A 72,089-nucleotide genomic window follows, 5' to 3' on the forward strand; every position below is an offset into this window, starting at 1 on the left:
ATGAGCTGGAATTTGAATATTATTTCTCCTCGGCAAGCTGTAATTGCTGGACCTGGAGTATGAAATATATAAATGAGGATTTCTTTTGACAAACGAAACACAACTGAGTATATACAGACAAGGAGACATTAAGCTTTTAAAAAACTCTTCTCATAGCTTATTTGAATCTTAACTACACAGTGTGGCTGATAACATTCACTTCTCCATCTTTCAAACAGTATCCGGTAAGTACAGAAAGAATATCATAATAAGCTGCCAGCAGAACCAGTAGAATGAGTAAATGTATACAAGTTCCTTCCAAAATAAATCCTAGAGTTTAAAATTGCAGAAGAATTCAATATATTGGTAAAACTTCAACTTTTTATCTATTAGTAGGTTAAGAACCATTGTCTCAGAAGCACTAAATAAATTCATAACTAATCATCTAGGAATTTTGAAAATCAGTTTTCGAACGGTTTATGCTTAAAATTATTTTATATTTGACATGTAAAACAGTTTAAATTAAACCACTAGATAACTTTGCTTACTCTCAGTGTCTTTACATCAACACCGACAGTATTGTCAGCCTATAGGCAAACGTCAGTTGAGCATCTGATACTTTTGGCAAATCACTTATGAAGATGAGAAAAAAGATCGATTCAGTACAGACCCCTAAGGGAAACTTTTGGACAAGGAAAAATCAACCAAGCGATTACAACCTGAGGGATCGATATAAGATATTTAAATGAGTCACGTTCTTTTACTCAGATGTTATATGATTCATGATAGAAGCAATACCGTAATATCACATGTATATATTTGTTATCGTGAGATACATGATTGGTGGTTTCGAAGATATGTTATAAATATATCCGTAGCCTTATTCCCCTAATCAAGTGCCTGGACTAAATAAGAAATAACATAAAACATTGCGTATACAGATGTCTGACTTCACAACAATCTAAACTGACTAATGAAAAGGACGTCATTTTTAACACAGAATGAAATCAGCATGTCAAGAAATAACCTTTTGAAAATTTGAAAAATCGGTCCTATATTGTCACACTCTATTCTGGTTCCTGTTCTGTGCATAAATAAACATGTCTTCGTATAACGAAACGTTTAGTAAATAAGTTAATGGATAAGTAGTAACATGAAATTTTTAGGGATATTATCGTACTCATGCTTTCACATTATATGTAAAAACATAGTGATATTTAGTTTGTATTGCAGGATTCAGTATTGTTTCTCAATACGCTGACCACGTTACTACGGCCGAAAAAGTATGGTAATCACAAATAATATACTATATATATATATATATATATATATATATAGAAAAGTTACAATGTATTATGCTTGGCATATTTGTGAATCGGTATGTTGTCTGAATTTATTTTGGTGACATTAATAATGGGGGGTAAGTAAATTTATTGCGTGCATTGGAGGAGTTAAGTTAATAAACTTCTCTTATTTATCATTTGTATGTTTAAAAAACCACTTAATTGAGGTGAATTACACTCTAATTACTTTAATTTAGTAACAGGTTTCAGTTAAGGTTTTATGAATTTCTTTTATTCAAAATAAGGTTGAGATAGACTGTAGAATTCAATGCATTTTTTGTTAGTAAACTGATTTATCAGAGTATATGAAGAAAATATCGGGATAGTGCAATATAAAACAACTGCAGCAATAAATTATAAAATAAATGTATTTCCAATTTCCTTTGGAAATGCCATATTGTAGGAATAATCCAGTTATAGGAAACTTTTCAGACTAAAAGTCTAATTTTCAATAGCGTTTATAAACCATGGTTTCTATTTCAAAATTAAGTTTAATTTGTTACTATCGAATTTATATTTATCAGGATATTGGTTATATATATATATATATATATATATATATATATATATATATATATAAGAATTACGGATATTTTAATAATATTATTTGTATTAATTTAAAACCACCACAAATATTTAGATTCAAGAATACTTTATCATTAATAAAGATTTTACAGCTCGTAACAAGCTCCAAATCGTTATTATTCTTGTGACAAGAAAATACCATTTTCACTCACATTTACTTACCTCCTTATGTTTCAATCGGACATAACAAATTTTCAGATCTTTTTTTCATTCCTATTAACCATTTTATTTTTTTCAAAGTGGAGATCTAATTTAAAAGTCTTACAATTTCTACAAAAGCAAGCACTATTGAAGATACTAAGTAAAACCTTTCAGAAATGAGATCCTAACTAGCTAGAGAAAGCACTCATAATTACCTGTCTCCTTTCATAAAATAAAATATAAAGGTAATTAACTTAATTGGTTTTATAAACATCATATTAGATGGTAAGAGAAGGTGTTGTTACTCTTTATAATGGATTTTCTCTCAAGATAGGGTTACTTTTAAAGAAGTCAATGGAAGTAAACGAAGATGTCCAATTTACTTAGGGGATGAATGTTGCAATTTGAAAGCAAGAATTTCAAATTAATAGGCCATGGTAGATGGCCTAATAATTTAAAATAAGACTAAAGATTATACAAATAAAGTTATTTAACAACAGCTGAGATTGTGTAGTTATCCAAGAGTCCCAGGTGCGTATAACATTCTTTCCATTTTTAAACTTAAAAAAAATCCATACATTTTATCAACACTTTTAATAAATGAATAACTATAATAGCCACGAGATATAATTGAAAAACCTTGAAGGTTATTATTGGTATAATTGAATGTATTATTGTAATTCTTTCCAGGATCATCACAGAGACATTCCGGTAAAATACGTCGGTTAAGGATGTTGAGTTTTGAACATGTAATATCAGTAGTTGATTACGGTGCATACAGCTAACAAGCAGTCCAGACCCGTAAATAATAACTAGAACGATTTAAAGCTAAAAGGTTCTGTGTGCCGCAGTTATAGTTAAAAGATACAATTTTTCTTTTTTTACAGTAACCCTGGTTTTGGTATTATTTCATAGCTTAATGTCAGTTTTACTAACCTGGTATACTAATACTCAATCGGAAATCAGCATTATCATCTGTACCATAAATGGTCTTCAGTGATTGTGAGTGTGCTTGCTGCTTCAAGAACTAAGGCTAGAAACAACTGTAATTACCGAGTGCAATAAGTTCTTCCTAACAGACGAACTGTTTATTTGTGGGTAACAGGATGTCATATATTTTCAATCTTTATATGTACATGTTATGGATTAAATACATCATATAATTATAAATTATGAAATAAATTTATTTATGTCAGGGAAATACATACTCCTTCATTAAACATCTAAATGGCTAAATTAAACATCACGTCGTTTAGAGTTTGAACTTGAGGCAGGAATCCTGGAGTAACAACGCAAATGAACCTGGAACTTGGACTTACAAGTCTCCCCCGAAAAAACTTTTCGAGATGAGTGGAAAAATTCGTTTTATTGGCTAAAAAATAAGCGTCAAAGTTTAATGCAAAGTCTCAATATCTTATACTATGTCTATTTATGGCCCAGTACTTCGTCGCACAAAAGAACGCACAGAACGTAAATTTTAAAATCCAGTTGAAGCCTGGCTTGAGCCCAAGTCTCAAATTCAATTTGACTCCCCAGATTCTGCTGCAGTGACATTCTGTAAGGGTTTATTTTTTTATGTTCTTTTAATTATCCTCTATGTAGTCGTCACTGAGTTTATCGATATGCTTCTGATTAAATCTATAGGTTTTTTACGGTTTTTTTTCAACTTGATTTTTACGTGGCTGAGTCTGACCAGTCTCTCTTACACGATTCACAAGTTTTTGAGAGGTTTGATGTTGTCGATCAGGTTATCTCCCTCGATACGATCGCTCAGTTATTTTTCCATTTGCCCAATATTAAAAGCATTCATTAGCATACGGCATTCTGAAGTACAGTCAATATAAATCACATTGAATATTACACTTGCAAATGGTTGGCGTACTTCTCGTCTAACAATAACACAGCGCCTGTATAACTAAAAAACTATACTGCGTAAAATAAACCTGGATCAGAGTAACGTTGAGACTTGGTAGACAATAATATCTAATTATATAAACTGATACTTTGTTTTTTAATTTTTAGTTGTCATTTGATGTGTGCTAAGAATGTAGCAAGGCTGAAGTTATATTTATTAACGTAGTGAATACAATATTTTATATTTATTTAACTCTTAATTTTCTACCTATTTGGAAAAAGACAATGTACATTTCTAGTTTGTATCCATTAATACAGTTTATTCGCCACAGGTTATTTCCCTATTGTGTTTATACATGGTAAAACAAGAAATAAAAAAATATATTTTATATATGTTTATTTAAATAATCTCATCAAATAATTATCTCATGATGACATTTGTTTCTTTTCAATTATACAAATTGTTAAGTACTACAGAAGTAAATTTATTAAGATTGTAGGAAGTCTTGAAATTGGCTTTTACAGCAAAATTGCACTTTACTCTTTTGCCAAAACACAGATAATTCATGCGTTTTGAAAAGTCACAAAACGTTACTACTTCTAAAATGGGTTACTAGTTGTAGATTAAACTAAATGAAAAGATTTTCTTAAACATTATTTTGACAGTTAACATTTATTTGAATGTTTTTAATTAGAAGAGTAATTTAATATTATTTGTAAACTTTTTCTTTTTAATTTTTATTGAATGCATTTATAAGGAGATTTCACTGAGTCTTAATTGTTTTATATCTATTGGTATCTAAAATCTGCTTGTTGAGGTTTTTAATTTTAATAGTTTATAAAAAAATTTACGTTTAATTTTTTTTGCGAAAGCTAAGTATTTAGGATCAATATTTTATTTCCCTGGAGTATTTACATTACATTGTAATATTTTCTAACAGAACAGGGCCACCTGAAAGAGACAGTGTAAGGTCGACAATTCTCAGCTTCCTGAAGGTCTTGATAAACTGTAATACTAAAATTATGACATTTTACTTAAATTTTGAAATTATTGGGCCAGTTCTTTGTTGGAGCCTAAATACCTTTTCTATATCTCATTTAGCACAGCTGCTCCAATGCAGCTTATGCTCATACGCCAAATGAGCATAATATAACCAATGCATCCTGTGAAATATGGAATCAATAAAGGTTTCTGTGCGAAGAAGTATCTACTTGCTATCAAAGAAATAATGAATTTAAAATATTTATAATATTAAGTTTTTTCTAATTAAGCACAGTTTTTACCGATAAAGAAAAATTTCAATTATTTTTATGCGACAAGTTTAATAAAAAAACACAAATGGGAGATATAAAGACTCTGTTATAAAAATTATATTTGTGAGGAAGTGTTGGCAAAACGTGCTTCAAAATAAATCTGTACCATTCAACCATTTATTTAGTACTATAAATAAGAGGAAAATTTACTCACTCTATATAGGTACATGATTAATGTGTAGCCACGTATTGTCCTCTAAACTTAGTTTCAATAGGTTTTTACCGCGGTAAAAACGTAGTAGAGGGACCGACCCAGCTTAACTGTAATCTCTGAGGGCTACAATGATAAACCGCTTTTACGGGATGACAGAGGCTGGGGTGACCAGCTGTATATTGGATACCTAATACGTAGATCTAGTACGTAACTAACATGGATGTTTGCTTTCATTACAAAATATCTGAAGATGTTCCTGTACGCAACTCAATATTTCCAATAAAAGTTTTATTTCAACGTAAACCTTTCTAGACTTATCTTCCCGATAAAACAATGCTTAATGAATACAAGCAAAGTGTATAATTCTTACAATTACAAGAAGTTTATGCACTCAAAACCTGTTAAATTCAACTTTCTCTTTACGGGATTCTAGACTGTATTATAACTAGCTAAGTGGAAAATTATGGATATAAAAAAATCATATTTCTGTGATGATTTGTTCACTGGGAATGGGACTGATTTTTAAATGTAGAAATTTAAAATACAAAACTTTACGACAGCGTTTGGGTTGCGATTTTTCTGATTAGTAGAAACGGAGGTGAAATGATAATGTAATATTAATTTTTCTCTTTATTTCAGATTGTAATAAAAATAATTCTGTTAAATTTTGGTTAGTATCATATTGGTTTCTGAAATAAAAATTATAAACTAACAAACACATACATCCAGAAAAACTGCAAAATAAGCATTTTGTGTTTGTATCGACTTGTAGAACAATCCCCAAAATCTTTCTCGAGAGTTTATAAATAAACTTTATATGAAAATATTGGGGTAGAATTATATATAGTGATTTTTAAAACATTCTATTATGTGTGGTATGTTTGCCGGAAATTAGAATTATGGTAGTTCAATTTTAACTAATTTTGAAAACATTCGCTTGATATTAAAAGCATTCATTAGCACACGGCATTCTAGAGTAGTAGATTCAATGTAAATCACATTGAAGATTACTTTCACAATTGGTTAGCGCTGAAAAAATGCATACTTTTACACAACGGTTTGTTTATTTTGTACCAAGTATTTTTATATTAATTTTGGTTCCCAATAGCATTGATCATGAGGCAGGTTTTTATTGTTAATGAGAGTCGTGCCACAGCATTTATTTTTGATTTACCTTTATCTTAAACCAGAAAATTTGTTGCATGAATTCAATAAGTTTCTTGTAGACATTTATGTCCACTCATTTTGAACGAAAGTATTTTTTAAATACATTGTAATAAATGAGCATAGAGTTCTAATCCTATTACTTTCAAATTAAACACTTTTTGTAAGCAAAATTAATTAAATCATTGTCATTAGAGCACTCAATACATGCAATCAAAAGGCAATGACGTTGTTATTTACTAGCGACAATGTTTACACAGAGATATAACAAGAGTCCCGACGCCTAACCTCCTTGTCAACATTAGTCTCTGGCTTTGTTTTAATGAAAAGCGTATTTAATTAAGTAGTTTATTGGTTACGTTTAAACACATATCACTGTTTTATCTAAAGTAATTAAAGTCTATATAAAATAAATTGTTTCGTCAAATTTTGCACACTACATATAGAGATCAGTATATCAATAGTTCAGTGACTATTTATGAATTCTTGGTATGATAAGAAACATTTACGGTACATTTTATTTTTTTGTCCATTATTACACACTGCATTACACATATTAGCTAAGAATAACAAAAAAATGTTAGTTATATCATTAAGATGAATTTTAAACCATTACCTTGTTAATCTTAGATTTCTGAATAGTATTTAGTATGTATTGTAAACATGCGTAAACCACATATACCTGGTTCATATATAACATTCATTGAACTTGTATTGAAAGTCTACCAAATAATAATAATATAATAATAATTTCTTTATTTCTCTTTCTTTCTTTTACATTTTACATATATATGTATACACAATTCATTCATAATACCAGTCTGTCCTTGATTACAAACTTAAGACTATAGTTTAAAATTAGACAAATAACAAATAAAATAGATACACTATGTACATTAACCAATAGTTTTGTATGAAAGAGAAAGAGAAATCTCCAAGGCTTAGCCTGATTGGAGAATTACACATTCAATTTACATTGTAAAAGCGGTAGCAGAAAGTTATTACAAAATAATCAAAGAAACAAAATTTATTAAATAATCTAAACTCAGATACAGTTGGTACACCACAAGCTTAAAATTACATCTTGTTATAGGCTAAATTGGTTACAGAATTAAAGATCTATTTGTAGAGAATAATAAACAGGAATAGAAAAGGAACAAATGTTTAATTTCGAAAGTAGCAAAATAAAAGCTTTGTGTGAACAAAAATTATAGTTCTTCTACGTAACTTCAATAAGATTTGTTCCCTCCCCATCTTTCCCTGACCATACTGAGAAATCAGCAGCTGATAGATAAGATAATTATTTTGGAACCGTCAACCTCAAACTGTTCACAACCTGTCCTGAGTAGATATAATGCATAATAACCTAAAATTAGGTGATACATTATATGATTATGTGATGTGTTTTGAGTGTTATAGTGTGTTGTGATTAGTTAAAATTTGGATGTGTTTGATAAGTGCAGTGGTTGTGCTGTGAGAATTTAGTCTACGGTAAGACGAAGTTTTCTTATTTCATAGTACATACAATTAGTCAATCAATATACAATACAATATACTTATAAACAATCATGATAGGGCTTTAAATAAAATCTCACATACATCATGACTAAGTGACAATATTGAACAAGAGAGACTCAATACTCTCTATTTCCAAAAACCCAGTTTTTGACTAGTTTATGAAATAAATTCAAACTATTTACTTCTTTAATATTGTTAGGTAACTTATTATAAAACTTTTGGAGCAAGAAAGCAAAATGTTTTAGTGAAAAAGGTCGTTTTCGGCTTCGGAACATAGAGATCATTTGAGCTTCGTAATTTCTGTTTATATACAGCCATTGAATTACAGTTTCGGCTTTTAACAAAAAACAATTTCAATACTTTGAAAACATATAACTGCCTCAAATTGAAAATTCTTTTGATGACAGAATAAAGGAGATGATGGGTGGTCAGGTGGTTTTTTTACATACTATCCTTAAAAACTTTTTTTGCAATACTATCAATGGTTTTAAGTTTGTGACATAAGTCCCACCCCAGCTTATTAATCCATATTGTAGTCTGCTATGCACTAAAGAAAAATACAACATTCTCAAAGTAGCCCCATTGCACAGATTTTTAACAAAATAAAATATTCTCAATATGTTATTTATTTTATTTTTTGAGGGTCATAATGTGGGTTTTTCCAACTGAGATCAGAGTCAAGAATAATTCCAAGATATTATTTTATTGACTGACTTCCACATATTTCTTTACAGTACAATGCACACTCATTAGCCTCAGTTAAGCAATCAGGGCACTTATAAGTAATTCCATTGATAAATTCTTCGTTTCCTCTTAGGCCCAAAGTTGACGTATTTAGTTTTTTTTCAGCACTCAGTATCATATGATTTTCAATGAACCACCATCCAAGACAGTCTAAATCAGATTTAATTTGATACTCTATTATATTAATGTCATTTAGAAATGTAGGTTGGGGCTGTATCATCGGCAAAAGATATAATTTGCCCTTTGAATTTACCATTGCAGAGATCATTTATATATATTAGAAACAATATTGCACCGAGCACACCGAACCCTGAGGAACACCACAATGTATAATTCCAAAACCACTTAGATGGCCATTTACCCTAACACTCTGCCTTCTATTTTTCAGATAGCTTTCAAATAATTTATAGACGATTCCTCCTTTATACCACAATCATGTAACTTTTCATTAAAATATCGTGATTAACTGTATCGAATGCCTTTGCAATATCTAAAAACAACCCTGTAACCTTTTCATTATTATTTATACCATTGTGAAACTTTTTCCATAAAGTCAACGATTGCTACTTCAGTACTGATTCCTTTCCTAAAACCATATTGATTTTTGCTAAAGAACTGGATTAGGTCTAAATAGGTCTAAAATATAGACAACAAGTCGAACTTCCAATCCTGTTTTAGTAATACGGCCGTAAATTAATCTACTCAACTCCTCTTTCAATCCTATGTGGACTAACTTAAAAACATTGCTAGTAACCATAACAAAATAATATAGTATTTATGTATAAAAACCATGTTATGTCTATTTACTGAAAATTAGTCGCTTTCCACATAACCAGGAAACATTATTACGTAGTGGAGTGCTTGGAGCGTTCAAAACGTTAAACCTCGGATTATATGGGCGACATGGGATTTAGTTTTATAAACTATAAATCGCAATATTTACCGAAAAATATTAGGTTATTAAATTTTTTCATTGTTAAAACAAATTAATATAGTTCCTTAAAATAGTAATTTTTATTATTCTTAAAATAGCAGGTAATTGATTCGTTGTTATTGGAATCTACATGTTATTGGAATAATTCTATCCCCAATTTTCAATACCTACGCCATCCTAACCATATCTGGATTTGCAGGTACACTCATTTTAAGTGTTCAAATGCTCCATCACATGTAGGAGGTATTGATGACAAAAGAACTATTTTTGGCAGTTGCGTTTATGAAAGAATTGAACGTGAACGTATTCAAATATTTATTGTTTGTTGAATCTGCTAAAAAAACATAGTACACCCCCTAAAAATATTTTATTGGAGTCTTCATTGGTATTTTTAAATACTTCTGCTGAGTCATGTGAATAATTTCGTTTCTCAAAACTTTTGGCAAACTTTAATGTTTCCATTGTTGAAAAACGCTAAAGTAACATCACAACCCTTGAAAACAAGGAAAAAAAATGTTCTGTACATTTTGCTAGTGATTTTTTTAATCTTTTCGATGAACATATTTTATATTGAACTTTGCCTCGAGATGGTTTTAGAAAATATATTTCATAATCTACATCCACCAATGTCGTTAATATCACCAATACATCGTTGTATCAACAAAGCCATTGCTTTCCGTTAGGCATGTACAAATATAGTTGTTAGCTAATTTATTTCTCGACATTTCTATCAAACGCCTTTATTTTTATTATTTTACAAACATTTCTTTTATGCAATTTTCAAAGGTATATTTCCATCTAATTCAATATATGCAATTTATTTTTTATTGCTAGTCAGTTCTTTTGGCAGATATAATACTGCCTTTTTCATACTAAACAATTACAACATTCTATCATACATACGCATTATACAAGTGACACTATTATAATTATTCTTTAAATATCCTACGTAATATTCAAATATCATTGTAAACGTTTTATTCATTTGCCATGTACAAAGATATAGTAATATCATCGTAAAAAGTAATGTCTTTATATCCAGTAATTCTGGTAGCACTCGACATAATAGCATCTATTCGTATATCAGGGAAAGAGTGGTATTGAATGAAGAAGTTCACTAATATATTTACACCGGTATTATCCCTTTCGATTCTAGCATCTTTCGATTCACAGTTTTGATGACTTTTATTGAAAGATATATAACATAATTTTCTATGGCTTCAATAATATCTGGCTATAAATAACTCTCCTGATCCATTTACTTAATACACTTTCAGTGGCATCGCGTTTACAAGGATCTCCTTCCACACTCCTTTCATCAAAGTTTGCTCAAAAGTCTGATCAGTTGCATACCATAACAAAATTATCCGTAATTTATTTCATTAACCTTTTAAATTCGGTAGGGTACATTTTACACAGTAATTCTTTCACTTGCAAATAAATATGCAATTTAATCCTAAATAATCAGCTTTTTGCCCACAAATGAAACAGTTTTTCCCCAATCAAAGTTAGGTAAATGCATGCTACTTAGGAGCTTTTTGGGGTAAAAATAAATATATTTCCCGTACCTTTCTTATGAATTTCAATGTACGTATTTCTTATTAATACATTTTCCTGACAACTTTTAAGTTTTACAAGTAAGGTATATTTAATTTGTTTGGTAAGCAAATTCAGTGTGTAAGCGAGATATCACTCAATCCCGTCGTTCGCTTTAAGCAGCTTTTAAAGAGGTTACTCCTCTACTATTTTTGTATTATTTAACAAAAGCCCGAATTTGTTTCGCAAGATGAACCAAAGTGTTTACATATAACGCAGCTATGCTCATCTATCATGCTGCTGGTCGTTAGTTTATCCACTGTTCGAAAACTAATATAAAAAATAAATAAAATAAAATTAAATTCATTGTTTTTATTCGTTATCATTATAATTTTTACGTAAATTAGTTTTTAATCATCAAGATATCTATTATTTATCCTATAATGAACTGAATTTTTACCGAATGGACAATACACATGGGGTTGGATACCGCTGAGGTCGTAGTAATGAATACTCGAAATTCTAAGTTTACGTATATGTTTAATATTGGCAAATAAACATAAAAGCACCACTTATAGTTAGTAAAATTAAATAATATACTGTATTCTCACGTTGCTACCAAATAGAGTATGAGTGAACTAAAATACGATACCATGGGATGGGCCTAAATATTCCAATGCTCTATGGATTGTACCTTCGAAATTAATAATTATTAAAACTTTAAAAATAACTTCCCTTCACGATGAACTTGTCTCATAAACGCAAACGTCAGCATTCTTGGCTCGACAGTGCAGCTGTAGTCGGAAAAGGGGAAAATTAATAGACTGGAAGTCTAACACGTGAATTAATTGGGTTTGAACTCAAGAAGTGAGCTCGAAGAGTGAACTGCAACTCGAATAAAACAAAATCGCGACGGCATAAGCCATTTATAGAGATAACTTTAATCACGACAACGTGCTCTCGCCAGAAGGATATCGTCACAAATGTTATCCAAGTTGATCTGGCAAATAAAACATATTTAAGGTAAGTTACTTTACAAGTTATAATTTGACTTAACATTAATTACATTGAAATTAGATGTCTCGCAAGAAAGGGCTAACTTATGATATGAAAATATAAATTCTTACTTACGGACAAGGCGCGCGAGGTTGCTTCGGTAGCGAGGTTCGGCAGCTACGAAGTTCCCGAGAGAAATAATCAATTTTTGTTTGTTTGTTTGAGGGAGAGGCAGGAAAATGCTTTTACGCGCACATGTGGCCAGCCTGTAGTGTGGGACTCCTACTTACGTAGAATACCCACTATAAACCTCCTCTACTCTTAGCATTCTAGCCTGGAAACTGCTTCTTGCTTTAAACTTCGGGCTAGGCCTAATTAAAGGCCCAGAGGGCTCGCACCTATCTAGCCGTTCGTATCTTGGTTTTTTCTCGCATTCCGATCTTTTTCGCGCGGAGTATACACTGTGCAAAGCTGGACCAGCAGCACCAGTAGTCCTCGCCCTCCAACATCCGGTCACAGACCGTGTCCAGCAATATCATACCGAAAGTTTGAGTCACTTCAAGGCGGGGCCTTTCCTACCCACGGTTGCCCTTGTTTGATAAGTCTGGCAGTCCAACGTCCACGGGTGTCTTGTTGCCAGCTGTTTTGCCATTGCTGGTACATACGAGAGCGCTCCTCAGTCCTTGCAGTGTCCTTGCCGATTTCGCCTTCTCGCTGATAAATTGTCTTTCTCTCCCCTGCCAAAAGCTTGACGGGGATGACTCCAGCAATAACCAGGACGGCAGGCTCAGACACTGTATGGTAGGCGGAACACACCCGAAGCGCCGCTTGACGCTGTATCCGGGCGATCCGTATCCGATAAAATTCAATATTTAGTGCGCTGCCCACACCTCAGCCCCGTAAAGGAGCACGGACTGGACTGTAGACATTAACAGTCTTCTCCTGCTGGACATGGAACCGTCGACGTTGGCCATGAGCCAGTTAGGTTATAAATCCACCAAGAATTTAGTTCCAAGAACTTTGGATGTAACTTATACTAACCAGTAACAAGTAACTGGGTTGCGTAAATATGTACTATATGATGTAAAACTAAATAACGGTACACATTTTTCAATGAAACTAAAAAATTCAATACAAAAACGTAGCAATACAAAATGTTTTGTAAAAGTTTAATAGAAAAAAGACGTCTTGAGTACAATTTCTGTGAAAATTTACAACAGTTATTCGTTAAAACGCAGAATGTTCACTGTTATAACAGTATATACTCAACATATACTGATCACATATACCATTTTATAACAAAGCCATCCGAAAAATTACGCTGTACTTTGCACATGTTGCTCCGTTCTCCCCTCCACGTGTTACTTCCTTTTCAATGGCTTTATGATCATATTGATAGGTACTTTTAATATATTGTTTTTATATATCTAATTAGGTGTACATTTCACTTATAGTTAGTAAAAATACAATCTAAAACAAAACTATATGCTAAACAATTATTTGTTTATAGTGATCTGTTTAAACAATGAAAAAACTGAGAGCAACATAATATTTTTTTAAACATTTTAATTTATAGTTTACAAAACAAAACACCACATCGATCATATAAATTAATTCAATGTAATTGCAATCCGAGGTCAAAACTTCCTGGCGCTCATCTAACCATCCCAGTAACATCAGCGGGGCGAGATTTATTCTATAAAACAATACTCAACTTCGTATTTTACCACAATATGGTTTTAATTAAATATATCAAATGAATTCCAATTAAATTCAAACTAAACTTATAACGTTTAATATTGATATTAGAATACCGTGCTCTCAATATATTAATGAATAAAATAAAACTCCGTACACAATCAAATCTGATGAAATATAGAAATAATTATTTAACCCTTTTAGTGCATTTTCCCTTCTAGGGACGATGTATTCTATATGATATAAAATTTCAAATAAATTTGATACTGTATCTTGTGATTTCCATTTTAGTTTGTGGTATTACCTACATATAAAATTGCTTGATAATACAGAATAGTGGCACACTCTGTAGGAGCTATTTCCAACTATTTAGATTTTCATAAGTGTAGACAAACATGGAGCTACTACTAACTGAATGAATGAAAAATAGTACTGAAATTTTCTTTATTATGAGTATTTCTGAAATTTACTTTTACTTCTAGTGCTGGAAGATTCATAATAGTAATCAATTATAAATTTACCTTTTTATACATTTCACTGTTCCTCAATATTGCGAAATTACCACGCATTCCCCGACATCATTATGTATCCACGCCTTAGCGTTTTAGGTTGAAAAAAAAAAGAAATGCTGCTCGAATGGTTTGTGACTGATCAGGCATTAAATAAGGTTCATAAATACTATAAAATTCCAGTTTGATATTTTGTACAGTTATAGTTAGCTTTCAGGCATGTTTTAAAAATCTTCCCTCTGAAGAGACTATTTCACTCCAGGTGCCAGGTATAAGCTGTTCATAAAAAGCCGAAAGTGGACTCTATAAATATTCACATATGATACATTTTTCTATCTAATGCTTGGTTAGAATTTTTATAGGAAGCCTAAAACTTGAAAATTTCAAAAATCACAAAAGCTTGATATGATCACTTCTAATCTGTTTGTGAGAGAGACTCCAGTTGTTCTTATAAATATTACAGAAAGAAACCAAGGACGACTTTCAAATACATCGCTAAAGTATATTCCAAGTATGAGGAAACATATGGTTGAGCCATTGAAAGACATCCAGTTTGATGTGAAAAACATCTCCCAAAGTTCCAAAGACATGAAAACAATTAAAGGTGCAAAGATCCTGGATGCACCAACAAATCCTACATTTATTGCACAAAATTTAAAGTACCACTGCGCATTACAAACTTATATAAGTGGTGAGTTGGAATGCAATCATAAATAATTGTTTACTTTACCTTATGAATAAGCAATTTCTTTATAAGATGTTACAGTTTTATAGTGTATATTAAAAATAAAAAACCAAAATTTGTTAAAATAAACATGAAGTTAAGAACATGTTTACAGTAGTTTTATAACTAATTATAGAAAATATATATTACCATACAGTTAAACATACAATTTTCTATATTTTTATCCCTCAAATCGCTAGAAAATATTGTAAAAATTCAAGCCCCGTATTTTATACATTGGAATAGTCCCTTACAACAACTCAATATATATTAAAGATAGGTAATAAAAGTTGTAAAATTTAATAAAAATTTAAGATATAAATCACAGATTACCAACTTTCATTTAAGAATTTTAGACTAAAAATTTTAAACTGATCTATTCTTATAACTTAACAGAGTTGTACACGTATTGTTATTGGTTTAATTCCATAACAATGGCCCTACCTCCTTTCAGTTACGCTTCCCATGACCCGATCCGATTGGAATTATTTTTAAACAGTTTTTTTTCTTTATTATATTCTATGCTAATTATAATTTTATTCGAATCACTGAGATTTTTAAAAGTCTAGGGTATGTCACAGTTTTAACTGTATAGGAATCATGTCATTTTTTTGTAATTTATAAAAATTGGTATACATTACGGCATGTTTATAGCTGTCATATTATATATATACAAGGATTAACGTGGTAATGGTTTAAATATTTCAGTGTTACTGTACATTATCCTTTTTATATTGTATACTGTAGCAATGTATATTTAATACATACAGTGTAAAATATGCAACATGAAGTATGGTATTTCTATGACCTCTACAATTTTATTTAAAGTATTGTTTTGAAAAAAATCATTTTGAAATACATATAATACTTTTATGTATAACTATTTGTGACTAATAAATCCTTTAGAATGTTTATTTTGTCTGTTTTCAGTTGCTGTGTGTTTTTACATGATTATATAATGAATACATTTGATATTAGCGTGTGAATGTCAATACGACGTGAGTTTGTACGTATCAACTCCACCACGTTTATACTGGACTCAGCATTTCACGAAACGATTCGGTAATGTGACAGATCAATCTAAACTGTTTCTTTTCATATATTCTGTGTAAAGGTATTGCTGAGTCGAACGGAAAATGGAAGCAAGGAAAGGCTTTTCAATCTATTTTTAATACAGTTCAAAAATCTCCTTTGCTGGGTTTCAACGGTGCATTCTCTTACATACCATTATCTACCTATAATTGGTATTACTTATACAATTAATTCGAACGTCTGAAATAATCTTTAATGGCATAAAGGCAGATCATTTTAATAGTTTCAGAAACTAAGCTATCTGAAACTTAAAATAGAAACAGTCTAAATGCATCCTGAGGAAAATGGTCAATGTTCAGAAACAGAGCAGATTACGATTTCCGAAAGTACTTCACGAATAAATGTTTTCCGTTTTAAAAATTTAATGAAACTGCAGGTCCAAAACGAAACGGATGCATTAGTCAAATATTAAAAATCACACATCTGAAATGCTAAACTTTTTCAATTTAAAATGTTTGTTTAGTTACACCCCCATCACTTGGTTTAGGTTGACTTAATGCTTGGATTAAATTAAATCACAATACTAACAGTATATTTTATGAGCACTGCTAGGAATTTATTGAAATCAAGCTGGATTACAGATTTTCTTGATATAGAGACGGGCAAAAAGCTTCATGAAAGATTTAAGTTTGGCAGTTTTATATTTTCTGAAACACCAATAATTTACAGAACAGTGGTTGATAAAATAAGAAAACCTTTATTTGTAATGTTTTACCATCGTTTATTACTTTTCATCTATTATTGTTGACAAACCAGAATCTCAGAATAGATATTACAACCGATATCATTTCGGGTGTCCCAACCAATATTGCTAAATAAATTCAACTGTATTCTTCTGTGATCTTGTTCCAATCAGAAGCCGACAATAAAAGGTATATTATGCATGTATGTGAAATTGCAAGTTTTATTTAGTATTACTGATGCGGTAATAATACACAATGTTGTATTGTAACTTTCTGTAACTGAATAATAACCAACAGTTGCAGAATATATTCACTTTAATACTTGTTCGGCCAAATCAATAAAACTATGTTATTATTTTAGAGTATATTTACTTATTGTTTTCGGAACTATGATCTTTTAATGATTGTAATGCATTAAATATGCGTCAATCATACAAAAGTGTTCAAACATGCTTAAAACCAATGTGTTTCCTCATATTTTACAACAGGCTGTTGCTAGCATTAAAAATTATGAGTATAAATTGGTTTAAAATAAAATAATAAAATAATTACCCACAGCACTTTTTGTTAAAAGAAAGATTTTTACTCTTGCTAATAGGTTATCCTTGAAAGACTAAGTACAATGTCATAGACTTCCCTCTCGTAAAAAGGGAGATAACAGGTCTTCTAATATCATAACTAGATCACTTTAAAAATTCTCATGCCTGATTAACACAGAGGAACTAAGTTATCCGCAGTAATCTCCAGCTGATGAATAGTTAGAATCTTGCTTAAGATGAGAAAACGTGAGTCTGCGATTAACAGTACTTTGTCTTGATAAACCTAAAGCCATCCCAATCCTTCTCCGTTGTTAAAATAAACTTCCATTAAATAACAGCTGTCTTAACTTATTCCTGTTACTTGGGTAAACCAGCACGCAGATTTTGTATTAAGCTTTCAATTTGACTGTCGCAAAACTATAATTAGCTAAAAATGTCAAAACAATAGTTTTAAAGAAAATTTCCTTTAGTATTAAATTACTGAAGAAGGTTTTTTATTATTTTATAATTTTGTTAAAACACGCAACCGCTCGAAGCCCAATAAACAGCAATGAGGTCAAATATGTGACTTATCTCCTGATTTCAGTATTTTAGGTCTTCAGTTAATAAATAAGATGTCAAACCTTAGCTCTTGGCCTTCAATATTGATTTCACTGTAATAGCCGAGGGTTGGTAATTGAATGTTATATCGGAACAATTGTTATATCCTTTGTACTCAATTTCCTTTGAAAAAGAAATGTCAATGGGAATAATTTTGATAGAATAGTTTTTTACGCCGACCCATCAATGTCTCAATGTTTGTTAACTTAATTGAATCAAAATTGTTTTTAAACACTTATTCACAGTCAATTTGAGTATTAACTAAGTAGTCCTGTCCTCAGTCAAATTTCTAAATTATTAGGATGAAGGTTCAATATTTGAACAAACTAGCACAACTGAAAGTGACAATAGTTGAGAAATTGTAATATTGATAGTATTACACTAGTTGATAACGGACAAAATTGAGTTGTATAAGATCAGAATAACTTCTGTATCAGAAATTATAATTTAGTAGAAGAGGGTAGATTTGATTAGTTTTTTTCTATTTTTGACTGGGTGTCAGGACGGACTTGTGATTTTCTCGCAGACTTTCTGGAACCTGTCACTTAAGAAGTCACTCTAACTAAAACCATCCTATCGTGTTTAATATAATGTCTCACTGAAGTGAGATGCTATGTGATATCATAATAGAAAAAAATCCTGCAACTGTAAAAGTAAATTTAATGTTACAATTTCTAGTTATTAATGATTGTAGACTATGACACAAGCCCATGTCTTCAGTGCAACTCATCTATTATTGGGACAGCATAATAATCTCTGCCTCATAACAATAATCAGCTCTCACCAGGTTGCAGAAGTAAAACAAGTACTTGAGTCAAAAGAGGCAGCTAAAATAGTTCAAAATATTAATTATATTCTTCATGTTGCAAAGACAATTTAATTGAAGGATATTTTCAGTTTAGTTTCCCAGCAATGTTTCGTCCACTATGTGGAGGTATTGCAAAATAACATCTACCAGTACGTGTGAACCCCAAGAAGAGTCGGATCTTTTGCAACATATGTCATCAGTCTGTTATGACAGGTTGTATTTGATAGAATAATAAATTAGTTTTGTTTGTTTCCGATGCTTGTAGGTTACATATATGAACTAGTATAATGTACCGCGAGTGTGTGAATTAGAGGGTATATCCAATAATTGTTGGATGTGAATTGTATGTATTTATGACAATTTAGTAGGAACCTTTTGAGGTATTTACAAGTAAAAGTACATGAAAAGAACTGTCCGAGTTGCAATACCGCTTATTCTAATGCAGAGGCTATAACTTATCACAGAGAGAACTCTTATATTTGGAAGAAGAGTAGTTGTGAAAACTTTAAATAAATTTATGTGAATTTAGACATTTTTGTAGGTGATTCTGATAAAAATGGGCATTAATTTTATGATATAAAAGAGATTTTGGAAAGGAATATTTGTTGTCAGTATAATTGTTAATATGTTGAGCAGTGTTGAGAGTAAAGCACTACCCTAGCAAGTGGTTAATTTATTTTTCATTTTTGCATGATATCTTCACGTTTAAACCGTATCTACATCGGCTTCAGCACAATCTACTCTATCCTGTTTAGTATTATTCCCTTGTGTATTGTTTTCGTACACACTAACACGAGTTGTTCTGGTCTGGCACGGCTTTTGGACTGGAGGTGAAAATGAAATCTGTTAATTTGCAGGGATGAGTTGTTCGACCTCATTTTACTAATGGGATAGTCAAAGGATACAAAACTTGAATTTAATGAAACTTATCAAGGCGAGGAGATTAAACAATATTAGTATTTATTGCTCACAGTGGCTATTTTATTAAGGGTAAAAAAAAATTTAGTAAAGTTTACGAAAAATGTAGACTTTTCTTTGCTTAAGAAGATTTACAAAGTATTATGGTTACCTTGTTCTGTTACGATTGATCGCCTTTGATTAAAACTTCTTTTATTCCAAGGGATTCGGATTTTCTTTGTATAGAGTGGTATAGAGATTAAGACGCAATAATTAAAAACGCTACAGCAGCAACCACTAAATTAGCCTCCACTTCCAACACATTACTTCAGACCTATGATGAGATACCATGACGTAAGCACTCCCGCGAGTCACATAGTGAAAGTTAGTTCACAGTGCAGTCTCGGCCAATTTTGACAGTTTGACAAACATTGCCAGTTTAACGTATTTAACTTTCGAAATTACATATCTAGGCATACCATATTATTGTGAAGGTATTAATATGTTTGAAGGTATCTTAAGCTTTGAAATTAATGCTGTTTTTGGAAGCGAGAATTTGCAGTAAATCGCCCTTCTTTCTTCCAACCTTTCTTCTAAACTCACTTCCTACATTTCCATATCTTATGTTTCTCATCAGCCATGTCAGATCATTTAGCTGTATCTCGCTGATTATGTATTATCTAATTATAGCCTGTCTATCTATCCATCTTCATATCTTTCTTAAATATTCTTCCACCTTCTGTATCAGGGTACTATTCCCCATTATATCCATATCCTCCAGTTCTTCTTCCTTATCTTATTTCACTCTTATACCTCAGGTCTTCTTCTTGGTCTTGGCCAGGCTCTGTTGTTTACGCTTCTTCATATTCTACGTCTCTTTTACTGTTGTTTCGTGCATTACTCCACCCGTTTTTTAGCTGATGTTTCATCGATAATCCCCTCAACTCTCATGTATTTCTTTCACATATAGATGAATATCCAGACTGCTCCATAATTCCCCTTTCAAACTCTATTCTCTCAATATTTCTACTTCCTTACTTCTATCTCTCAGCCTCCTTCCTCCTTTTTCCTTTCTCTATATTATTTTTTATAAACTTCATTCACTGTCTATCCTCTCACTTTCGTCTTTCTCAATTCTCATCTTACCCTTCTCCAATGCTGCCTATTTTCCCTTCTCCTCTATTTCCCATCCTTCTGTCCCACACCTTTTTCTCCTTCTCATTTTTCTCTTTCTGCCTCTCCCCTTTCCTCCTCATTAGCAATATCTGCCATCTTTATTGCTTAAATTCTTAAAGTTTTTGAATTATTGATTTCTTCTTCTTATGTCTTGAAGGAGGTACTGTCTTTTTCTTGACGTCTTGGTGTTTCTTGATGGACAATTTTGCTTTAATCCTATTCATGAACGACACATGAGTGGACTCAAGCAGTACAGCCGCAGTACACTCCCTTCGTCTGGGCTGATCTCCTACGAATCACAGTCGCAGTCCAAGCCTAGCTATCCTTATCTACCCGTATTCTAGTCCTACTCCTTCCTATACTTACCATTTATCCTCTCTGACCGTATCCACTACCTAGATCCTCTGTTATTCGTCAAAGTGAATTATTATAGGGGCTAATTCTCCAGACTCATACCACGTCATAATGCCCGCCGTCGACTTCGGGGATTCAGGAAATTCAACATTGAAATCTGTTGTATCACATCAGCTACAACCCAACATCAATTGATTTAAGAGCTGCCTAGGTATGTTTTCTACAGGGAGGAGTTATCCAAAATACTCCAGTGGGCTCCAGGGGCAGATGGTAGAGGCACGGATGATTTAGAATTACCCCCAAAGGACCCACCGCTACCCTTGATAATAAGCTTAATGCCTCCTTAGTCAGTTCCTCGATCTGACAATGTCATATAATCCGTCCCGTAGATGTTAATCTCCTTCCTGTTGCCAGTTTCTGTGGCGTGCCGCTCCACATGTAAATAGAATGGCGTATGGTATAACTTTATCCTGGCCGTGTCTCCCTCCCCATACCACTCTGTACGCTCTGGCTCATTGGGTTGTTTCGCTCCACGACTCCGCTTCAGCAGCTTTCACCTGTAACACTCAGCAACAACGTAACACAAACCATACCAAACCTTAACTAACACTTGCTTAACCCAGCTTTAGCCTTATTTTAACATAGCCATAGATTAACTCTTAAAGTTGATTGATAGTAACACCTATTAACCTCGCTAACCTACTTCCCTACCTAATAGTCCGTCTTACTCTACTTTTCTTATTCCTAAGGTATATGTCAAGTCCAGAGCTAACTCAAAGTGCCTACTAACACACTAACCACTTACTAACAATAACCGTCTTACCATACCACCTTATCTCTAAGGTACATATCGTAACCAAAAGGCTGTCTAGTACCTATTATACCCTACTAATTAATAACCTTACCTGCTTGTACCCACAGCCTACATGCTACGTCCTCCTCCTCCTCGCTAATTACTCACTTCATACCAACCTACTTACAGAAATACACAAAATTAGCACTGCTAATCCTTATATTTCTCTTCATTTCTATCTTGTTTATCTCTATCCTCCTAGGATCTCTAGTACTTCTCTATCATCTTCTAATTTCCTTTACCCTATTCTTCTTACTTTCTTTCAGAAGTTTATGAAGATACCTTCTTCCAGTACAAATCTATGTAGTTCCAAACAAAACCTCTCAAAATTGCCTGGTCTCTAACCTCTGTCCTGTATTCCTCATATTTTTTTTCATTCCAATAGTACATATCCTGAAGTTTCATCTATTCCAAAGTTACGGCAGCCTATTTCACCTCTTAATCCAAAGCTGGAAAGTTTTGCTGCAAAGTGAAATAATGAATATTTATTCCTCAATATCATACATGTATACAAACAAGAGTACAGAGCTTGGAATAAGGCTTGCCACAATTGCCAGTATGTGTGGCTTGGCGTCTAATATACAAACAAAAATAACATATCTGATAAACTTTAATGTGTCTAGTCCGTCTTGATGCTTACAACTAAACAAACAGCTAGCTCACTGCAGCGCGCACAGCTTATCACTGCTGATAACAAACAAAAGAGTACTTCTTATTGTTAGGACTAAATCTATTACATAACTCCTTCTTCCTTCCTCACTTATAGCGTTACTGACATACGATTTCAAAGAAATGGTGAATACAGTCTAGCATTAGTATCGTTTTAAATAAAAACATTATTCATAAAACTCAGATCGCTTTTATTAAATAGCCAAGCTTATAGCTTAGTAAAAAACTCATTTGATTTAGAAATTTCCTTAATATCCATTGGTAATTGATTAAAATATTTTGGCCCTAAATAGAGATACGATTGTCTAAAAATTGATTTGTTTACTTTAGGCGTTTAAAAAAGTCTTTTGTTGATGCTTCTTGTTCCACGAAATATCTGTACTGATCCTCTGTTACCACTTAATATATAAAACAGTTTCAAAGTTTTGAAAACAAATAAATGCTGTATTGGTAAAATATTTTGATTAATATACAATGGGAAGCTGCTTTCCCTGTATCCTTTTTTTGTTAATAATTCTAATAAATTTGTTTTGGATCGTTCTGATGCTATTAATTAAAAAATTAAACGCCCCACCCCAGCAGGTGATACCATACTGAAGACGAGACTGAATCAGACCATAATAAAGCGTACATAGCAACTTTGTACCACAGAAATTTTTTGTAATAATACAACTTCCTAAGGTTAAATTTTAAATTATTATAAATGGTCATTAATTGTTTTTTCCACGACATACGTTCATCTAGAATTACACCTAGATATTTGAATTCCTTAACTTTAATAATTTCTTCACAAGAACAAGTAATTGAATCTTTACATTTTGAAGAGTGGTCTATCGAAAGTAAAATCTACACTGTCAAAATTTATATATTTCGGTTTGTTTACATTAACAACCATTTTGTTAGAATCACACCATTTCCTCAACTGTTTCAGGTCATTACAGATTTCATCGTATATTATATTTTTGTCTTTGTTAGAATAAATGTACCCCAAATCATCGGCAAAAGCATAAATTTCTCCAAAAAATTGAATGTTTAACAAATCGTTTATAAATATCAAAAATAGATTTGCTAATAAAACACACCCCTGAGGAACACCACTTTGTACTACTAAAAAACTGCTATGTTCAGTACCGACTTTTACTTGCTGGATTCTACCTTTTAAAAAGCTGCTAAACCAATTTAACGCTACTCCCCTAATTCCTAAGGATTCCATTTTTAGCAACAACACATCATGATCTACGAGATCAAAGGCTTTCTTGAAATCTATGAAAAGGGCAGACGTTTTACACTTCTTGTTCATGCTTAGATGTATTTTATTTACAAAACCTATCAACGCGTCTTCCGTGGATTTGCCTTTTGTAAACCCAAATCGATTTTGATTTTGAAAATTAAAACTAGCAAGGTAACTTATTAATCTTTTTTTCATGCATTTCTCAAGGATCTTGCAAAATACTGAAACTAAGCTTATAGGACGTATATTATCTATTTTGAACGAATTAGGCTTTTTGAATAATGGAATAACAATACTTCTTTTTAATATTTCCAGGAACACTCCAAGCTCAAAACTTAGATTTATTAATTTACTACTTGGAACAACGACGTTTTCAGCAATTTGTTTAATTACATGCACTGATATGTTATCGAATCTGGTTGATTTCTTATTTTTTAGACCATTAATAATGCTTAGAATCTCGTGTGGATCGGTTTTATCGATGAAGAACGAATCTCTCCGTGTGGAAGTAGGTTTCTATAAACTGATGTCATGTGAAATATCATCATTTTGTGATAACCTAACAAGAAATGAATTTAAACTTTTCTGAAATTAATTTTGGGTCTTCTTCGAGATTTCCATCTTCAAGAATGATTTTGTTTATTCCATTTTTAACTACGTTACCAGTTATACTATTTACTATTTTCCATTGCTGGCTTATGTCTCTGTTACAATTTTGAATTAGATATTCATAATACAAATTTTTGGCTTTGTCAATATCACTTTTTAGTTTATTACTAAACCTGTTAAAATAATCCTTGAAATTTTCATCATAAGGTCTTTTTTCAACATACCATACAGTCTTTTCCTTTTGTTTAAGCTGTTTAAAATGTTACTATTAATCCCAGGGGTGATAAGTTTTGCTTTACTTAACCTACTAACAATCATTATTTCCTCTTTATTACTGTCTAATATACCATTCAAAATATTAAAGAAATTTTCAAAAGATATGTTTACATTTGCTTCGTCAATTATATTATTCCAGTCTGTATATTTTAATTCTTGATTGATCATTTCAAAAATAAAAACAGTTTGTGTAAATGTAGTTTTTGAAACATTAGAGTTGATTGTTAGCTTCATTTTTAGAGCTAAACAACAATGGTCAGCTAACCCAAGATCGAAAATTGCTGTCTCAAACATATTCAAATTCTTAAATTTTAGAAAAATGTTATCGATGCTGGTGGAAGAGGTCTTACATATTCTAGTCGGAGAATTAATTACTGATACTAAAACCATGTTACTTAATAAGCTAGTATATCTTAATGAATCAGGTTATTGTTTTAAAATATCAATATTTCCATCCCCTAAGTAGACAGTATTTAACTTTAAAAGAGATAATTGCGATTCCAGCTCTTCTACAAAAGCATTTACTGTACAGGATTGTAGTCTATAAAAAGCAAAAAATATTACATCGAGATCTGTCGTATTTAAGCTCGAATAAAACACAATCAGCCGTTATCATGTCAATTTCCATCTCTTGAACCGATAGCTCTTCGTCATAATAACATACAACGCCTCCAGATCTGTACTGATTGCATTTGCCAATTACATTATAACCAGGTATTTTGTAAAAACTTAATTCTTCGCTGAGGATCCATACTTCACTTACAATTATTAAACTAATTTTTTGTTATGCATTATTGAGTTCTGCTAGAAAACTATTGAAATTTTGTCTCAAACTTGCGAATATTTAAATGAATTATTGAGATACAGCCATCAGCGTCCGGAGAGGATGGTGAGAAAAATGCATCATTGAGAGAATTTAAATATGATTGTGAATCCAATTGAAATAAAATCAAAGCTACATGGTTGCTCACTGATTACAATTTTAGCGGTATTTTTCCACTTCACCAAGGCTAGTGATTTTGAAGCATTTCTCCCCATCATCCTGAGATAGAACATGCCATCCTTAAACCAGACATACTTGACATTGCACTGCTTGCTTCTTTCCTTGAGTTGAGCCAAGAAGATCTTGTTGTCCGGTGACAGATGTTCATTGATGTACACCCTGGTGTCCAGAAAGGCGTTGTTCACTCTGCGGGCTGATAGGTCCTTGTTCTTGTTGTAGTTGGTGATCCAGACATCTCTCTGCATCTTGGTCTGGAACTGGACGACCATGGGTGGAGCTCGATCTTGCTTGTAGCTGGGAACTCGATGTGCAGCCTATCACCTGGGTGTCATGAAGCTCGACTCCTATGGCAGTGCCGATGTCACGAAGGATCTTCATAGTGTCCTCGTTCCGAGTTACAGGGATAACGCTGATCTCCAGATTGGTTCTTCTAGAGTACTGCTCCAGCTCTCTGACTTTACTTTTGAGCTCATTGACTGTCTCGCCCAACTTCAAGTTTGCTTCAGTTAACTTCTGGTTTTGTTTCGTAATCTCGGCATAATCCAGCTGGACTTTTTTAAGCGTCTGGTTTGCTGTGTCAATATTTGCTGACAGGAACTCAACCGACTTAGTAAGCTCTTGCATCTGGCTTGAATGAGACTTAAACTCTTGAAAAATTTCTCTTTTGAATGCTTCCATGGTAGACACAAGAAACTCCTTTGTAATACATGTTGAACTAGATGACTTACTGCTTACTGCAGATTGTTTTTTAGATTTAACACATTCCTCACATTTCCAATCCTTATGGCCGGTACGAGTTTTGATTTTATCTTTGATACAGTCTATATGAAATACACGTTCACAACCACCAACACACTTCACAGGATTGGAATCCTCTTCAATACAGTTGCCGCACTCGCCACAGTTAGCCATAGTTACCAATAAATAATCAAAGTAGACGAAATATTCAGGCTAATACGCGCACACACGCCACTGTAGACACACGTGTGTAGCTGTGTGACCTTGACTGCGGGGCACACAGAGCAGTGCTTTTATCAGTCCGACTGCCGGACTACGACTCCGGTATATACGTATACACGACTCATATATAGTCATATATGGCTATTCCCATATATAGTCAAAAACTGTGTCAAAAACATAATGTTCCAGCACAAATTTACATCCCAACCTTTCTCTCGCGTCCTTCTAGTAATTAAAAGTCTCCAGTCGTTTATCCAGACTCTCCTCAATCTGTCTGCTTCTTTCCTGTCCACTAAATTTTCCACATCTCTTGTCACCTCCATACGCTCCTGAACCAACAGGTCCCACGGAAGATCTGCTACTACTACTACTCTGATAACCACATGAGATACGCTAGTACACACCATTATCACACTCAAAAGTAAGGTTCTTTGCACCGACACTTCCCGTAATTTAGCCACTCGATCTCCGAGTGCTACAACCCATAACTCACAACCATATCTTAGCATTACTAGTGTCATTACGTAATAAACCGACTTCAGCATGCTACATCCTACTCCGCCATTATCCCCTGCCAATCTACTATATTTCATAATGGTGGTCTTCATCTTTGTTGATAACTCTTCTACATGTTTATTGTAGTTTAATCATCTTCTAATCAATATTCCGAGATACTTCACATGTTCACCACATCTAAGCCTTTCACCTCCTAACCACATCACGGGCATCTCTTACTGTTTAGATTTCATTTCAACAAAATCTATGAGTATTTTGTCTAATCATATTCTATTGTCTTAAGGCACCTTCTCTCCACCTGTCTATATGGCGGAAAATCTTTCCACCACACATCATTGCATTTCCACGTTGCATTCTCCGAGATCTTACATTCCCCGATACCAAGTTCCTCAGCTTATCTTTGGAGAGTATTACTACTTAAAAACTTCGCCACATTCCCGTGCCTTTGGCACTTGTTAAATATGGGAAGAGTTATAAAATTCTTCACCCTACATAATGGCCATCCTACACATACTCTCTCCCTTTTCCTGAGCATATTCAGCACTCTTTCACGAGCTTGTTTCTCCTATTATGTGTTTCTTCCACTGTTATATTCCTCACTTTAAATCCATCTTTCAATTCTTCTTCAGAGATCTCTTCTTTCATGTTCCGTTCATAAATCTCCGGTACTATCTTTTCATCCTTCAGTTCTATTTCTACATCGTAAATCATGATTAAGAGTATTTTCCTGCCGGTTCCTTCTGTTTTATTACGGTCTTTTCCATTTACTCGTTGGCAATAATCTCACTAGCCTCCTCTTTAGAATCTTCAGGCGTCACGATTCCATTCTTCACCTTCGTCATACTTCGGACATTAATTCTCTACTTCCTTGGATCTACCACCACCTTCATTCTTCTCCTCACTCTCTCGCTCTCCTTTCTCTCCTTCCTAGCTATCACCACATTCGATGTCCTTAGAGGATCCCTCTTTGATCCGGTTAACAGTGGAAGTCTCTTTTCTCACTAATTTCACGAAATAATTCTATTCCCTCTTTTCTCTTACACCTACAGGCAATTATCTTTCCTTAATTATCTCCCTAAATACTCCTAAAATCTCTCTTCTTCACTACAATCTTCGTTCTAGGCGCAACTTCTCCAATCCCATTTTCTTATATCTTTCCTTATCGCGCATACCCGATTCGTGACTTAATTAAGCTGTATCTTGTTCTTCGCCAAATTATCTGTCCAGCTTCCCATTTTATTCAACACTTCCTCCACCATTTTTGCTGGAGAACTTTCCTCTACTACTTATACCACTTCTGGCATCTATTCTCCTTCAATTTTGCTGGGTATGAAATTTTGAGCCTTCTTCTTCCTTCACGTTCGATGGACTATCTTCTTTTCAAGCCTTCGTTTTCTTCGCCCTGCAGTGCGTTATTCCTTCCTGCAATGCATTATTTGCCCCTATCATAATATCCTCTTCTATCAGATCCTTCACTGCACTCACCATTTCCGCCTTCACTATATTCCAGGTCCCTTTTTCCCTTCATCCTTCCAACCCATCTTATTTAGTTAATGGAAAACACACTTACGTCTCCACTTTAGGTTTCTAATTCCACCTGCGTTATCACCTCCACCTACCATTCGATATCCCTATCATCTTGGAACAGCACTCTTGAAAATTTCATCAACATTTTCATCATATCATCATCCTTTCTGACCCTTACCCCAACACTTTTCTCTTTCCACCAATCATCCGATAGGCATGGGCTAAGGATCCTCTTCACCCTTATTCAGCACTCTCTCAAAATACTCTCTTTTCGTCTTCATTATTTCAGCTACATATCTTCATTGTATCTACACATACTATATTCTCCTCTCTTCGATTCTTCTCCGTGTCCATGCCTGCAATTTCGTTCTCAATACTGTCTTCGACTCTGAACGTTGATCTGTCTACCATGGGTATATTCTGTATCTCTTATTCACTATTGCAATAGCTTATTCTGCGGCTCTCGAAAGCCCTTCTAAAATCATTCTAAACGTCTCTTCTCCGCCACATTCCCGTTCCATCTCTTCTTGTCTCCACCTTTTCTTCTCTTCGGCATTACACCTCTAAATACTATCCTATTTGCTTTTCATATGTTCCAATTCTTGCTTGCTTCTTCTATATTACGTCTTCTTTCCCATCGAATTTCTGCCATTACCAATCTATGATCGCTCAATAACACTCCTTCTATTCTCCACCTGTCCACAATTTCTATCAGGTCTCAAAACTTTTAAGACTGTCATTCCACTTGTATCTTAGAAAGTGGTCCATTCACTTCTTTCATTTGCGACTTACAATGCTTCCGCCATTAAAAACCCCTATGCTCTTTCCCCTCTCTCATCCATTTACCTGAGTGCAATAAATCTGATTTAGCGTTAAAATATATGCATATAATGACTCTTCTTCTTCGTCTTCTTTTTAATATATTTTCCAACTTTTATAAACTTATCTGTATCTCTTCTGATCCTTTACGGGATCCTTTACGGTAGATTATGACTATATCAGCTTTCTGTCTCCTTTCCCTCTATTGCTATATTATATTCTCTCCCGTTGCGTTCTTAAGCTCAGTTCTTGAAGTCCTCGCTCTTCTTCTTCTTCTTCAAGTCTTTAAGCTTCCTCTTTTTATTGAAGTCCGCGATCTTCTTCTTCATCTTTGGCCTTATCCTACCTTATCCTAATTCCTATTTCAACCTTGGGCGAGCCCAAGCGGTGCACAACCGCTGCACACTCCCTAATCTGAGCTAGGTTCCTGCGATACAATCGCAATCCGCGATCAAGTTCCCTATACCTACTTCCTTATCCTAGGCCTTGTCCTACTTTCCTTTCCGTACCTACCTTTACTCTGTACCTGTTTACCGTTAATCCGCTCTCGGCCGCTCCAAGGATTTATGGCAGGGCTCCCCTGACAGACATTCCGCAGCGTTGGTGAGTAGGCAAAACATATACCTAATCAGTCTGACTCTAAATTTCTTATAGTTTCCTCTATAGTGAACGGGAAATTTCCAAAATCAAGGCCTATTTATGAATTGGAACGCAAACGTCAAATAACTTGTCTGAGTATTTTTTCCAGAGGATGAGTAATCCGAAAACTCATGTGGGCCCACTGGGTCCCAGGCGGAGGCAGTCAATGTGTCGAGCGACGCAAGAGAGTTATTAGAGCCAAACGGTGATGTGCCATGTCTCCTACAGCTGTCGCAGTACATCTTGTCTCTGCCGTGTGGTGAAAATGGTACAGTGACCACCGGAGGTAAGTCACAACCTAATTATTTCTTTTATTTAGATTATGTCCATTTATAAATATATTTATTTGGTTGTTCTAGCTGGTTTGAACTTTTACTAATTTGCAAGATTCACCATGAAGTGTAAATTGGATTGACGAGTTGCTAGAATATTTTTCCACACTTTACATTTACCCTTGAATATTATTAGTTGATGTTACAGCTTGCATGAACCGTTATAAACTTACATGATATTGTATAAAGTTTGTTTTAAGCTTTTTTGGCATTTAGTAGTTTACCACCCTATTATGATTAGGTCCTGGGAAAAGTTTCTGCGGGATTTTAAAGGGTATTTGGCGAAGGTTGGGACATTTCTATAGTTCCGCCGATCAGTTTTAGAGCCGATACTAAAACTCTTAAGAAACAAGTACCTGCAGCTACGATCTTTACAGGTATAAATAATGGAGAGACCTACTTTATACCACGAATTCCTCCGATCTCAAAAGAATTTCACTTACACTTCAAACATCTTCAGTTTTCAATAAAAGTGTTACCCCTTGACTAATACATTACAGAGTCAGGATTTCATGTGACTGAGTGATGATCGGAGGACTTACTGTTTCTCATCTGGTCAGTTTACAGTGCTTGCTCCAGAGTCAATCCACTTAATAGCCTGGTCATACTTTTAGCAGGAGTAAAAACCATGAATATTGTTTACAAGGAGATCCTGAGGACTTGTTAAAAGACAGTAGTCAAAAGTCTACAAATTACATAGAAATATAGATGCCTTTTAAAATATAAAAATGGGGTTTTTAAAACTTACTCGTACGATCTTACTGTACACATTCATTAAAAGACAATGCATTTTTTAACGTCAATATGTTGCGTAATATTAAAACATCAAAATAGCATTAGGATCCTACATTTGTCCCATAGGTACTCCCACGACGGCGTTTTTGCATGCTATAATATGCCCAAGAAATTGTGGAAAGTTGTAAATATTGGATACAGAAGATTAAAATATGGATATATGATTGAAAACATTGCTTACAGTGATGAATGTAATGGTGCTCCATAATATTCATATTTAAACTTACAAGGTTAAGTCGAGCCTCTTGTAGTAGACAGAGTTATAGTGCGAATAATGTGACTTAATCTAAAAAATATTTTAGGAATGTTAAGGAACAAATAGTTTGACAACAACGTAAATTTATTTGGCAATCGTAGAGTTGGAACCGCAACGGGCGAAACGGCAACAAGTTGCTAGTAATGCTATTTGTTTAGATTAAACAGAAGAATTCCTTCCCCTATTTCTCTCTTAGCGTTTTTTCTTCCTTTCCCTACACTCCAATTTAAAAGTTGCCCTCAACACCTTCCTCTTATCCCTAGTTCTCCTTCCTGTCACACCACACAGCAATCAGTTCTACACAAAGGTCAAGAGGGGGCGGTTGTCATTACAGTGAAACAGTTGTTTTCTCTTGTGTGTTCTGTTATAGAGGTAAAATGTACGTATAAATTGTCTCATAAATAGTTATTATATCTTACAGCTAAATCTCTTATAACATTTTAACTACACAGATTGCTTATTTCAAGGATTAAAAAAGCTGTTTGACACTTAACCTTTCTAGAATTTTTATTATATACATTACGTAAATTGAAACAATCCTCTTAACGATTAGGAAGGAATCGAAGGAATTCGAAATAGGGGAAGGAATTCTTCTATTTAATTTATCCTTGGATTGTGTGTCAATGCAAACTTATTCTTAGAGCTAAAGCTTGACATATTTGCGGATTTTCTGTTTCGACTCCGATTCGTCTCTTCAGCTAAGGAGTTCGTGCGTAGAAGCAGCAGATTTTCGCTGTAACACACACACACACACACACACACACACCTTAGGACAGGATGTGGATGGTAAGAAAATACCTTTTACCAATCCTCTTAACTTTTCTTTTAATTACCGTATTCACTACTAAAATTAAATCTTGTACCCTAAGAGTAACTTGCAACTTAATAATGTTTAAACTGGCAACAACCGGCCTTGCATTCTACTTTTGGTTTGCCTACAATCCTGTGCAACTTACAAATTTAAAATTCAAGCAAACTACAGATATTATCTATCTTTGTTATGGATGATTTCTACTTAATAGGTTAAGTAAAATCCTTGCACCAGTTAGTGGATTTTCAAATTGGTGTGACCGAATAATTTATTAATTATTTGAAAGTTTTCTTTTGTGTACTGGACACGGCTTTAAGCCTAAATATCACAATCAAACCACAGATATATTTATGTCGTATGTTCGTATATTCTACTTAGATATACAACGGTTTTTTGGATCTTACAAACTATATATATATATATATATATAGTTTGTAAGATCCAAAAAACAGTTATATATATATATGTATATATATATATATATATATATATATATATATATATATATATATATATATATATATTAGATGGTACCATCTTGTTTCTAATACTAACTTAGCATGGGTTTGTTGCAAGATGGTTCGCCCATTGCTACTTTCTTTTTTAATGCTAATCTAAGATTTTCGAGTCTGGTGTTTTGCGAAACAAATTAGTGTAGTTAAATTTCGTATTCGTTTTCCCATTACTTTTGGTTATTTATATTAATATTTCAAAGTAAGTTTTGCTTTTTCAAGAAAAATGTTCTATATTTTTAAAACTGTTCCCAAAGAAACTAATTAATAGGACTATGATGATTCCAACTATCAACCTAGAGAACAGGTCATGTCTGAGCCATCTGTTTCCAAACTGCACCATCTCAGACAGAAACTTAGATTTACGAGTGGTTCTAAAATACTAACCAACCCCTGGACCGTCCACCTAGACTGAATATTCTTAAAACTACTAAATATTTCTATGCACTTTAAAATTGAAATTTTACATTAAGATTCAAAGTATGCAATCTTAAATAAAGCTTACTTTGGAACCAAAATAACATCGCAATTAAGATCATTGAATTTATTTAAGTTCGTCAAAAAAGACCTTAATTAGTGGACGCCTTAATTATTTACATTACCTAATAAGTTCAAGCATCATTTAAACTATAAATAAGGGTAAACAAGATTAATTTTAATTTTAATAATAACTATAATTTCAAACTAAAACATACGCTCTGAATTAAATATTCAGTTTTGCCGGCTTTTATTTTTAAGTATTATAAAATTATACAAATGTCCTGATATATTCTCTAAAGTACAATTAAAAAGTCAAATTCATCAAATACTATGATGCTTATTTATGAAAACGAAGAGAACGTTTCGAAAACCTTTAAAAGGTTCTCAAGGATAAGCCTGAAAGGTTTTACTTAAAGAGATTCTCTAAAATGTCACAACCCTCCTAACATTAAACACATTTCTGCTAATGAAGTTCATCTTTACCCTTGGTTACTTTACTTTAATTAGACAGTAAATAAAAAGGCTCTTATCTTGACTTAAGCTAATACTACAATAAGAGCGTATTAATTAACGATATCACTGAGATCGGCTTTTATTGACTGAGATTTTTATATGATTTGCAAGGCCTCTTAACATTATCTATTGGTTCATTAGATTGTTAGGAGTAGTTTTGAATGTAGACAAAGATTGCGCGTAGAGGTACGTGTTTATCTAATTTTCAATTGCCTGATTGTAATTGTCTGTAAGGTTTTTATGGGGTAGCCTCCACAATCTAAGTGTTGGTTTATGAACTACAATGTATATACGAGTATATTTGCTTGACTATAGTGTGAGAGCATTTATTAGTAGGTTGGATCGGCAACTCAACACACTCACATGAAGTAACCCATTTTTTATTTAATTTCAAAATCTAATTTCTTTGCAATAGTTTTAACACTATTTAAAAAATCAGAAGTATCTTATTCCACATAACAGTTTATTATTGATCTTGAACAAATTTTTAATAATCGTTTCTAATAACAAGTTAGATTCCAATGATTCTAATGATAAAATTGGTACTTGAATATTACGCTTCAAATCGTTAATCTTCAGCTCAATTCCATGAACATACTAAGCATGCAGAAATATCTCTCTTTTAATATTTCAAACAATTATATTTTAAAAACAACTCAAGGAGAGATTTTCCTATTTAAATATCTAAACGATTACAATGATCAAACTGTACAAGGACAGAATGTTCTCTTTAAACATGTAAACTGTTACATTTTATCTTTACAAAATTAACTCGTATAAATTTCTTGTACCAATTAAGAATAGTTTACATATCTTATATGGCAATTTTAAATATTTCTTTTCTTTAACAAACTATTAATTTGATATATGTAAATAATCTTTAAATTCATCGCTTTTAAATATAAGTACTTTGAAATTTCAAATAAAACATCTTAATATTAATTGATTAAATTCTGATACTACCTAATGTTATTTTCTTGATATTTAGATACAAAATTCTTAACTTAAATAATTATTGGGCACTGATACAAGACACTTTTACGCCTACAGTATTTTTCCCTCACACGAATTACACTCCCGCTCACACATCCGTCTTTTCGTTTACTCCCGCGTCTTCCGCGAAGTATCTAGGACTCTGCTTAACTGCTCCAGGGTTTGTGTTGTCAGCATCACCTTCTGTCCCCTGGACCATGCCTATTCCGAATCTCCGCTGGTGATTGGTGAGTACCAATATTTTGGCATCAGCATGTTTGGTGGAAACTGTTAAAATGATGATCACATCCTTTTTTCTAGCAGCTGCATTGGAGCGGAAGTCGGTATCCTCTCACAGCTCACCGATTGATCACTTCAGTTTTTGTATCAACACATCTGTGAATGGACTTCTCACAAATTCTTTTATAAAACCCATTATAAAGCGAACCTTTTTGATGAATATCTATAATCTATGCCCAAAGTTTGAGCCAATTTGAACTGACTTTGACGGACAAAAATAATTGTTCAAATCTCTCATATACACAATAAAAACAATGAATGGCCAATTAAAAGAAATGTTTTGAGCCTCAATGTTAGCTGTGACGACTTTGATGTACACTAATAATTTTTTATTAGCAAATTACTCTATTTTATCCTGTCTTTAAATGATTGGACTTCCCCTGGATTTGAACTGTTGATCTCTCAGTTAGAGACCCGTGACTATATCCATTAGTCTATGGAGGAAGAGTAGAATATATTTTCCTAACCGTTGCGTTGTAAAGAATATCAATTTTAGTAATTATATGAATGTATTTGTAAGAAAATGTTTGATGGTTTTCATTAGAAACCTATTAAGTTCAGTTATTGTAGAATTTTAAATTCTTGATAGATTGTATACATAACACATTTGTCTTTCAAAAAAACGTGGACTTGGCCTGCCTGCCTCCTAAAATCTTTCAGTTTCCCCCTTGAACAAAACACCCCTGTTGTAATATTTCAAGCCGATAATTAAGTCGCCCTCGCTCACTATGAGTTTCTTTATATCAATTATTAGTCACAAACCTTATATCTTTATATTGCTATTATGTTCTTTCTTTGACCTCTGATAAAAAAGGAAGTATCTTTCCGTTTTGTTACTACTGTAAAAGTCATCAAGTTTCTTCCATTATTATATATAAGAAACATGCTAATCTGCTGAGGAACATTTTTAAATGTATTTAAATAACATAACTAAACTAGAACTATGGTCGAGACAGACATTGGACCCCAGACACGTGTGTGACGTCATGCACTTCTCTGGGGAATTACACGTGTGTCACATTGTGCAATGAGTCTGAAGTTCGATAAAAATGCACACCTCTATAATTGCTAGCACGTGTGTATTATATGGCATACACGTTAAACTTCTATGAACTAGGTGTTTATTATTGAAATTTTTATTTTTAAATATGTTTCAATATGTGACAAAATATATTTAGAGTACTGAGAGCCAGTGAAAATTCTTTAAATAACAGTTTATAATTTAAGTTACTTAAGCGTGTTTAATGATATGAATCCAACATTGCATTGTCTAGCGTTTCCTCCCCTTCTTTACAGAACAATGGTGTTAGTTAAAATGTGCCTTTTAAATTAGGTTATATTTTAAACTTCACTAAATTTATTAATCCTTATTTTAGATCGTCTGTAGTTTAAGATCTTGGAACCTCCAAGGTGTATACAAGCACAATTAAAGTTTCAGCTATGTTTTCTTAGACGCTACCTAAATAATATTCCACGGGTTTAGAAGTACATAATTAATGCATAAATACATAATTTAAAGAATTAGTAAGTAAGGAATTCTTCGGCCGGCGTGTACCTTTTAAGACAAGATGAACGTGGAAAAATGTAACAAACTTCTAGGATATATTCCAGAAACTAGTAAAAGACTTTACTACAACATTTTTCAAAACTGTAATCTTTAAGATCTTGGAACCTCCAAGGTGTATACAAGCACAATTAAAGTTTCAGCTATGTTTTCTTAGACGCTACCTAAATAATATTCCACGGGTTTAGAAGTACATAATTAATGCATATAAATTCATTGTTAGAAAATACAGGAAAATGCTCATGTGAAAAGATAAAAGTACAGATCTTCTAACCGAAAATACAATACAGACTCTAAAAGTAAAGTAAGGATGTCTTATTTTACCACCCGAAGTCAGGGCTAAAAACCCTCTCTCTATAACAGTTAACATGGGGACCATCGGCTTAAAGGTGACTTCAGAACCATCAACAACGGCCGGGCAGGCGGCCTGCTTGCAAGAATAAGACAACACAAGAACAGCCACGCTTGACATTGCTTCGATCCGATTATCTTGCGATGATCGCCATACCCACTACACTGCACCATTGGCTAATTAGTCAGTATTAAATCTTAGAGAGAAAATCTTAGGAGAGGGGGTGTTAAAAGGAAAAATCTCTTATTTTGATTTCAAGTATATTTCCTTGTTTTGTACGGGGTTGAAATAAATGCTCGATTCCTATACAATAAAATACTGCCCATATTATAAGTCTGCTATGGTCTTGAATATGTTGAATCCTAGGCAGAAGATCACTAAGTCTAAACAGTGTTGCTAATTTTTGTAATAAAGGTATTTTTAATATTTTAAAATATCAATAAACAACTTATTTTTTTGTGAAAGGTTCCATAATTAAACTTTTCAAATAGTTTTTATCAAAGTAATTACTGACCAAAGTAAACATTTGTAAGCCTCAGATCCTAGTAGTTTTCGTGACTTTACTGAAGTAGTTTAAAGGGTTTCTATGTATACAATTCAATCCTCAGAATAGTATCAATGAAAGCAGTTACGGGCCTCAGTTTCCAGTCGTTAAGGAAATTTTGTAAGTTACTGGAATGGTACTGAAGGGTTTTTTTATACAACAATAGTTTAATCCTCAAAATACTTTCTATGAAAGCAGTTACGAAACAAGCGTAATCGAATGTAAAGGATTATAAGATATATTATATTATTACATGGTACTCCTTTCATTGTTTTCACACTCTGTAGTACGAATATATATATTTTAATATCTCATTTCCCTATGATATTCTTAAAATATACTTTATATGATATTTCACAACTATTTTAGATTGTTTTACTCTTATATATTTTGGTCATAGCGTAAAAAGTATTTTTAAAATGTTTTTTATTACAAGTAGACTGTGGAGTAAGAAAAATATTTTAATGGCGTTTAAAATTTTTTAAATATTCTAAATATTCAAATATCAGGTGTCGAAAATCTGATAGGTAATATACAGTGAACAGGCGTACAGACAAACAGACTTTTTCACGCGACATTATTTTCAAATACAGTGTACTGTATTTCAAGCTGTTCATGCCCAAACTGCATATAAATACTTTCGCGAAATATTAGCAGATGCTTGAAATATAGCCTGTCCTCCTGTATCATCACGCAACAGACCTTTAAGAACTTCTAAACCAGAGAGGCACAATCTTGAAGCTGAAGAATTAAGAAAACAGTTTATTGAAGCTCAAGAACTGTATGTTTTAAATGGGAATGAGGCTGATCGGCTTGAGATGATACAACGAAAGAAGACCTATGACTTGAAACTTCGCAGCTTAAGAAGGCAAGCTAATGAGTATTTTGTAGCACAATCAACGAACAAAACCAAAGCTATATGGAAAGTTGTGAACAGTGAGAGAGTGTCAAGAAAAGATATTGGTGAAATGAAGTGGAAGATAAATACTGAAGGAGGGACAACTGAAGAGCCTAGAAAAGTGGCTGAGCTCTTTAATGAATATTTTACAAGTATAGCTGAAGAGACTTTAAAAGTGAATTGTCTTCATCAGTCTTCCTCTTATGCTATACATCTAGCTCAACCTGACCACCCTCTTTCAACGTTTCAGCCTACTACTGGGGAAGAAATTCTCAAGATAATCAACTCAATGAAGACCTCATCTGCAGCTGGAATTGATGACATCACTTCACAAATTTTCAAATTCTGTGCTTCTGAATTAACTCTTCCTCTAACAGACGTCTCTATCTCAAGGAATTTTCCCAGACGAGCTCAAAATTTCCAAAACAAATCCACTACACAAACAAGGAAAGAAACACGAAATGAAAAACTTCAGGCCAATTTCCTTATTACCTACAGCCTCAAAAGTTATTGAGAAAGTTGTATTAATACGAATTTTTCATCACCTACAACTGAATAATCTTTTACCTGCTGGACAGCATGGCTTTTTACCAGAAAAATCAACATTGACTTCTCTTACAGAACTTGTAGAAAAAATTATTGACTGCATCGAAGCTGGAAACACAGTTAATACCACATTTTTGGATCTTAGCAAAGCATTTGATTGCCTTGACCACAGTTTAATTAAAAAAAAAAAAACTTGACAGGTTAGGAATCAAAGACACCGCACTTCAAAGGTTTCATAGCTATCTAAGTGAAAGAAGACAAATAGTAGAACTGAAACAGACTATTAATGGAAGAACAGTAAATATAAAATCTGCTTCACGAGAAGTAAAAAGAGGAGTCCCCCAAGGGTCTGTGTTGGGACCAGTCTTGTTCGTTCTGTTCACTTGCGACCTCTCCACGTTCATGGAACCTTACAGTCAGACAATCATGTATGCTGATGACACTGTGCTGCTATCCAACAACAAATCAGCTGAGGCTTTAGAAATAGCCTCATACATATCTGTCAGCATGGCTCATGATTACTGTATAGCAAACGACTTGGTCTTTAACGAAGAGAAGACAACACAGATGATTTTGGGTAAGCACAAGAACAAAGTCTCTGGAACACCCAAGATCGAAACTGTTGAACAAACGAAGCACCTTGGAATGATTCTTGACTACAAACTTTCATGGGACAGCCACATTGATTCTCTTTGCTTAAAACTCAACACCGCTTTGTATGTACTGAGAAGAACCACGGCAGTGAGTACAGAATTGACTACAAAGACAGTCTATCACTCGCTCTTTGAGTCTCATGTTAGATATGGAGTGATTCTATGGGGCAGCTCGTCCTCAAAGAACCTTCAGCGGATCCTACTCATTCAAAAGCGAGCAGTAAGAATCATGGCTTCCCTCCAACATCAAGATAGTTGTAGAGAGGTATTTAAAACACTAAGAATATTGACAGTTGTGGCTATTTATATAATTGAAGTCATTGTACATGCCTCCAAACAAGGACTTACTAGAAATGGTGATCTTCATGGCCTGCAAACAAGACATGCTCAAGACTTCAGCCTGGCAATACACAGGACATCTCTATTTTCCAAAAAACCATCATATGATCTACTGAACTCTATAATCTACTGCCACCTAAGTTGAAAGAAGACAATCCTGAAATTCTAAAACGAAGCCTGAAGACCTGGTTGCTGAGAGAATCAATCTACAACCTGGAAGAATTTGTGACATGCTGTAGAACATCCCAAGGAGAGACATGACCTTATGTATTACTTAGATTTAATTTTTCTATTTGTTTTATCGATTGTCGACCCTTATTCTGTACTTGATGTTCACGAATAAAGCCTACCGATTGATTGATTGATTGACTGATTTAAAGTTAAATGTTTACTCAGATCTCAAATACTAATTTCTGTCCTCATAAAATATTTTATTTTATACCAGATGGGAAATTGTAGATATAAATATTTTATTTAGCAAACTACCTTAGTACAGAGCAGTAAAAATGTATGAAACTAGGTATGGAACACTTCGTTAGACTAAGATACCTAAAGCTCGTAAAGATTTACAGTTGGGTCTATCCTATAATGGGCGGTTTCCAAGACTACATTTGAATAAGATTAGAAAATGTATCCTCATGTCAGCTACTAACATCACGAAAATAATTGGAAAGCACTGTGCTTAACTCTACTTCTTGTAATATAAATTAGCTCACTTAATTTGTTTAATACAAATTAACTGTACTTGTTTTAATCTAAATTGACTCACTTAATTTATTTAATACAAATTAAATATACTCGTTTTAATATAATTTAATGTAGAATTTTCTGCATTATCTGTAAAGCTTGCAATATCTTTTGTAACAGTTTAACATTAGTTCGGCTATTTTATTGAACTTGCACGCTTCTAATTACAAATGACATTATTTACTAGCCTACGTTCATGTTCCATGTAAAACATTGATGGTACAAGAACTCTAATAAACCATCACAAAGGTATGTAGCTGATCTGTAACTAGCTTAACACAATTAGTAGTTCATAAACTAATACAAGAACTGATAAACTTATTCAGCAAACAAAACCTACTTGGTGATAAAAAATAAGCATTTTAGTATCAGAATGCCAGTTCACTATGGACCAAATATTAGTATCTGCGTTGTTATGAACGAGGTACGCCTTATTTTCAACATACAAGGGACCCTTATCATCAACATGTAGCGAAATCTTATCTGTAACATGCAAAGGAAAGTGTTTCGGAATTTTATTTCGATTTATAAATTTTGAGGTGTTAATTCTTAGTTTAGAATAAGAGTGGGCAAAGGTTTGAAACAGTCATAAAATATAATTTATTTAAAACCATACCTTTAAATCTATATTGCTGAAGAATACCGTAAATGAGTGTCTATGTTATTTTGAACAATTGTGAAGGCTCTACATTTTCTAATCAATTTCTTCTGTCGCTGGTTCGGTATTATAATTTTGAGTAAACGGTTTAACATTAAGCATTGTTCTATTATGTTAGTTTAAGTTTATTATATTCTTGTCGCATTAATGTCCTAACCAGTCGTGTCTTTTGATCTAAACAGTTCATTGACAAAGGTCAAATTAAATACCCGAGACGAAGCATTTCAATATGCTCAAAAGAGTTTGCTGTTTCCTTTTATTCTTTACAATTTTAGATAGTCTCTAATTTCAGTAGAATCCTAATTAGCGGCGATATCCAAAGTTTCCATCAATAATATCCTTTGAGAGGATTCAAGGAAACTTTGTTCGGAAGAAGCCATAGATCCTTCCAGATCAACCTATCACATTACTATGACTATATAACCATGTGCCGTCATTGGGCCGAAATCATTTATTTTAGTTACCCAGATTTTTTCAGTTTATTCCAACATACAATTACAGGTGTTACAGTTACATGAAGAAAGAAGCAACAGTGTTTCTCAACTATGATAATATAGGAGTATACGAAACTCACCTGGAATAATAAAAATGGAATGCAGTATTTATGAATTCATTAAATAAATTTAGACTACAAAGCATACATCAATAATAGGAAATTATACTCCATAGTGGTTTATTTATTATAATTCAGTGAAATTCAATTTAGTTGCAAAGAGATCTTAGCAATGAAGGGTAGCGAATGGAGGTTATATTGAAGACAAACTCCAAAGATTTAACTTCTCAGAGATTTATACGTTGACCACATGGATAATACATTTATAAAAGGTCTTGCATGTATATGTAATTAAGTATTAAAAATCTCAATTTAGACACTAGTTTCATGTACTTTTATAAATTTTTTTAGTTTTTTTATAATAACGATGGATAATCATCCATTAGTTGATGAGAGTTTTAAATAAAATTTGTTAATAATTACAGTATAAAAGTAAATTTTATAATAAACGATAAAGTTCATAACGAATTTGGTACATTATTCGATTAAAAAAATATCTCCCATAAAATCATACATAAAATTACAATATTACTAAAACTAAAATTAATATGAAATTAATCTACTGCATTAATTCTACTTGAATTATTTTTAACAGTAATCAGATGTGTAATATGTATTTTTAAATCTCTTCTATTTCCTTACATAGTAGATTATAATATGAGAACGGTGACAAAATCAAATTATGCTAAAAAACAAAAGATACAGAAAAAGGGATAAGAATATCTCTTAAATCCAATTTCAAGTAAGTCTTGGAATTGAGTCTTTGGCGAAGCTGCAGAAAGATCCCCAGGGATCGGCTTCTTGACACAATTCTTATTTGTCTTCTTACAAATGTAGCACGAGCAGTCTGAATATTGAAATACATTTATTGAAATTTATTAATATATTCACAAGAAACACGCATCTCAGTCTTATTCTCTTAGAGTTAGTCAGATACCTTGTTCTAAGATATTAAATGCCTTATGCATTTATAACCAATAATAGTGGTTATTAAAAAGGATTAAATTGAATGTAATATATTTAGACTTTTAAAATAAAAATGCATACAATAACATGCGATCCTTAGAGTTTGTAAATATTATATAATTTGGTTTTTTGGAATTCTTATTTTGTTATTCCTCATGAATTTGATAGGCAGCAATTGATACAAATAATTACCATGCACTATTTAACCACACAATAAATCTTAAAAGAGTGCAAATAAAATTGTTTACCTTTTAAAAAAATGTATTATACTAATTACTAAGAAGCGATAATTTAGAAACTAGACAGTACAATAGTCATTTAATAAATATAATTACATAAACCGGTAAAGCTGACAGAAGTTTGCTTTTCAATATAAAATCTATTTAAATATCTACCCTAGATAACATTAAATAACTAACTATCTGACTCTATTTAAAGAACCACATACACTAGTAATGCATTAGAAAATCATCATATGATAGGTTGTTAAAAACAATAAAGGTTTTTGAGTATAAAATATAATGTGCAATAAAAAATAATTGTAAAACCTACCTCTCAATAAACGTTACCATACATTTTTGTAATAAGGTAAATTTTTTTATAAAATATAATCTGAAAAGATCGACGGATAGAAATATATGTACGTCAACAAAAATATGCTTACGAAGTAACTGTGTTATGCATGTTTACTCATACACAGTTACTTATTATGTCGTGTATTTTTTATTTTCCAGTGCTTATTTATTTATGTAACGGCGATACATCTTTATAAATACATTTTAATAAGGCAGATTACATCAGCAAAAGGATAAATAGAATCCATTACATAGCTAGTTACTAACAATGAAAAACTTCATAATCGCATATAGATTCAATAACTTTTGCCCATAAAAAAAATTCAAAACAACAATTTCAGCCAATAAACTCATGGCATCCGTATTTTGGATCTGTGTATGTATAGTTTTAATTGACAATATACCTCAAGGGGAGACCATAAACTCTGCATGATACTGTAAAACCATAAAAATTTATGGAGGGTGATTCAGAACAAGAGGAGAGAAATGCTGACAAAGGGAGTGTTCTCTGCCTGCTGCACCTCTCCCACACACGCCAACTCGTAGTTTAGACTATATAACAATAAATAATACTATTTCTTACAGTTTAAATACGTACTTTTTAAATCCTTTAAAGAACCGTTTTTATTTGTTTTACCAAACATAAATTAATAACGACCATTCATGCTAATTTGGAGTTTTTCAATTCTTGTAAATGTTTATAATTTTTAAAAAACGATACGTTGAAGGTTATTTCTAAATCGGGAACGTTGTTTATTTTACATTTCCAAGTTCCATATATTCAGTGAAGTTTGAATCATAATTTCAGTGATGTCACTTGAAGTGCTGCCAAGCAAACTCGAGAGCTGTTTGTTGTTGGTCTGCTCAAGTGGTTTCAGCAAACATTTCTCCAGAGCTACAGATTCTTAAGATTCGAGTCAATGTTTCGCCTAACACAAATATTATCTCTTGTTGGTTTTTAGTCCGCCATGTGATAGTTAAGCCAACCATATCTTAGAGTACCTTTCTTAAAATATATTGCATTGCAAAATATCAACTATTACAAAACACAGATCACATTCCTTTAGTTTAATGTTTACTTTCATGATTAATGTTTATAGTTACTTGTTCGAAACATATTTGTCATCGAATATTTGTATTTGTATAATTAATTGTAACTGAAATATTATTATCAAGTAATATTTTAGTACTGATTTGATTTCGTCAGCAAAAATGTATGCATAGCTTTTTGTAGTGGCAAAGAAAATTCAGTTAATCGAAAACCAGTATTATGGTTATTAGAGCCTAATGTATTGTTTGTTTTTGTATCGATTTAGTTTGATTTGATCATCAATACTAAAAACCGAAAACCAGCATTATAGCCACATATTGTAATCGTGTCGATTTCTAAGTATACTGACTCTCCCGTTATCTATGATTAAACCCTCTTGGATTACTAGTTTCTTGGTAATCTATTTTTCAATGTCGGATAGTAACAATACTACATAGGCCATGTACACTAATTATAATACATTATTTATTCGGTACATACCATTCCGGGAGATATTAAGGTAGACATTATTACAATTTAACAGCATACATTCAGTAATCACATTAAATACTAGACAAGGATAAGAACAATATAGTGCTGAAACAGTGATCTAGTTCAACTGCTTATCTGTTATAACGAGAAAACTATTTTCTAACAGTTATTGAGAAAGGTCACCTATTTGGTAATTTTTTATGCCTACGTGCCATGGACTAATTTATATTTTTCTTTAATGTATCACAACAAGCAAGTAATCCAAAAAATAATAAAAACTGATTCACTATTGTAAAATTAAATAAAAAATAAGTACACTTAACAAAGTAATTTATTACTATTTTGAAGCCAATACAAATAACCATGATTATTAAACAGAATACAATTCATTTTTATGGTATAAACATGTTAATTACAATTTTGTTTTATATTTATGAAATAGTACACAGCAGAAAGGAATCACGACAGAACCTGTATTCTCAATAGAATCTTTATTCGAAACTTTAAATTTATGTTTCATTAGAATTTTTAGATTGCGAAAACAATAATATAACATTTATTATTCTAATTATAAATCATAAATTATATTATTTGCACTTTTTGAAGTATACGATTATCATCGTGTGTAAGAAATGAAATACTGTTTTCTCAAAAATATTAATAACACTTATGCAATAAACTTGTGGCAAAATAAAATGGTTGGACAACTAAGTGAAATTAATCATTAACCTCAACGGTTTAACCCATTGCCTGCGGAGACTGTTAGCTTAGTTGACACGATACTAAACTGGTATCTTGTTAGGCTTAGTTGAAACTACCTAATTTCACAGCTTAAACATTTTATAGAATTTACACGGTTTCATAGGTTTCTAATACGATTTAACCGGCTTTCTTCTGTTACGTAAAAGACATGCACGTCAAACATATTTTGTATATCTTAACTAATTACAAATTATAGTAAAAGAATTGACACATATATAAGTCAAAGTAATTATTTTCTTACGTAACATATCATATAAAATATAATCATACACTATAAGTCTGAATATAAAACATTGACTATTTCATAATATTGAACTGTAAAAAAATTAATAAATAGAATCTAATTGAAATAAAATAAAAAAATTAAATTGATAATGATGATTGGTAATACACCCCTTTTTTGAATAACTGATATTTCGTATTGTTCTCTTGTAATGTTCCTTAAAAACTAAATTTATATACCAGAGTTAATTAACTTCACCTACAAACAAGTGACCCCCCCATATGTTTTTGAAGCATTGACAATTCCTACAGTTTAACTAATATATCAGTTTCTTTTATTGTAATCCAATAAGGCCTGATAAAATGGATTTTATCTCACCGGCCGTTTTGCTATCAAATGATAAAGTGTCCCATTTTCCATTCTCCTGAGATCAAATGAATATCACATACAATAATTTTATGTCCTTGAAGTTTTTCACTTAAAGCTACAGTCATGTTGTTCATCACGCTGTACGAAAGTACGAAAAATGAAGCTGTGAGTACTTTTACCAACAACAGTTTTTTGGGAAGTGGAAAAATCTGCATTTTTCAGGAAATGTATTGATATAAAAACTTGATTTCCAATGTCCGTCACCGCATTAGCTCAACTTAAGTACATTTTATTGTCAGTCTAACTTAGTTCTTTACTTTTGTCATAATATATTAGTACAGTTTAATTTACAATAACATTGCGTTTATATGTAAAAGTGATCAACGATTAAGATTGGTAATGAGATATGACAATTGGTTTAGTTTTTTTGTGGATTAGTTTAAGTCCATGTTTACTAGTCCAGTCCAGCACATTTTTAATGCAAGTGTTGATCATGGTAATGCCATCATGGATCAGGAGTGTGTTGACGTGGACATTTAACTGGAGGTCATCAGCAGTCAACTGGGACTTGCAGTGTCCTAAGGAACACTACATTCAACACTCAGCCAATCGGATGTTACGTCATCACCCGTACAAACCAATGATTCAACATGTTTCCAATATTAGTCTCTAGTTTGCACATACTAATATTGTAATCCTTTGAAAAATCAAAGAGTACTATTATTGTGCTAATTTTCTAGTCACATTTTTTGGTGAATGTCAGTAAAGCAGATTCAGTACTATGTCCTCTTCGTAAACCAAATTGTTGAGAACGTTATTGTAAATTAAATAATCTGGTTGCACACAATTATTTTAAGGCATTTTGACAGAGCAGGCAAAATAATAATTGTTCTGAAATCTTAGCAAGGTGTCTTGTTCAAGGGGCGGACAATACAAGATTTCCCAAGAGAAGGGAAAGTACCCTTTCCCAGTTACGTGTTAAAATATAGGTGGTTGTTAGGGGATTTTCAAAAAGAATGTTTTTTAATGATAACATTTTATGGCGTCCCAACTTACGCATTACTGCCAATACGGCGAATGGCATTCAGCACGTTTGATTGTAACGGACGTTTCAAAGTAAATTGGGAATGTCCGTGCTGATTTATAGACATATTTTGAGGTTCGTTAGCATAATCTGTAACTTAGTTTGTATTAACAGTCTGAAAACAAGAATCAAAATAGTCATTCAGATCCCTTAAAGGTAATTGGATCAGAGAATATGCGAGGTCTTTGCAGAAACGAAGTTTCCATTGCGTTATAGAATAAAAGAATATAGATTCAGATTAAAGACTAGTCGTGTGACTGAAATAAACCTCTAAAAATCTTTTACTTCAAAGCAGGAATTGCACGGATGGAAGTTATAGAAGTACCGTAGCTGCAGTAAGATAACTAATTCCTAAACTACTAATTTACTTAAGTTAAAGTCCACTAACTTAAGTTAAATCACTGTTTATGGATAATTCAGTTTGTTTGCATGCCTTACAGCCTGCTCTACCAGTTGCTAAATTCAACTTTGGTTGAAAAAAATATTGCATCGCTGTTAGTTATTACTCCAGTATAAAATACTCATCCAATATTTTATTGCAATACTCCAGTATTAAGTACTGAACTATAATACTTGTTATTACTAACGTACATTAGAGTATAATCTTTCTGAGTTGTACACTATACAGAATAATAGATTGGAAATGATTCTTGGAAAATTAATAATTGTAAAAACAACCGATAGGTTTTCAAAACTCAAAAACATTTTAACTTTTTCTGACCTATTCTCCTCCAGTAATGTTCTTTTCCAGTGTATCAGCCTAATCCACCATTATTCTTCGAACGATATGATTACTGCATATAATTATTAAATTTCGTACTCTAAAGGTTCAGAGATAATTATTTCCGGATATTTATTTCTTTTAATTAACATTAACAATTCATAAAATTGTAAGTTCTTAACTAAAGTGTAACTTTTGCTACTATGTGTTGCTGTGGATGGTTCGCAACTATTAAGAGCTATGGCGACTGTGGAGTCCGTCTTGGTATCCAACGCCTTGATTTTGAGCAACACTTTTGAAATGGGTGGGGAGGTCTTGAGGCTCATTGTTTTTAAATCGTTTTAAGATATATTTGTTTTTGTAGAAGCTGTGCACTGTTAAAGCCTGCCATTAAAAATTACAAGGTCAAAAGTATTCCATAAAAATTCTTACCTATTTCAGGATAGCCACCTCTGTCACCATAACTCCTAAGAGTCTCCTAGTGAGTCTGTCCATATACAGACAACACATACTAGACGCCATTTTGTTCCCTTGCATCGTTCTACTCAAACAAAAATGATTAGTTGATAAAATTTATGGTTAGTCAGTAACCATTTCAACTGCACACACGTTTACTTAATTGGTTTATCAAATATACAGTATTAATGGATACTGCAATGTATGCTATTGTCATTTACTCTTATTGTTTATTGAATGTTTTAAATGGCTCTCTCAAAGGAACGTTCTGTTATTGACTAGTTTTATTATAAAATGAAATGAAAAATGTCTTTATTAGAGGCGAAGTTAGAACTATAAAGTCCTCTCTACCAATTAACCTCGTAAAAATTAAACTAACATATATAACTAAAAATAAATCTATTTATTTACCCTTTTACAAAAAAAACAATCAAATCATTTTATATGTTATCACCAATAAATAAAATATTAAAACGTGATCATTAAAATTTATTTTGCATAATCTTTACTTGAGATAGATGAATGTCTATTAAGATATAACTACTGTAAATTTTTCGGTTTACATTTATTCTAATAATGATTATTTTTTACAATCATACACTCTGATCTAAAGTCCCATAGTATGCATAAAATGTGTTACAGTACTTCTTGTAAATATAATGAACTACCTGACTCGTCAACTAACATGTCTGACAACACCATATTAGATGAGGTCATCTAGCGAGTATCCAGTAGAGGATTTACCCATTTAAAATTTTACTATACCTCACAATTCTCTATGCATTTTATAAGAGTTTCATATTTTTAAATACAGATTTCATCGATTTTCATTGCCTAGTGTCCTATAAAATACTATAGTGAAAGTCAGTGTATAAAGGCGTGACTGAGATACCAACACTGTAAAGTAGGATATACGCGATGGTTGGCACACCAAACAACTTAGCCTTCTGGACGTTTACAAAAGGATTTGGGCGGAAGGTAATCAACTTACCAAGGCCAAACCTTATCTACTGTATCTTTCCAGAAACATAAAGAGGGAGAAAATAACTGTTACACTTTTTCACATTTTCGCTTTAAATACGTTTATTACCGTTTATTTTCTGCTTGAAGCAAAAATAATATTCCTATATTATATACTCGTATCGTCAATATTATTCTTGAAAATTGTATACAACCGTTAATATTGTAGTCCAGATTATCTGTTTAATAATTGTATGCTGACTGTTTTGTTTATTATTCTACTCATATCATCCAGTAAGGTGAAAATTTTAAATCGTGATATTTCCAGAGAGAACTTTTCAAGCTTAACTATTGGAATAAACTTTCAAATTTTTAAAATAGTAATATTTAAGTGATTATAATTTTTGTATTAACCCCTTAACAACTGTATAAATCTTAACACGTACAGTAGTGCCGAGTCATTACAATGGCTGAATGGGTAGGCCCGCGGTACAGCCATCGCGAAAAGTTCAAGGTCAGATTGTAGATGGCGCGCTGTTTAACTACTTATAGTTTGAATAAAAACTGTTTATTTGTTAAAATTTTAATAAACCCTATCTTCCAACAACCAGGCGTTTTCGTCATTTAATTGTAAACTGTATGCTTTAAAAAATTGTCTTAATTCACTTTCGGTATCTCTTTAACAGCAGTAATCACCTCACACTCTAAAATAAACTAATCATAAAAACCGTCACACACACACAGCGCTAATAAATTACGGTTGTACACAAAAACTTTGATGTAAAAATGTACTCTCAAAATAGTACTAAGGCTGAAACGAGGCGGAGACATTTGTGAAGCAACATGACTTTTACTGTAAAGATATATATATATATATATATATATATATATATATATATATATATATACATACAAATTAGCAAAGCGTAACCTATTATGCAGAGTGTCCTATAATAAACGACCTAACTTTACCAAGTATAATTCAGGTGAAAACAAACAAATTGCATAATATAAAATACAGTCCTATATTGATTAATTTTTGGTCTGTCTGGCTGTATGTGTATTTTAGAAAATAATTTGTACCTAAAAATCGTTTAAGATATCAAAATGAAACTTTGCAAGTTTAATTATCTTATGATTTTACGTCTTAGATAAAAATATGAAAATAATATCATTTACAGAAACGTAATGGCAGTAATTTAAAATGTTCAAAGCATAATATCTTTCAGATGAAAAATTTTTTTAAATAATGAGAATTCTAAAACATGAATCTTTTCAATACAAACATTTCGGTACAAAGTTGAATTTTCTACAATAAGTAGTTATGAAATAATTAATATTTTTTTGAATAAAGATTTGGATGTATACTAAATAACTGATGCTTAAAAGTAAAGCATTAAGAATGTATCCTTATTAGATTTAAAAAGCATTGCACAACAGCTAATTTGATTTACCAGCTGATAATAAATTAAGAGATAGCTAATTATTGTGATGATTTGTTTACTAGATACTATCTGGGAAATAATATTGATTCTAATTCCTTAACCTCAACACATTGTGTTTCTATAATATTGGTGTCGCGTTATTAGTTTTGCTGTAATTATTATTTTATGCTGAAGAAGAAACATTATTCAGTACCTGAATACACTGATATTCACTATGTCTATTAATTGGCTGATGGTAATGCAAGTTTAGCGAATAGTCATTAAGCAGACCGTTTCCCTAACAGACACCAACCGGGTCATAAGGTGTTTAATACAGTCCACAATCGTGTATCATAGTATTCAGTTATAGTATTAATGTTATTATTACTAATTTATTTATATGAAATACTCTGTACAACAAGAAACATGTAGTTGTGCCCGGCTCCTCGGTCGGTGAGAGAGGAGGCGAGACAGGGGTATATACTGCGTACATTTGAGACAGGTGGTTAGAAATACTATGTACATCAAGAAGTTTTCATCAGCCTATGGAGAAACAGCAGATCACTATGGAATCGCCTTGTATGTAGTGGAAAAATATCATGCTGATTCTCCATAAATTCAACAGAGGCACTGTGGAAGGTGTAACCAAGTCTTTAGCATCCTTATAAAGCGCATCCTGGGTTTCCTGTTGAAGGTCAATGTGGTTGACCTGGTAAGGCGATCAGATAACTGCCCTCTTTTCCAAAATGGAACGTATGAGTGACTTGTCCAAAGTAGCAAGAGTAAGAGAAGAGCAGAAGATTGTGCATCTGAGTATAAACCCAAACAAGCAAGTTGCTCTCGAAAGGACATGTAAGATATGTTCAAAAGGACTGAGTAAAGAAAATGGATTAGAGATAATTTATTTACTATGAAAGGCTTTCTACTCAGCCTCACATTCATAGCTTCATTTCACCCTCCATTTAAAGCAGTGTCTGAAATCTGGTACAGACTTCGTACAGCCTCCTGGAATCTAGTACTTGTTCATATGAAGAAATACAAAAACATTGTTTACTCAGCATCTATCCAGCGTTATCTAGATAAAGAGGTATTCTCATTTCCATTATTTGCACCTGATAAAAAATGTCAAATCGGTCGTTTTGAATGACGTCGGCAACCTTTTTACGTAATCTCAGATAGAAGTGGACTCTAAATTCCAGCAGTTAAGTCTTTGACATTTAAATGTTTCAGACACTGCACTAAACTGAAAGTGGAATTGACAACAATTTAACGTCCACACTGAATCCCCCTTCCCACCACAGTTGTGTAACGAGTTGAAACTCGGTTGCACTGATTTGATTTTGAGATCGTGTCAAGATCGTGTCAAAAACATGATAGTGCGCTCAATTGTGCACTGTGATCATTGGCTTAGTCCCGAAACGTGTAAGTTAAACATAAAAAAAAATTAAGGGCTGCTTCGTTTTATACAACACTATTTAAAGTGTATGTATGAGTGGGTGTGTGTGTTTTATTAACGTTATACATCTATGCATAATATAACGATGATATTGCATCCTTTCAAAACTATAGACAAACGCATGTATCAATAACAAAACAACACGATCATAGAATGTCACCTAATTTTCATCAACCTCACTGAGGGTCAAGTTATATAGGTTTAAAATGAAAAACAAATCATTTTACACAGTGAATACAGTATCTATTAATGTTCTCAATATACTTACAATATATGGTACATTCATTCTCAATATACTAACAATATATAGTAGATTCATTCTCAATAATGGTACCAATACTTTACAATTATACATAATAATACTGTTTTGTCCGCTAGACAGAAGTTGGAAGATGTAACCGGATCAATATTATTATTGTTTTCCTATGTTCATGTATGATACAGATCTGTATCTGTACCCATTATTGCACCCCCTAAGGAACTACAACCCCCCGATGCCTCTGACGTAATTTTAACGTCACACATGAGCAAGCATAAAGTCAGGCCTGGACATGTCCAAGCAGTGGAACTATCCCCTCCTCCGGGAGGCGGGTAAAGTTCCAGTGTTGTTCATGTGCACTGCCAGATAAACACCCCTCGGGGGCGTAGTTCCAACCCTTGCACATGACCAAACTCTGGCATTACATCTCCCCCGTCCTTACTGGGGATGGGTATTAGAGTAGCCCGTACCAAAATTATAGTCCAATGACACTTGAGGCAGTGTTCCCATATCGTTGCTGGCCACCAGCTGTATCTATTTCTTTGTCCGTGTACTGTCTGATTGATATTGAAATGTTGTCTGCAAAACAGAATTCTAATAACATGATGACAGAAAGGATAACATGATTTCGGACATTTGCCATTGTTATAGGTTATAAGGGTAATAACACTTTATAATAAATAATAAAAAATCCTAATGTGAATTCTGATGTATTTATATTTGTTTACGGTAACAGCTAATCGTGGAACAAATGCTTAGACGGATTATTCTATCAATAATACGGATCAATAATATTCTATACACATATAGTGTAGGGCGCTGGGTTTGCCAGCCACAATCGCACCAAGCTTTGTGCCGGGTGTAATCGTCCACTCCTCGGCCGTGAGTGCGGTCTAGCGTCACACCACTCGAACCTTCGACTCTGGCTGCATATCCGGCGATTTGGTATGGCTATTTTACAGAAAGAAAACGCTAAGACATTTTATTTTACCATATCTGATTTAAATATATTAAACATTGCATTTATTTCCTTATGTTGATACAATACATAATAAGTAACATTTAATTATCCTTCATAATGATAATTCAAATCAGAGTAGACATTTAAAATGGTATCTGATTATAACCCAGGAGAATACATGCAACAGTCCAAAGAGGGTTACCTCTAATCTTACTTCTTGAGTAATAAGATTAGTGTATAAAAATACAAGAGTGGATCTTGACAAGGTTGCTGAAAGCTCTTGTTGTCAGTTGCTTGTTGAATTGCTTTGCTTGCCATTGCGTCAGATCTCTTTTATCAGGAAATCGCATTGGGACTCTTAATGATTAATAATAGTCTAATTTGCTGTCACGCTCTTTATTCTACGTTTCAGAATTTGAAATAGTTACCTACTCTCAACTATTCCTCAAGAAGCGATATTTTTAAAACCGTTATAAATAGTGGGTGGGTCATTATAAAATAACAAATACTATTTTTACAGTATACTTTCGATTTACCATAGTAGCGTAATAGGCTCAAATATATCGTAACAGAAAAATGAGTAGACAGAAAGCAAACATTGATAACTCTTTCACATTAACTAGGGTTCAGTCACTAAGATTAGCCGAAAGTCCAAAGCTTATAACTTAGAAAACTTGGTATTAATTTTATTTATTTATGTTTACTTTAATTCATGTGTTAGCAGTCTTAGTATGCTTAGTAGTATTACAACTGTATCCCTATGTATTTAGATAATAATTTAAAATCAACTTAATATTAGTTTAATGTTGAAAAACTTGATATCATTGTTCTTATATTAACGCAGAACATCTAGCATAAAAACCTTATATTTGAACACATTAAATTCATTAACAAAATATCTGTATAAAACTTGTTGTCTCGGTCAGAATCAGGAAACTATTTTGGCGTCTTTCCAAAAGTATATGTAGCCAAGAATATAAATGTTTTCAGAAAATTATATACAAATTTATAATGCATTCTTTGTATTTTTTGTAAAACTACTTATAAAGCAATCTTCTTATGTTAATGATGGTGGTTTAATGTAGAAAAAACAAAAATAGTATATTAACATATGAGGGATTTAAAAAATAAAACAACATTTTTAATTGGTGGATGGATTAAACTATACCTATTGTATGATGGAATGTAGTAAACTGTTGAAGAGAAAATCAACGGAACGTGGTCCCCTGGGTTTACACACACGCAAACGAAGAGCGCTTTACTATAGCAGTGGTCCACTCTGAGTCCTCAGGGAGTTGATGTTTGTGTTATACGCTCTAGTGGGAAAACATTCTTGCTTATCAGTATTAAACCAATCAAAATGTTTCAGTAAGTTTAGAATGAATCTACATTTCCTCTTCTAATCGAATACCATACTTCTTTATAAAACAATGAAGAACTGTTAATAAATTACTAAACCCAATACATTTTAAACCATATTATTTTATTTATTTAATTTTAAATAAACTTTAACCCTACTGTTGAATGTGGCGAATATTTTATTTTATTTATCATCAATGTTGTAACATAACTGTAACGGAACTTTTTTACAAAATACAGTACCAAAATCTCTGAAATCACATTACACATGAACACATCATGTTCTGTAGTCCAGTTTTTAGAAATAGTTTTTTAACCTTATTGTTTCATATATAAAATTAAAAATTCATTGAATCGTAAATAAAAAACCGGTGTTTCGTAATTTTAGAAGTTTTTATTCACATTGTCCCATTCTTTAACCAGAAAACAAACAACAGATCCACAATTTTTAAAATATGCTTTTCTATGATGGCTTATATTTTCAAAATTAAATTAAATTAAAGTTCAACTTTATGGGCGGTAACTGCTTTTGCAGTTAATATGTATTATGTTACAATTATATATAATCTTGTATATTTCACCGTTTTCAATTATCATGTCCACATTTTTTTAAATATTTGATACAAAACTGTCCACAAAATATTCAAGAATTGTACCGGAACGTGGTTTATTTTAATTTAATCGAACCTATTTCTGGAAGGTCTGTTTTAAACCACTTACGACATACATAATTTAAAGTTTTAAATGTCTGAAACTGCAATTTAAAATGTATTGTACGTATACCCTACAGCCACCTTCTATAAAAGAAAGGTTTTGAGAATTTTGGGTTTAAATTTGACTTTATTTCCGCTTTATTTTTCTTTTTGTCGCTAAGTTTATTACATATAATAACAAGCTGAAAGTATCAGTGCTTAGAAAAGGAATAATACTGCACAAATTACGTGTAGGACTATAGCTTTAGCTGCGTATTTCCGTATTTTCATTGTGAACAGCTGAGAATTAAGATGAAACTGTGTACAAATTTCCATGTAAATCCCTTCTGTAGTTTTAATAATTGAATTGAATTTATAACAGATTTACATGGTTGGACTGCGACGTTTTCAAAACTATTTTGTGGCGAGCACCTCAGAAATTTCAACACGTGTAAGAAAGTTCATGTAAATTTGTTTGTGGTTTATCAGTCATAGGATTCTGTGGATTCAAGTGGTTAGACTTTAAAAGTACCAAATTAAATTTATTGCGAGAACCTGGAAAGTATGACGAACAATGTTTACAATGTGCCATATAAATCTGTTTAGTAGTTTCAGAGATTTCCTGATGATAACAATTTGTATTCGCTGTTTTTATTATTTTTCGTTAATAAACGAGAATTAGTTATTAAAACAACAAATAAATAATTTAGGGTATATGGTGAATATACTTGCAAAACAAAAGGTCATTATAATGTGATCATCAACTTCAATGTGATAAAATTTTATTAAGGGTATCACAGTTTTTCGGGGATGTTCAGGCTCAGTTGTTAGGCTGTAATAATATTTCAGAACTGTTTCTTAACGAGCACGCAAGAAGCAAAACGTACTTGCGTACACAATTGACTTGACTACTGGAATCTGGAGCCATGTTCGTCTGAAGAGATCCAAAAAACATCGACAATGAAGAAGCTCAAAACGAACAATTAAAATCTTTTCGACATCAGAGACACCTAGATTACAAAATATAGTGTAATCTAGGTGAGTTGGCATCTCATTGTCTCATCAGGTGCACAATTGACACCTTGACCAACGGGTGGCGTTTTGCACTCAGAGGAAGTGAACTTTAGATAAAATCAACATTCATATTATCAACACTCATCCAACCATGGTTACGTTTTGTGTTGAAAACTTGCTTGCTCCACCGTGCTTTGGGATCGTGACAGTAACATCGTAGTGCGTATAGTCAAAGGACTCGGTCAACTAAATGATTCATTATTCTTATCAGTCATTACCCATTCCTATCCATCTGTGTGATAATTGTTAAACATGTTTTGTTGTCGGAAGAGGTAGACAAACAATATGTGCAGTTCAAACAAGTATCGAAGAAAGATTAAATTCTGTGTAATATCATTGGGCAACAACCAACCGTTATGTCGTGCACACAAAGATTGCTCGAGGTGAATTGAGAATTTGTATCAATCAGTTGTGTGTCTATTATACTGTTGTAACTGTTGTGATTTTCTAGAAATCGTGTGCATCAAAATGTAGTCATTCTTTATAACTTTTTCTCTCATACTCGAATTGATCATATGCTGGTGAATTGTACGTCTTCAGTGTTAAATGTGATTGAAAGTGTTGAAACTGTGTACGTGGAAATTTGGACTTTCAATTATCCAGGTAAATATTATTATGTAGATAACAACATTACTGCCCATAATAATAATAATAATAATAATAATAATATATATATATATATATATATATATATATATATATATATATATATATATATATATATATTAATTATAATTGTCATCTAAACTATGTTGTTATATTTTAACGCTATAGTCAATAGTTTTAACGCTATGTTTATATTCAGAGCAGTGAGCAAAATATACAAATACAAACAGCACTCAATCTGACAGTTCTTAGCAAATGTTCTATAAACTACAGAATATTAGTCAATGCATAAAAACAAATAATGATCTAAGTAAGTTAAGTATGTGATAACCAAATAAGTACATAAGTTTATTCAAACTCCAACATATAAACACAACCAATTATCTTTTCTTTAATAGACATAGTGTGCCAGAAGCATTATTGTTGGGATTTACTGTTCATGAACTATTTTTTATGTCCACCTTTTTGATAGATTGAACTAAATATAAATTAATCTATATAGTACGAATGAAAAATACTCCAAAGGCCTTTAAATTGTGCATTACTGTTAAATGGGTAAGCATTATTTGATATAGTATATGTATATATATATATATATATATATATATATATATATATATATATATATATATATATATAGTATAGTGATATTGGTAAGTTATAATGTATAGTATTAAGGCAACATTATTAAAAAGATTGCAACCATTGATTTTATGTAAAGTTCAGGTTACCTGACAATAATTTTATTTCTTAATCTGTGAATTGAAGTGTAAACTAAACGAAACTATATTATTTAAGGAATTTTAAACCGAGCAAAATAGCAATTTATCCCTTGGGATAAGAAAAGTCTAGAGAAGGAATGACGTTTAGTTTAATTATTAAATAAATATCGATATCTCAATAAACTATACACATAACAATAAATAAACGACAAATATCTCTTAGAGTTATGTAGATATCTTATGTAATGAGTAAAATAAGACATCAATAATACGTAATAAATAGGACAATAATAATAATGAGCTAAACTATTCAATATAGATCAACATGCAATATAACAACTATAGAAGTAACATCTTTAGTATTCACAGTTCATACGATAGTAAAATATAACAATATTATAGTGAAACAAAAAACAACAAGGTCCGTAAATTATCAGAAAAAGTTTGGAATGTGGTTGGGCAAGTTATTTTATATAGTAGGCACAAGAAATTATATCAATCTCTCCCCAAAATCCTTTATTATGTAAGGAACAACTAGTCTTATGTTTCTTGAAATTTAAGATACAGTATTGAAGTTTTCTAGAATGTACTCGTCATTACCAAAATACCTCACGTATACCATATAAAATTACATATCAAAATCTTGTGGGGTTAGTGTATTCGCCCTTCGTAGGTTGTTGCTATCTGTAGCTGCATCGGGACTGCTTGTAAACATTAACCGTAGACTCCTGGTTTGAAGTTGACATATCTTATTCCAACGGCAATTCTCAGCTGACCCATACGATTGTTCCATACATAATAATTAAGTAAATAATTGATTTATATTTATTAATATTTATTTGATATCTATTGATTCTGCATTAATGGTATTTTTCAATCTAAAAAACGCAGTTGTAAATGGCTACATATTATTTGGAATTTTTACTACGATGTTTCCAGGTAAGCCCACTGTCAATTATTATTTAAGTATTACTATTCAGTCATTATTATTTTATAAGTAACTGCAATGTTCTACCAATTATTATTACTTTACAACCGCATAATTTTACTGTTCCGTTTTTTGTGTTTCTAAAATTAATTAAGACCAGTAAAGTATTACTTGTAATGTTTTATTGGTGGTTTTCTTGCTGAGTTTGTATTTCTGAAATGAATATGCATCATTACCGTCTTCTTCGAGTTCTCGATCAGTTTCATCTCATGAAACCGTTCACAAACCCGGCCAAAGTCGGCCTGTAACATTCTTTGAGCTATTAGCAAGTAATTAGGACTTGCTTGGCTTGGTACTAATAGTGCATTGGCCCATAATTTTACATTTTTTACAGTTTCAAACACTTTATTGTGTTAAATATTCTCATAGAAGCTATATTTCTTATTGTTAAAAGGATCAGTAAATTCTTTATTAGTATGTTTAATTTCCACCACTTCTGTATCAAACTGGTTGACAAATTCATTTGTTATATTTTTAGTGTGATACAGTATGTATTATTTGGCTATCAGAACTATTATCTTTGGATATGCCTATTAGTTTCTTTACCCTATTCCATAGTTTTTTATGATCACTTTTAGTGTTCTGAAAATAATATTTATAGTACTCATTTTTTCGTTTAGTTTAAAAATTGTCACTGTTTTATCTATTTTGAAAGCAAGTATAGTTCTTCCTATAAACTAGATTTGCAGGATTCACCTTTAATTTTTAAAATAGCCTATTCCTTTCGTTTTTCGGATCTTCCAGACCATTGGTAATCCACACTTTACTCTTTCTCACCCGTTCTTTCATTTTGTTGTTTCTGGGTTATATTTTACCCAGTAACATATAAGGTAAATATAACCTTATATTTATCGTATAGTACTTACTAACTGTTAAATATAAATTGAAGGCAATATCTGAGTTTTCTATAGGCATATGTAATGATTCAATATTTTCTAACTATAATTTCGACATAGTTTTATTCATTTATCTGTTTAGGGTACATTTAAACGACAGTTTGTGATAGATTACACAAATATGAGATTTACTCCAATAGGATAATGATCCGAAATTTTAAACAAAGCAAGATGAACGCAACAATTCAGACTAGACATCAAGATTTAACTTTGGTCTTGATTTGTGATTTAAACTTAACTACTTTGTTCAATATGCTGTTTGTATTATGACTCAATTTTGTTTTTGTTAAATATACTTCGTATAAACTGTATTTGTTGCAGAATATTTTAATAGTTTCTGTATTGATGGTTGATTTTTCTGTAAACTTTACACATTAAAGCTGTTTCTTTAGTCTTAATGTATAATTCTTTAGGGGAGTATGCTGTGAGCTGAGACATCCAGCAGCATGAATTATACACTAATTAGACAATATTATTACTGTAAATTCTTCATAGAAAAAAACCTATTTAGTACATTATGAAATTTACAAAATACTAAATTTAGTTACGTAATTTTATATGTAATATAAAAAAGAACAAAAACAATAACCTGATCTCTGCCGTCCTTTTATTAGTTCAAAAGTACTATGAAATAACAATTTTAAGACCTAATATTTCAAAAGTTTAAAATACTTATCAGGGGGTTTCCATACTCCGACTCCACGGTGTTCCGGACATCCCCCAGAGAACATTTCTGGGTGATCCACTGATAGCGGTTGAATAATAAAGCCACAGTATTCATTTACAATAATATTATATACAATAAAACGTATATCCCTCGCTCATCGCTTCGTCATAAGGACGCCTATAAACTCGTATACATTTCCACATCCATTATATGATTGATGTCTGCAATCACTTTTCTAGGCCAATAACAATAGGTGTGGTCCGTCTTTACTGCCGAAAGTAATTAGGATTTACGATTCCCTGACCATTCTCAGGTTTTTATCGAGCATAAATAAGCTGTATTTAAAAATAACAAATATCGTAGAACTTTCTCTACGTAACGGTAGTAATAACTGAGTAGGTTCTTACTAATAATATCCTTAGATACATTTTATTATATCTTAAAAGTTTATGTTTTTGATGAATCTTGAAATTTGTGTTATTTACCACCTGAACAAATTAAATTAGATGAAATTTTAGCAAAAATTAATAAGAACCCTGATATTTTTATATGCTCTTTTATAATTATAACCAAAAAAGAAGTTATTTGGTTATAACAAATAAAAATACGAATTGTTCGTATTTTTATCTCTGCATGAACACATATATTTATTTAAGCTTTAATGATTTCAAACTCTTTTCTTTATCCTATTAATAGTCAGTTTTTTATAAAACTATTGGATAATTCTTGTTTTGCGATATTCCAAGGGTTCACATTCGTGTTATTGATTATTCCTTCATAGTGTTTATTATTAAATTAAACACATTAAAATTAATATATGGCTAATTTATTATTGAAGGAAAGGTACCACTCAGGTAACAAAATCATTTTAATTTAACTTTAACTACTCTTTTTATATTTACAAAAAACTAATTGGAATCTTTTAATTCTCTTTAAAAAATTACCAACAGTGTACTTAGCTATAAGATGGCTTCTCAATTAAAGGAATTCTTTTTTAACATGTTGGTGTTGTTTGTTGTGTTGTTGTTTTTGTTGTTCTGTGTACGTGTATCTTCCAGGATTTTTCCTTTTCCGTCTTGACGTTCAAATCGGCTTTCTGTAAATGATTTAAAATCTAGTAGGAAATGCAAAAACTTGAAATTATTCGTGTACAAATATTTGTCTTTTACAGAGACTGGAACAGTTGACGGCATTTAAAAAACTATTAGCAAGCGGTAGTGTTATTTAGAGGAAGTGATATAGATATATTTATGGTATGAATTCGGATTGTTTAAAGTTTTTATTGGTGGATTATTTAATTGTAGTAGATTATAATATAATTATTATTTAGTTAAAGGTCACGTCGATATATTAAAAAGGACGTTATGTTAAATGAGAAGTGTTGGGATTAGACATTCCAATCAAGATTATTTTTGGATTTATTGAAATTAATGTACAAAAATAAAAATACGTTTAAATTAAAACACAGTTTGTCTAAATTCGTTTAATATATTTACAGAAACAATCGACTCTTATTTACTTGTAATTGAGACTCTCTGCTATGGAATAGAATGAGTTACACTCGCTGTTTGGAGGAACTTCTACTTCTTATACTACTCTTGATGAAGATTCTTTATTCCTTATAATAATTTTATAAATTTTATAAGTTGTTTCACAGCAGAGGAATGGCTAAGAACTCACTGTCGTGTTATCATTAATATGTCTCTCTCTTTTTTTGTTAGAACACAATGTCTAATTATGCTTATTCACATCATAAGCAATCATTAATATCATTATAAATCTGTTCTCCAAAAGTGTTTTTAACTCTTTTAATGCAAATATATATGAATAGATAAAACTTTTGCTGTAGACAATGCGATATTCAATTGTGAACTAGTTTTATGATCATCATGACGTAAACTCACACATAGTTGTAATGAAACTGGTGTTTGTCATCATATGTGTGTTTGCAAAATATCTCTCCCCACCCCTCCATCACATCATAATTTATATAAACAATAGGGGATTTTAACTGTCAATTTTTCATCACTTGTAAAATTAATAAGATACTTTAGTTTTACAACGTCAGTTGGTTAATTCAGTGCCGTTTGCAACAGTGAATATGGTCTAAATAAATCATTTCATGCAAATAAGCAACACCATTTTTGAAATGGCATATCTCAGATATCTCACATTCACCGCATCAGTATCAGTTGTACCATATCTTAAATTTGTTTTCTTTAAATCTGATGCATCATAATTACTTTCATTTATAATATTTAGTGCTATATTATGAAGCGTTCTCGAATATACTCCTTCACCCACGTATCTCTGATGTTGCTTATCCTTAAAGATAAAAATTATCAATTAGGTTTAGCTTGGTCTGGTAAATCTTTCTTCTAGAGATTGGGGAAGTTTTTTTGAATGCTGCCCTGAGCACAAATATGTCGAAGATACTTCATTTAGAAGTAATAGCGGCAGGTCCTCTAGAACTCTCGCAACCAGGTTACCTCTAAGCGTACAATGATTTTTGACCTCCACTTGAAGTGGTGGGCGTTGAAGTCGCCTGCAAGAAGAAATGTTCAGGTAACTGGACGATAAGTTCTTCGAGGTCTTCTCGATATAGAGTAGTGAGATTTGGAGGTAAATACAAATAACATATATTCAGTTTTATAGGAAGTAAAATGAAAACACAGACACATTGTAGACTAGAATTAAGTTGCACTTCGGAGGCATCCTGGGATGCACCCGCGAAATTTACAACGCCACCACAGGTGTTTCCGTCAAGAGAGAAATTCTCTCGAAAGATATCATACCTATGTAAAAAGGTCGGACATCCCGGTCGGAATATTGTCTCCTGGATAAATACTAATTGAGGTTTTTGTGAATGTACGGGATTTTCAAAGCTCTCCAAGTACCCACGGTACAAGTTAATATTCCATTGCAAAATTGTAAATTCGTACATTTATTATTTATTTATAGATATTTTCTGTCTGATCTTTAATTTTACGAGCTTGAATGTCCCTTTTGTTGTTTAGAATTCCGGACGAACCTAAATTCCATCTTCGATTAGGTCTTAATCAACCACAGAAATTTTAGAGGAGCTGGCAGGTGAGACCTTCGATCTCTCTTCAGCTTTATTTCGGATATGTAATAATAAATAATAATAATATAACATTGTATCGCAATCGTAAAAATATGACCAACGTTAGAACCACAGTTAATCCAATACAACCATTTACACACAGTCAGACATACATTTTCTACATTTAAGCAAATACAGCCACACTGACCAGATCCAACAATTTCAGTTATATAATCGTTTTAATTATCCCCGCGACTCATCATGAATTCCTCGACAGAGTAAAACGCCTTTGACACCAATAGGCGTTTTAAAACGAGCTTTGAATTGATTTTGGTTTTTGAAATGTTTATTCCGTCAGGGAGCTTATTGATTAATTTGACACCAACATGAAGTGGGAGGCGTTAAGATAGCGTCAGCCTGTGTTGCTGAGTTCTTAAGTTGTCCCTGCCTCTAGTTTCGTATTGGTGAACGTTTCTACCACGAATCAATTGATATTTTGATACGCAGTACACGACCACCTCATAGATATAAAGGCAAGGCAAAGTCAATAATCCAAGCTCCCCAAAAGATTTCCTACACGACTCTCTGAATTTAAATTTTTGAATGATTCTGACTGCTCTCTTTTGCAGCCTGAAAACACGATCCATTTTGTTTTTGGCACATCCACCCCAAAGTCTCACTCCATACGCAAAATGTGTTTTCAACTTGTCCTTCGCGAATCTCCTTTCTTCGGGTGAAAGGGAAGGTTTTATTTTTACTTTGCCTTTAAAAAGGCGGGCGAGGTCGCTGCAGGTTTTGGTCAAGGGATGTCTCTCGTGGTTATGTGGGGGCTGCCTGGACTCCAGGGGGAAGGAGGTGTTCAGTTGTAGCGGTGCTGGTCAGATACGCCGTCCCGGCACTCAGCTGATGTACCATGACAGCTACCTGTTGGGTCAATTCTCGAACCATGCCTTCTAGAACTAAGCAGGAAGAGCACTACTTTGAATAGACTGGAACGGAAGCGTCCTGCGATTAGGAAAAGTCTTTTCTAATTGTTTGCCCGAGACGTCTCCTATACTCCTTGCGGCATTGCCCAACGACAGTTTTTCGGTGGTCAATATTTTCAAGACTTCCTTTTCCTCTAAATAGACCTAAAAAGGTGCTTACCCTTGCAGTTTACACAATGCTCTTCACTACTAGAGCAATCCTTGTCGTTATGACCACTTTGACCATAACGACTGCAGGTTTCAGGATTAATGCACACCCTACTGGAATTGCCGAATCGTTGGAACTTATAACATCTCTGCAGGTTTCTGAAATAAGGCTTAAACTGTAGAGAGAGAGATAATCGGCTCTAATTGTGTCTGGTGGTTGAGGGAGGGCAAAAGTCACAATATGACCTGGTGTGGGTGTGGAATGGTACACCATTCTCCATCCTCGTAATTTTCAGCACATCAGTCACAAAAGAATCCTGCAGTTCTTCTTTAGTTTATTACGGTACAACAGAAGTTTATTCCTTTGCCAAATTTAAAGTCTCGTGGGGCTGCACAACATTTTCAGTTTGTTCGTACAAGGATTTCATCTTCATGAGTTTTTCAGCTTGCATCGCTTTTTCCGCCTCAACCAGGATGGATCCATCGCGGAGTTTCGTGACCAGCTTAAGCCCTCCCAGCGAGCCATGTACTATAACGGTAAAAAAAGACAAGTCGGAAATGTAAGTGAAATGACTGTAAATTTCGAGTGTCAAAAAAGGAAGAGGGTAGCCAAGGTTGGCGAGCAATAGATAAAAGATTTAATTTGGAAGGAAGTGAAATAAGATTCAGTGGAAGGAGCATGCCACAAGTAAGTGGAAGTAATGGCATACTCAGCTCGGGTACTCTGTGGTCGCCATCCACGTATTCATAAGATTGTTAGCCCCTGGGGGGAGGTGGAATCTGGAGTCATGTTCGTCTGAAGAGATCCAAAGAAAGTCGGCGGCGAAGAAGTTCGAAACGAACCTTCACATCGTTTTGACACCAGAGACACATATAAATAGATGAAGTGGCAGTCTCATTGTCCTACCAGGTGCACAATTGAGTGCAATACGATGTGTCTGACACGATCTCTAAGCACGGTGAAGCAACCTAGTTTTATCCACTTAACGTAGCTACGGTAGGAAGGGTTGATTCAATTTGAATGTTGAGCTTAGCTCCATGTCACCTTCTTTTTATTTAATCCTAAATTAATTTTACCAAAATTCCGATAAAGCTTTTGAGGTTTTCAATGATCGTAGCTATAACCTCAATACTACAAGTGTCCATCCGAAGTTTCTAGCATCGTATACTTCATAAAACAATCATTATTTTTTTATTTTAAACTTTTATACATGATTTAGTGTTAGAGGTTTTTCTGCCAATGGAATGTAGCTGCTTACCTATTCGCCATATCCACATTTCTTCTCTTATCTGATGAAATCAAACTGAACAGAACAATCAGAACCACTGCAATTCAGAATCTTGTATTAAAGCTCTGCTTCGAGCTATGAATCCTCCTTGCAACATTCGTAAATACTGTGACAATAATTAAGTTTAATTAAAAAGCATTGAAACTTTTTACCACTATATCCAATTTCTCTAATGTATATTTTTATCTCTATTAAGAATATCTGTAAGTCTTTTTATTTTATGATAACGAACAATAGAGCCTTTAGTGGCACCTAAAACTTTAACTAAAAATATATGTTCGTATAACTGTCTCCACGGATCAAACCTGACTTGTGAAAAGTGTAGGCCAGTGGACATTTTTAGTTCGAATAAACTACGCTGCTTTAAATATTTGTATACGATATTATTTTTTATTTGTATATGCTTATAAAATATGATACATATTGAAACTAACGTGGTATTGTGCTAATCAGTCACAAGCATGTTAGTAACAGTCATTTTTGGACTGACTTGTCATATAACGTATATGCTTTACTAAACAGCTGATTCCAACACAATGTGCAGTGACATATAACTCAGGTTTACCAACCATACGAATAGTGCAATAAAAACTCCATTAAAAACATACAATAAAAGGGGTTTTATGAATTATTTAATAAAACCCACAAGGAAAGTATAACGTCCATGGTATTTTTGAAACTACAAAAAATCGACTTCTTTTGATTAGGTAAAAAATGGGTCTTTGCCTTAAAAAATTACTCAAACCTTCCACCCAATGCTTGCTACTCTTGAAAAATTGTTATTATTATATTTAAAAACTAAGTAAATGTCTCGTAAAAAACGTTTTATTACAGGTATAAACTCTTTTATACAGCTCTCTAACTGTTACAATTTGACAGTTTTTGACCAAAACTCGTTCTTTGAGTTCAAGCATGTGAACGACACAACCAATAATTAACCTAACAACATTTCTGTATCTCCTTTAGTTTTCAAGATCCCTTCAATGTGTATAAAATTTTGCACATACTTTATACATATAGCCTACACGGAAGTTCGAATATATTAATACACAAATACGGTTACAGCAATGCACATATATACCTGTATACACACACAACACAAATACAAAATCATATTGTTTAGATTATAAAAATACGGTATGGATAGAAACTCGAAACAAAATAAAAAGAAACACCCATGACTATTTCTTTAAATTTTGGAATGCAGTGTGTGTTTCGGATCGTCTATGATCGTATGCAACACATAGATACAATAGGCACAGAGTTATTAAAAGAGTAACAGAGATATCAGTGGAAATATATCTAAAAGTATTGATGGTTGTGGCTGCAAATGTGGACTCACTTTACCAAGTAAATCTGTGGCCACTCTCAAATTACATGACCTATTTTAAATATAAAAAACACATGACTTGAGAATTAAAATGCTCTCTTTAGAAACCTATCGATGTTCCCTTTTATTTGACTGATGAATCTAAAATTTGAAAGAACAAAAGAGTTGTACTTTCCATCTGTTTGGTTCTCGCAGGTACCTTATAAACCAGCGTATCTGATACATGTATGTACAAACTAAGAGCTAATGTACTGAATTTGTAATATGTAATAAATATAAAATATCTACGTTACCTTATGCGGATCTTCACTAACAGAAAGTTTTTGCTGGACTGTTGCCCCATTGACTTAGATATATGGTATTCTATATCAACATCTAATAAATGAGAAAATGGAACCCTCGAAAGAAATGATCAGACCTAGAAATGTGAAGATCAACGTTAATAAGATATGCCGAAAACATTTTTCGAGACGCGGCGTACATCTTAGAAGAAAAAAAGAAATAAATGTTTCAAGCACAATAAAAGGCAGTTTTCTTTAAAAAGTAAATAGACTTCTTTCTTTAGTATAACTACTAAAACTTGAATTTAGGCATAGCACAGATAATGTGGGAAGCGCGGATTCAATATAAATGTTTTCCTTTCATTTGTCACATTCCTTTGATCGATGCATATACGGTGTGATCAACCATTAACAGGAGAACAGGATATTTACGGAATAGAGAGAAGGGGAGGACATAATAAAAGAGGAATCAAATAGAGCAGGAATATTCACTGTCCAGTCTTGTAGTTAGTTCCTAGCCCTCCTGTGGATCAAGTATACGAAAACCTTTTACTTACCTGACCTCTGTCCTCTCTATTTGCGATTTAACTTGTTAACACCCATAAAACTTCAATATTATCATCACCTATTACACACACACACACACACACACACACACACACACACACACACACACACACACACACACACACACACACAACACACACACACACACACACACACACACACACACACACACACACACACACACACACACACACACACACACACACACACACACACACACACACACACACACATATATATATCCGACGATAATGCTGAACCGACAAGGGGTGCTAAATTAGGCAATAACAATATTCACACACTATTAATAAAGTGCAGTGTCCTAAAAAACTACACAAAAAGCTTGGGTCAGTGTTTATCTATGAACTGCAAACTAATAGTTTGTATAAAAACTTGGAGTAAAACTCAAGTTTTGAGTTTAATTTTTTAGGCCAAAATTAAATGGTTTATTTCAATATAGCCTTTTTATTGCTTTCATTGATCTATAAATAGTTCATATTCTGATTATCCTAGTTTCATTAGTTTTACAGTTTATAATAGCTAACTAAACAGTTTGATGGACTCTTGGTCACTTGCAGATAGTTCAGTTGCTTTATGATAAATGTTTATATTTATTGTTAGGGGCAGAGCGTAGTCAGGCTGTCTTGAATTGTGTGTAGTGTGGTTACCATTTAGTAGTGATATAGATAAGAGAGAGTAAAAGTATTTTTAACGTTTTTTCCTTAGTGCAATAATAATTTAATTCAAGTTGCTATTCAGATCAATTAATACCACTGATTTAGAGAATATTTGTACTAATTATTTAGTTGATAAACTACTAATTAATTGTCAATCACCAATAATGCAAGTCTTTTCATTCTTATAGGCTGGTGTTATGACAACGTTAGGTTAACATTCCAGATGTGAAGTGTAGGCGATCCACCACTACATAACTACGGAATTTAATCGGAGAGGATTGATAAAAAAAATATTCCTGGTGGGACAGACAATAGTTGGTGTAAAAAAGTTGATATTTTGCCAAACAAGCCTATGCAAACTTTTCTCGGGTAAGCTTATTAGCAGGATTGTTGGCTTATTCGTTTGTTTGTTCCTCAATGTTCTGGTTTATTTTTTTATCGCCTATACTAAATAATTATATTGTTTATTTGCTGCTCAAAGCAAGGAAGTAGCAGTTTTCTTTTTAACTTTTACTGCATATACAGTAATTTAGTTTAGTGTGCACATGGCTGGTCTAATTAGTAAACTAAGTAAAATAAATTTTGCGAAAACCAGTTAACCTTCCGTCAATTGGTTGCCATGCCGAAGAACGTTTGATTTACAACCAACGTGGAGTAGGACATGTAATCCCAAACATGATCCATGAAAAACAATTATTTATGGGTTGTATAGATATTATGGATAAGCCTGTGTAGCAAATCATCTGCTCATGTGCGATTGCACGTTGTTGGAAAAATAGTTTTCAATTCTCAACAAAGCCCTTTTGACATTTTGTCCTCTAAAACTACATAAAGCTTAAACAGTTCATTAGTAGTACAGTAGTGTAAAATAGGTTATTACTGTACAACTTTATATTATTATTATTATTATTATTATACAGTGTAAGTTAAAAGTATGGATACCCTGTTTAGTGTTTTATAGATAAAGATGGAGGGATGGAATTTGGGATACCTTTCTAGGAAATAGAAGTGAACTTTTTAGTGACTGTTACAACTGTGCCCATTTCCCCAAAATGGAGTTTTAGGGGGCAGTTCGAAGTTTTTAAATGTAAAGACCTATTACGTGAAGACCCATATTTGAAAGCTCTCGATAAAAGAAGAAAAATAGTGGAAACTAGAGCTTTCTATCTCAACCCAGTATGAAATGGCAGCTCATTGAAATTAATTAAGTTAAAAGCATTGATGGATCCAGCTCAACCTTCGTTAGACAAACATAGAATAATGAAACTCAGGACAACCCTCTAGAAAACAAAAGCTAACCATTTCCCCAAAATGGGCTTTTTGGTGGGCAGTTTAAAACTGTTAAATGTAAAGTTACTTAAACAATTTTAAACCATTATAAAAAATTTGATTTTAACACCACTATTATTTTGGAAGCTCCATTTCAATGGCAAAATAAGAATCGCCAAATAAGCAACTAATTCCTTTAGAAAAATCCCATCAAAAAAATTGTATGTATTCATTTAATTAGAGAAAAAGGTAACATTGCTTATGGGAGGGATTTTCTTTATACTTATCTATATTTTCTTGTGGTCGTCGTGACCAAAGTACCAACAAATCTTTATAACAAGTCTTTATAAGTAAATAGAACATTTTGTATATTATTACTATCTCGTTTTATAATTTTTTTATCTGTCATATTTAATAAATTGATTAATATTAGGTTTGAATTTAATTATTAGTTAAGAGTCAATGCAATATGGATACGGTTTGTGTTTTAAACTATAATATGACCATTTATCAGTATATGTTACTTTTATTTTACTATTTAATCCTTCAAATGATGTTTAACATTAGTTAAAACAAGTTGAAATGTAGTAATTAACCGTTTAATTAAATTATATTAAATAATTTTATTTAAAAAAAGTTTGTTAAATCAATAGTTTAAAATAAATTGATCTAATAGATCTATATTGTACGAAGATGGGTTTGTGAATTGGAAATATATCTATTGAACTTATTTCACGAAGGAAAATTTTTGAGATTTTTATGATAAGTGTGGGCAACCAATCAGGTAGTCTATACGAGTGAATCCTTTTATAATTCTCGGAAAGGTTTTTTATTCGTTACAGGGAAACTAACATATAACATAACATAAGGAACAAAACTGACCAGTATCAACTTATCTACAATTACTACAATTTTACAGCAAGATGTTATGCATGCGATATGTGGGGGTGTGCGTATGTGTAACAACTAACAGTAAAATGTGAGTTTTAACAAGCAATACATTAGCTTATACTACAGTATAACAAGCAATACATATATTTAAAGATAACAAGCAATAAATAAATAACAACAACTATATGAAAAATTAGAAAACATGGCAATAATCATAGAAACGATGTGTGTGTGTGTATGTGTGTGTGTGTGTGTGTGTGTGTGTGTGTGTGTGTGTGTGTGTGTGTTGTGTGTGTGTGTGTGTGTGTGTGTGTGTGTGTGTGTGTGTGTGTGTGTGTGTGTGTGTGTGTGTGTGTGTGTGTGTGTGGAGGGGGCATGAGGTGCGTGTGTGTGTGTGCGAATATGTGTATGTATGTATAATTAAAATCTAACTTGCAATAGAATATGAAGTTTCAAAAAGCAATAAAGTATCTTATAATATAGTACAACAAGCAATAAATACATTTATAATATTTAACAAGCAATAAATAATAAGATAAGAAGCAAGTATTCTGATTACAGTACAATCACGATGCCA

This window comes from Homalodisca vitripennis, chromosome X, assembly GCF_021130785.1.
Source record: "Homalodisca vitripennis isolate AUS2020 chromosome X, UT_GWSS_2.1, whole genome shotgun sequence".
In the NCBI taxonomy this organism is placed as follows: Eukaryota; Metazoa; Arthropoda; class Insecta; order Hemiptera; family Cicadellidae; genus Homalodisca; species Homalodisca vitripennis.